The sequence below is a fragment of the Teleopsis dalmanni genome, chromosome 2 (assembly GCF_002237135.1).
Source record: "Teleopsis dalmanni isolate 2A chromosome 2, ASM223713v2, whole genome shotgun sequence".
NCBI lineage: Eukaryota > Metazoa > Arthropoda > Insecta > Diptera > Diopsidae > Teleopsis > Teleopsis dalmanni.
The window spans coordinates 156,490,752-156,562,840 of NC_051847.1; the positions used below are offsets into that span (position 1 = coordinate 156,490,752).

Here is a 72,089-nt window from a genome sequence, read left to right on the forward strand (position 1 = left end):
GTTCACTTTGTTTTTATTGTTATTTGTACGTACATTGTTCTAATGTCAAGTGCATTCCACAGCGATCTTCGTAACTTGCATAGCCTTTGAAATTCCTTGCTAAAATATTTTTGCACACTTAAGTACACCATTTTGTAGGATACGATGAGAAACATGTGGAATATTGCAAACTGCAATTGGAGCGGATGTGCGTTGGGTAAAACAGTCCTTAATGTTTCAATTAGTATGGAATAAATATGTCAAATTCGTTGAATGCTCGGAAAATAGTTCTATTTCATTAAGTTAACATAAGTTTCACTACATTTCAGTTTAATATGTTCGAGATTAATGACAATTATTCTGAAAAATATGGTTTCACTTGGATAAACATAAGTTAAATAAATAGTAATTTTTGGAAATAAAAGTTTTCTTAATTAAAATTGTTAAATTATAAACAAAAGTGTGTATAGAGCACGCCTGTCTTCGAAATATGTATCATCTATTAAGGAAGCATACTGAAATTCATTTTAAAAATGAATGAAGGAAATATATATCTAGTCAATTTTAATGTAGGAAAGTGTTTAAATTAAAATATATTTTTTAAATTCATGATTTTATAAAATTTTTAAAACTGAGTGATTTTTAAAAAGTATTTTTTAAAAAAATTCGAAGATTTCGAAGATGTTAAGTACACCATTTTGTAGGATACGATGAGAAACATGTGGAATATTGCAAACTGCAATTGGAGCGGATGTGCGTTGGGTAAAACAGTCCTTAATGTTTCAATTAGTATGGAATAAATATGTCAAATTCGTTGAATGCTCGGAAAATAGTTCTATTTCATTAAGTTAACATAAGTTTCACTACATTTCAGTTTAATATGTTCGAGATTAATGACAATTATTCTGAAAAATATGGTTTCACTTGGATAAACATAAGTTAAATAAATAGTAATTTTTGGAAATAAAAGTTTTCTTAATTAAAATTGTTAAATTATAAACAAAAGTGTGTATAGAGCACGCCTGTCTTCGAAATATGTATCATCTATTAAGGAAGCATACTGAAATTCATTTTAAAAATGAATGAAGGAAATATATATCTAGTCAATTTTAATGTAGGAAAGTGTTTAAATTAAAATATATTTTTTAAATTCATGATTTTATAAAATTTTTAAAACTGAGTGATTTTTAAAAAGTATTTTTTAAAAAAATTCGAAGATTTCGAAGATGTTAGGTTCAAGAACCGTTACACATGTAATGAATGACCTATATACATATCTTAAATTATAGTATAAACGTATATAGTATATTATAAATATGTTTTATAAAATTATTACAGATTTGATAGAAGAAAATATTGTTTAATGAATATATTAGTCAGCAACGATTTACTGATTAATGATTTTTTAATTTTTTGTAAACGACAAACAATTTTATATGACATTAATATGGAGAGGTATTCATAAAATATTTGTAATGTAAAAAAATTTATTTTATTTGAATAAAATTAAAAACAATCGTTTTAATTATAAATTAAATGAACACAAAAACATACTATTATCCTTTCTCTTTCATACTTTGGGATATGATTTCTCTTAAATACTTTGGTGGGATTAAATGAATTTATTTTCATATACAAAATTTTATTTAAAAGTATGTATATATATATGTATATATAATTTGTCTTATGCTATTTTTATATTTCTTTGTTCTATGAACAATATTTTTTCCTTAATTTGGAAAGTGCATCAAACTTTGACGTTTTTTTTTTAAATTTTCCATACAAATTATTCTGAAACACGTTTTCTACAGTATTTATTTACGTGGGCTATACATATGTATATAATCCTATTTACATTCTTGTGTAAATACTATTAAAAGGATATTTCAAAATCCGACTAAAAAAGGGTTTTCACAAATACAAACACAAATATAACTGTTTAAACATAATCGCGTTAGCAGCAGAAAGGATACGAGCTGCGATTTAATTATAGTTCGGCGCAACGCGTGCACGAATTTTATATAGGATGCCGGCTTTTGTTATTGTTATTGTATCCTTAAATGAAATTTAATATTTTTGTAAGGATGTCGTTATATTTTTAATGTGTAAAGTATTTAATGGTTAACAACAGCGAGCGCCAAATGGCAAAGGTTAATGGCACCACATTATGCATGGGCATAATTACAAACTCATTAGGATATTTATTTTTTCCCCATGTTTTCACTATATTTTAAGCACTTGAGACATTGGTCATTAAATTAAGTCCAATATATTAAGAAAAATCTGAAGAATGTGTTTAAAGCTAAAGTCAAATTTATTATATCGGAAAAAATTATTGGTAAAGTTTAAGGTCATGTTGCATATAACTTGTTCCGTTTGTTCCGTCAAAATCAAATATTTCAAAGCAATCTTTTGATTTATTATGCACTCGAAAGAAGGCCATCAAATTTTAGGTTCTCGTTTTCAAAATCTTTGATATATCGATTGTAAAATACTTTCTCTAAGTTTTTGCTTTTATAAAAAGTCTGTTATTTTTTGTTGCCATAAATTGCAAGATTTTAGTCTATTACTTACTGGCTTAGAGCTCTAGAAAATCTCAACACGAATTTTGAATTGCTCATTTGTATAAGGATGTTACTTATAATTGGAAATATGATCGAATGGCATCACAGATGCTTTATTTGCCTTTGCATTGAATAAAAAAAATATTCTTTGTTCATATGTTGTGATGCAATTAAATAAAATGTGTTGACTGAAGTCTACCCCGAATTCATATGAACCAAATATTCATATATTCTTGGAAAAACTGACAATTCAAAGTATAGTGGTGATAAGAATATATTTGCATATCAACAAATAAGGAAAGTAGTCTCTCATTTAAATATTGTTCTTAATTTTATTTTTGAGTTAAATAGTATAAAAAATAAATTATAAAAAAGAAATTATTATAAAATTTGAACTACGACACTTTTGTACAGTTTTGACTAATTCGGTTATTAAAAGCGCAAACTCATTGCTCATAATTTGACAGATTCAATGTCCTTAGCTTGGTACCTGCAGTCCAATTATTATATGCATACATTTCCAAAAACTATTTTGGATGGATATTTAGCAATGCTCGAACCAGCTACTTGGTCAGTCAAAAATTCAAAGAATAATGAATAAATTTTTTGTTTTTTTTACCACTCTTCGAATCTTTTTCTCAAGTCTATCAGATTTTTAGCAAATTAACTAAATAAGTCACTACTTGTACTAAAAGTGCACTAAAACTTAGCATGAAGATTTAGTATCCATCCATCCAATTGAGAATCATACGATATTTTCTTAATATGTCAGGATCTACAATGGTTGTAATGTATAGAAGCATAGAAAACACTAATATTGTTTTTGTTATAAATGGTGATGTTCAATACAATTTATTGTAGAATTTCAAATGTAATGATTATTACACCAAATAGAATTGTGGATATGCTTATTTTTAGATTTGTCCTTATTATAGTAAAGTCTTAAGAAATTTGTTCGCAACGATTTAATTAGAATAAAGTCTTTTTATTTACATGCTTAATTTCTCCGAAATATAGAGATGAACATGTAAGGAGCATATATTATATGATACGACTGGAGCAATCTTCAAATAGCGTATTGAGACCTTATGCCCCATTGGGATAAGTGGATATTGAATAGTAGAATTTTTTGATTACCGTAACTTAGATTGGATGAGTTATGTTTTGTTAACATAAAATGGACGGTATTAAATACTCCCTTTAATGAATTAGTAAAACAAATCGCATATCTTCAAATCAATTTGTACATAAGAATTTTTATTTTTCATAAATCTTATATATTACAATTAATTAACCATGAAAATAAATTATATAAATACTTATATTTGGACTAACAAATTTACATAAATACAAAATTTTGTAATTATTTATTATTATAACAGAAAACATTTACAATTTTAATTAAATGAAACTTCCTACTTTAAAGTTAGTTGTCTTAAGTATTATATACTGTGACATTTAAATACAACACTAAACAAAGATACAATAATCAAGAAAAGATTTGCATTAACATGGTATATAATATATTCAGCTTAAAGAAAAAATTAAAATTCAGTTTAATTAAAAAATTTAGTACTGAAACTCAAAAAGGAAAGATACTTTACATTTATAAAACTCAATAGGCAGAAGTATTCATCTTCACAAAAAAAAATATTAAGTTTTAAATAAAAAATCAAAACATGATCTACATAAAAATAAAATAAATAGTATATATGAGGATATGTAAATACTTTCTTGACCAGATTCTGATATATAATTCAGTATTTATAAATATTTTTCTTGTAAAACACTAGGCTTCAGTAAACTAAGGACGGTAATACTTAAAAATCCAGGATTTATATTCTATAATTAATTAATATAAAATGACTATAAAGTTAATACAAACATAATTTTTTTATTTTTTATTTAAATAAAATAATAAATACAAATTAATATATTTTAATTAATAAATAAAAAACGGCTTTACCGTTAATTTTTCTTTTTACTTAATCAAATCTAAATAATTATTAAATTACTTAAATCAAATTAAGTTAAAATAAATTAAAATAAATTAAATAAAATTAAAATATTTATATTTTCATCAATATATAAAAAATCAATACAATAATTACAAAAATCTTCTAATTTTTATTAAAGTAAACCAATAATAAATAAAAAAATGACTACAATTTAAAAAACAAATTTATTTAATTAAATTAAAATATTAAATTAATTTAGTAAAAAGATATTTTGTTTGAAAGATACTTTTTACTTAAATTTGCTTAATTTTTGATTTGACACATTACATTATATTATCTATTATATTAAGTACATAAATTAAATTTTAACTTTTATAAGTAATTAGTCTAACTTAAATAAAATAGACAAATAGATTGAATTATTAAGTTAATAAACTGATTTAATTTTTTTAACATTATTAATTTATTGATATAATATAAATCAATAATTAAAATTCAACAAAAAATTAATTCAGCTCCGTTACAGGGATTTAGTTATTAAATATTTTATTATTTAAATAACATTATATTTTATAAATTGAATTTTATAAATAAAAATATCAATTATTTATTAAATTTCATACTTAATCTAAATCTATTAATTTGACTATTTTAATTATTACATTTAAATTTCCAATCCTTTCGTACTAACCTATAACATAATTGAGATACACACTGTACAGAAAAATCTACTAGTACAATTTATTTAATATCTAGTAATTAAAAATAATTAAATCTATTAATTAAATAACATAATTAAGAATACGTGTATTGAATTTACAAGCAACCATTGCCCCAACAACCACACCACGGTATCTTGCCGCCTGCGTGTGAACTAACTGAAATCTTGCGGCGCTGTGAACGCATGCTGAAGCTAGTGGATGACTCGCGGGAAGAGGGGAAACTATTTGAATTACGATCTGATATTGATGTGCATGAATCATGATTGCTATCTTGCCTTGAGTGATGACTGTGATGTGGATGACTGCTGATCACAGATGAAGTGTGCTGATGATGATGATGGTGGTGATGATGATGGCTATGGTGACCACTAGCTCCACTATGACGTTGCACATTGCTGTTCACCGTGCCATCTGAATGACGTCGTGAACATTTGTTACGTGCGACAATCGCTGCAGCCGCAGTAGCTAAATCACGTGTAGAATCTTGGCTAGATTTGCGTTGCTGTTGATGCGGATGGTTGTGCTGGTTCGTTGTGGTGGCATTCGATGCGCCGGCTGTAGCTGCGGTTGCAGCATCCACAATGCTACTTCCATTTGTGTAACGTCGTGAGGAATGTGGCGAGTTTGGTGTGCTTTGACTAGTTTGTTTGAGATTTTTAATCATGGGAACTGTTAAGCCAGCGGTAGTTAAATCATTACAACTAGCGGCAGTTGGACTAATAATTGTCGGCACTCCTGTTGCAGTTTCTGCATTGACAGCTATGTTTATTGTTTGTGCTGCAGGTTTAGTTGGTGTTTGACTAACGCCAGGGTCTGTGTTACTATCATTACAAACAATGGAAACTCGTCTCGGTTTTCTTTTGGACATTTCAGCAGATTGCGTTGTCTGAAAATATGTTTATACGGTTTATTGTTGCAACATGAGACAACATGAGAAAAAAACTTACCTCGTTTATAGCAACGGTTGGTGATAGTAGTTCATCATTTTCAGCAGGTAAATCATGATCCAAAGATCTGGTCATATAAGTTGGTGCAGAACGAAATTGGGCACGTTTTGCCGCTGCATGTGCTATGGATGCATATAGTTGACTTTTGTTCGGCAGTAGCCCATGCACTGGTGAAGCATGTGGCGTAATTTGTGGATCTGTGGAAGGTTGCAGTGGCGAGTTCGTTATTGGCAGACGTGTTGCTCCTATGTTTCGTAAGTTTAATGCTGGTGGTATAATGCGTGCAGGTGGTATAGGTGGCGGCGGTTTTACAGGCGTTACTGGTTTTGCTGCATCTGTACTAGATGTCGTTGTGTTCGGTGGCAAAGGCGGCTTAGGTACTTTGGGCGTATTTCCGGTTGCGGTGGTGTTAACGGAATTGTTGTATTGTTCAAACCCGATGTAGGCCCGGTTATCAGGAAATGGGGTCATTGGATCTGGTAGATTCGGTGATGGACTGTCTGTATGTTCGCGCTCCAGTGAACGGGCACGTATATGCCCCACAGTATTTTGCCGTGTTACAGAAGTTTGGGTACCGATTGCTGTAGTTGTTGGCGTGATTGTTGAATTTGTGCCATCGTATGTGAGCATCAGATTCATTTCTGACCTATAAGGCTTCTTGTTTTTATCTTCCCGTCGTAACGTTCCATTAGTTGGCGTTGGGGATATATGTACACCTGCTTCTGTTGTTGTTGGGCTTTGTAGAATGTTCTCACGAGATCTATTTTTTTCACATTGCCTTGCAAGTATATCTTCAGAGAGTGCGTTAATGTTATTCAGCACTGTGTCCAAATCCATAGAGTCGGTCTAAAAAAAATATTATTGAAAGTGTTACTAATTCAACAGAAGCTAGAAGTAGCTAAAGTATTAAGTAAATGATTAGTTTTAAATTATTAGTAAATCAATTGATTTTTTAAAAGCTTGAGTGAGTTATGAACTTTTAATTGCTCTTAAACTTTGGTTTGTGAAACTGAAATGTGAGGAACAAGCAAAATGGGTGCTTGAAATATGTGGAGATAGCTTCAGCACAGCATGTATTTGGGAAAGTATGACGTAGCCAATATTAGAAATTCCTTTTTCCAACCAATGGAGTAGTTTTTTTGGGATAACAGCTAGGGAAGAGTTGCTCACAGTTGCTAGAGGTGCAAAAATCACGAGGAGGTGCAATATACGGGTTACTTACTCTCACCTGAACTGGATTTTTTGCATTGCTCATCACTGTTGCTGCTGTTTTGGAATAGTTTATTAGTGGCGAAATTAGCTTACTGTTCTGTGTGGTGGTCGTCATCAATGGCTTGCTAACAGCAACTGCTGAAATTAAGTGATTGCAACGTTTTTGTGCGGTGGCATATATCGGTTCATTAAGTTTAGTTAATAAAGTGTTAGATTTTTCTACATAAACGGGCACGGGTATAAATTGTTGGAATTGATGTATTTGTTGTTGCAGCAATTGTTGCTGTTGTTTAAGGTGCAGTGGCGTATTTTGTTGCAGTTGCATGTATTTAGTGTTAATTAATGTTGCAGTTGATGTGTTGGCACCAGCATTCACACCATCATCGCCATCATAAATGGTAAGCTTTGATGCACAACCAGCAACAAAAGCAACTTCGGTGGTTTGTGGTTGTTGTTGTACTTGTTGCTGCTGATGGTGATGTGTATGATGGTGATGATGATGCAAATGCTGTTGCAATAGCTGACGTTGTCGTGGACTTACTTGTGGCGAATAAATGCGCTGTGGTATTGGTGGTGGTGTTATGTTCGTTGTTGTGGTTGTAGGAAGGGCATGCAACACCTGCCTTTGATATGGTGAAGCTAATCCATTTGCTACTAATATGTCAGGTGGTTCACAGTTTTGGTGTTCTGCATTACACGTAGAATTTGTTGTGGCTGTTGTCACTGTTGCTGCTACTGGGAATGGTACTGTTGTTGTTGCTGTTGTCAGCACATTTTTGTTAGCCAGTGAAGTGTTGATTTTAAGACGTGGCTTTAATGGTGCAAAGAAATGCTTGGGACTATTTAGTATTGGTGGTACATTAGTGGGTTTCGTAGTAATCGCTACTGTTTCAATAGCTGTCGCTGATGGTGGTAAATTTGATTGAGTTTGCCGTGTAACCTCATCTGTATATTCTTCCGTATTAGTTATGAGTGGTGGTGACAGTGTGGTTGGTACAAATGTTGTAAGTTGTTGCCCGTGTAATCGTTGTTGCTGAGGCTGTTGCATTGACGGTGAACGTGATGCTGATGACGATGAACTTGAATTATTCGCAAATCTGCGTTGTGCAAATGGTGATTGAATATTGTAATCCCAACCATTTGTGTGACGAACTGTTGTGCCTGTACTTGTGGTTGTATTACTCTCGGGTGTATTACCTATACATAAACAGAACAATAAATTAATTTACGTTCGGATATAGTAATAAAATAGTTTTTTTTTTTAATTTCAAAAAATCAAATTTGTATCAAAAATGCTTCAGTTTTCAAAATTTTTTATTACAATCTCATAAAATCCACTTGTTAGAAATTTTTATTTGTTATATTACAAAGAAACAAAAATTTTACCATGTATTTTGTTTTGCCAAATCTAATCAAATCTCAAAAAAAAATTATTTAAAAATATATAGCATATTGACAATTCTCACCTATATTCGAACCCATGTGTTGTTGTAGAATATTCTCGAAGTAGGAGAGCGGCGGCACAACAGCTTGCAAATCATTCAGCTGATTCGCCACCAGTTCGATGGGTGTTAACGGCGTTAATGGTCCTATTAGGCTAACAGCTGATGGCGGACCATTCAGATCGGGTGTGTAACGTAATAAGTTTTCATTCTGGTTTGCTAACATTTCACTATTACTTAAAGTTTCCTCGGATACCACTGATAAATGATCAAATGTTGTATGCAGCTGTGGCATATCACTATTTGTCATTGAAGTTGATGCGTTGCCACCATTACTTGCTGTGGTTTCGGTTGTATTAATTTGTGTATATTCTTCCTCCATTGCTTGTTCTTTTGGCGATAGTTGATTACAACTGCCGTTAGCACAGCAATCATCACTGCAGTGATCGTCTTCAGCACGACAAGTGTCACACGAATCTGAATCCTAAAAATGGAAACATGACATTCATAAGTAAGTTTCTCGCACATTTTTATAAAATTTACTCACTTCACTGTTGCTATTACTATGTATGCCGTCACATCCTCCACCACTGCCGCGTCTTGTGCAGCCTCCGCTGCCACCACTGCCGCGTGCTCCACAACCACCGTGATCATGGTCGATCAATTTCGCTTTGAAGCGTTTGTTTAGTCGATCGCATTCGTCACGTAACGTCCATATTTCTCTACGTAATTGCTCATTTTCACGACGTAAGCGTTTAATATCTGATTGACCTATACACAATATAAATATTATTAAATAAATTTTTTCAAAATACTAGAATGTTTATAATAAAAACTTTTTGTATTGAAACGAAAGTACTTCGTAAATCAAATTTCAATGAGATTTTTAGTTTTAGTTTGTCATGTGTTCTGTCCATAGAGCCAAATATTTATAAACATGCGTGCCAGACTCTTCGTTATTTCGAGTAAACAGTCTCAGTGCATGTTGCCAACAGTGATTTGTCCAACATATACATTATATTTGCTTGAGTAGTCGTGTCTAAAACGACATATTTCAAGAAAAGTGATGGACAACTTAATTTATATATATATTTTCGAACTGAACGAATTTTTAGTTGCCCTACCTTTTGGTTTCACTTCTTATTTCTTTTATGTATAATATAATATAGTGTTGTTACAGACTAATTGATTAGCATTTTATTATTGTTAAAAAAATTGATCAAATAGTCTGTGACAACACTTTATTAAAAACTGTTTGGTCATCAATTAGTAAACTAAAATCATATTTATTCCTATATTAACTTGTCAAGAATTCTATTTCACTTTATTCCATATCACTGCAGATATTTATAATATAAGTAACTAATGATATATTTACTTTGAATTGTATGCGACACAGTCAACATCATTGGCACTTTGCACGAAGTTCGCAGAGAAGTTAGCCACTCTACAAAGGTGTGGTTTTCTAAATTTTAGTCTATCCTTACATTCGCTGGGATCAGTAAAAGCTGCTGCTTCATAATTGCTATGGTTTAATAACCCTTTTAACTAAGACTTTGTAAATTTCTGAACTGAAGCAGTAACTAATTCGATGCTAAGAACGCATTCGAGATCAGAACTAGGCACATACTAAGGCGTACTGACAGCATGTCTGTATTTAAGAATGTTTGGATATTCATACTATTGGTCGAATTTGAAAAGAACAATGATTGGATCCCATAAGTTCATACTAATTTAATCAATAGTTTGTACAAGAGGGTGTTTTGATATCTATATGGATAAAGCAGTCTGCTTACCAATGTGCCCAACCATGTGTCTTGATTTCAACAGAAATTTCTTTTCTTTTTTTGATATATGCATTCCATCTGATATTAGTATCTTGGGTCATGTCTGAGTATTTAGCGGTGTTATGTTACGGGATTTGTGCGCTTTTTATATGTAATGGTACCACAACGGGCCATTATTTGTGCTCAAGTGGGCTTTCTTGGTAAACAAGGCCGCCACTCCAACATGTGTAATGGAAAATGTATTACTCAATTGCATGTGAGATAATTTGGACCGATTCGGTTCCGTTTCTTTTTGTTACGTATTTAGTTATACTTTCGAAGAGTTTTATTTAGGGTTCAAGTAGTAATAAAGAAAACAACAAAAAAATGTTCATTGATTTATTGAAATTTGGCTTATTATGCAAATCTGTTTTGAGTATTGCCAAGTACTCATCATTAGTGGTCTTAGAAAATATTCAAATTTTATAGTCCGTATATAACTTTTTTGAATTGCAAGTGTCAGGTTTAGAACTCGATAAGGAAATCTGAACAAAATAATTGGCCGTATTTCTTATAACTCTGACTTCTAAGGTTGATATTTTTTGTTTAAAGTGACGCGTTTTTTGACGAAAGGAAAATTAGAAGTGTTGGAACAGTAATGAGGAAAAACTAATTTCACTTTATCCACCGCCAATCTCTAACTTTGGTGAGATTTTCAATACGTATAAAAAATAGTATAAAATAACGTAGTTTTAACGCGAAATGATAGTTCCATTTGAAATAATGCACAACTTCTTTCATAATTATGAAAAATACTAATACACTTAAGTTTTGGTTCTGCAATTTTCAAAATGACTTCTCAGTTTTAAATAAAAAGGGTTTAGTAAGCTTAATAATATTCACAACTATATTTTTTGGAAAAATGTGAAATATATTAGGAGCGATGACTAAGTGATTGACTCTCATCAGAAAATTTGATTTAAACTGCACAAATGCAAAAAAAAAATAGCTGATGACAAATTTCACTAAACTTTACTTAAATGTTGGCTTTTAAGAGACAATTAACTTTAGTGGGTGTAGAAATCGTACATCAATGAATAACATGAGGATAAAGAAAATCCCAATACTTTATGTCCTCCATCATCTTTCCGAAAAAATTAAGTGTAAGTTTGAAATTGGAATATATCAAAGAGTGACAATATATATCTATTTATATGATATTCGTGGCAAGAATCTAAATGTTTGAGACCTTTAACGACATTTAAGGGAAAGAAAGAAATTTTGGAATAATTGTTAGAACTTATTGAATTAAATATAAATCCTGCAAGATATTTTTTTTTTCAAATCAATTTAAGAAAGAAAAATCTGGCGAATACTGGAAGTGGTTGACAAATAGAATCTAGTTTTATTACAAAAATTAAACACATTTAATAATCAATGAGATAACGCATTATCATGCAGGAATTATCGACTTCCTTTTGCGAATATTTTGTCCATATACAGTAGTTATACAATATCTAACTTTAAACGCTTCAAAACAGTTAAATAGATTTATTTATAAACGGTTTATAGAGATTGCTTTTGAATTTTAAAAATACCTCAACATTGCCTTCACTTTCATATTGAATTTTTATGGATTTTGGATTTTCGGAACTTCATGATTTCTAGACTCAGAAGGGTTTGAACTGCTGTGATATTCATAACGCAATTGTTTTTATTATTGTCGATATGCAGCATGGATCTAGGTAGCTTGCAGAAATGAGATATTACCGCAAAGCGATGTAGTCATGTATGAGTTTTAGTTTTGTTTGAAAATATTTTCATACTTATAATGCAAATAGCTTCTTTGTAAAGAAAAAAGACAAGTCCACATTAGTTTCTAAACTAAGAAGTTGTCTTCAAAATTGTACTCTCTCATATAAAAGACTTAAAGTAATCAGTATGAAAAAATAAGGTAAGTGAAAGGAGTTTTATCACCTTACCTTAATTTTAAAATTTTGATTACTACTAAGCAATTGCTTTATAACTTTTATGCTATTTGATTTATAATTTGACCAAATTTACTTCATTGACTTAACAGTAAAGTAACCACAATTTATAGACATTACACATCATGAAATCATCAAAGAATCGGTTTACTTATTTCTATAACACATAATAAAGTATTATTATATTATAGTGGTATTATTATATTACTATAAGGGTAATTATATTAAGTAATAATTTAATATTTCATATAATTAATTTAACATTTTTATTTTAATATTAAGAACTCTTAATTCAATATTAACAATATATAAGAATTACTCCAAAAATATTTTTAATATAGTACTTTTTTTTTGTTAATTGATAAGCGGGTTAATGATTTATTAAAAATGAATCTTTTTTGTTTTTTTGTTTTGTGTCTAAGAATCTGTATTAACCCATAACCAACGTATGACGTTGCAATAACATAAGTTGGCAACTATCTCATTTCACAAAAAGTATCTCACACAAGAAAGAAATTATTCAAAACTGAAAAAAGTGCGGCAAATCTTGAAAATGTTTTGATATCCACAGATACGAAAATATACAAAAAAAAAATTTGTTTATATTTTGTTTTTGGTGACATTTTGTTTTGTTTTTAAATGTTTGTAAAATCTCAGTTTGTTTGGTAAATTCATTTGCAAAAAATTTGATTTAAAATTTCTTTAGAAAAATTCAATAAAAGAGAACTACTTTTCTATTTCTCAATTCAATACAAAATTTGACAAATTTTTGAACAAATTTCGGTGCACGCAGAAGACCATGGATTTATGTATATGATTTGTTTATGTTCAATAATTTATGTGTTAAATATTTACTATATTTTTCGATTTATGAGCAGAAGCTCAGGAAGGGAGGACACATTTGCGAAACAGTAGACGAATTTTGTTTTTTATCTGATCATGTAGATGACGCGTGTTTTGGTCAGTGTTCCGTTTGTGTGCGAACAGATGCGAACACTCAAAAACTTATAAAAATTAAGGTTAATATTGATTAGCAATAAATAGTTTATTACCTCGTTCAACCTCAGCATTTATGTTGATTGTACGCAATCTTAATTCTTCATTTTCATAGATCATGCCACGTGATGACTTTCGGTCCAATCTGCAATAAAAATTTTATTAAAATCATGCCAATGAATGTAGGTGAATATACTAAAAGTTAAACAATGTGCTAAATTTAAATTTAAAATTAAAAATAAAATAAAATAAAATAAAACGAAAAATAAAACATAAAACTTTGCCTTCTATTTTTGCAAAATCCCCATTGTCCAGTGCTACTAAGAAGCAACATATTTAAGGCTTACACAAACACAAACATGTGCGACTCAATCACTTATTTTCCTTATTTTCATAACAAATTTCAACTCTCCTAATGACTAACTAATCCTTTAAGCTACATCATAAAACAGCAGCACGTTTGGCAATATAAAATTATAAAAAAATTTCAAACATATTCCAGCGGATTCTGTAAGTGAACTAAATAAACGAACTTGACTAAAATTAACGTTTAGCATTAATGTTTATCTTTTGTTGTTTTTGCTAATAATTTACAGCCTTTTTCACTTAAAGACTTAGTTAAGAGCTACACACACTACACACACTACACACACTACACACAAACAACGACGCACATAAAAACATAATAAATAAATAAATAAATGGTATATAAAAATCTAATAATGTATAGTATATAAATAAATTAACATCGCATGGAGCAACAATTTTACGTAGAGTCATAAATTTATTAAATAAAAACACTAGACAGCAAATCACTGCGGATTCACATAAAAAACGAACTTGCCTACGACTAAAAACAAAATTACTTTCGATTCCAATAAGCCACAGCAAATAAGTAAATAAGTTTTGAAAACATTTTTTTAATACATATACTAACTATAAACACAGAACCACATTTTTATAAACATATATGAATAACGGGTGCTCATTAATACTTAATAGATTTTCTAAATAACACATTTAAATAATATAAACTAAATATATATTATTAAATTTTATTAAAATTGTTTAATGATACTTATGTTGATCGATAAATCATAAATCATTTAAATCACTTTTTATAGATATATTTAAAATATAATACTATATATGTATAAAATAGTGTCTCCGCAAAAAGAAAATTAACTAAAACTAATCATAATGAGTTAATGCAATTATGTTTAGCGGTTGTTTATGCTTGCTCTCTGTTGTAACATAACAAATAAATTTACTAATGAGTAATGATCATTGAGCATTTACAACAATATGTTGAAACTCCATCTTAAAACAAGACAAAGCAAGTTCGATATTTTATCTATTGGCTCAAAGTGAAGTAGTCAAATCAATGGAACTGGTGATTTTCTTTTACTTGAATGGGCCAGTCGCAGTTGTATCTTTTTGACATTATCCATATCTTTTGTGATAATTCTTTTGATCTAATGTATGAACCTTTTTTGAGTTATTTAAGTTAAAGATACTTTGATGTACAAGTCCACTATTCAAAACTAACCATATCTAACGTGATTCTAAACTTAGCATAATATGGTTCAAATTTCAGATTTGGCCTTTAACCTTACAAAATCTTAGAAATACATATGACTCTGATCTTCAAATTTGGTAGGATATGAGTTCAACATTTGGTAATTGCACTCTCAAAAAAACTATTTATGAATAATTAAATTTAATTAATAATTCCAAGGCCACAGATGATATGTATTTGGCAATATTCGAAATAGCTGTATGGCTAGCGAAAGATGCAATTAATTAAAAAAAAAATAATTCGCTATTAATTAAAAATAAATACAAATGCTTGTTGTTGCAATTTAGTACTCTTCAAAACCTCTATAATTAATTAAATAAATAAATTTTATCATCAGTATGCAAAAAATGTTATATATAAAAAAACAAGTAAAAATGTTAACCTCAGGTTTGCCAAGGCTTAAGTACTCTTTACACAGAAATTTGAGTCAACATTGAGATCTGATTAATATGATTATATATATAACGAAATCCATAACAATGTAGAATACACATATAAATTTATAAAAGTTATAGTGGTTTTGTTGTGTCTCAGTTTCTAATTAATTGAGATTTTTGATTTGTATATCGGTCACAATCGATAGTATTGTTATACTGAATAGTCTCTTTAATTAAAGACACATAAATTCTATATTAAAGTTGAATACATTGAAAAAATTAAAAAGTTTTGCTAAAAAACGCATTTCCGAATTATATACGAACTATTCTTAAATAGTTAATTGCATTATTACATTTTATTATCACAGATGATATTCTATAAATTATAATGTGTTAAAGTCCGAAATCTAAAATACATCAGAACATGAAAATGTTTTTCTAACAAAAATGTCTGTCTGAATCGACAATTTACATGACAGCTATATCTAAATCTGAATCGACATATGTAAAATTTTGTACATCTGCTTAAAAAATATGAGCCTATCTAGAAATTAATTTTATTTGAAAATTTTTCTTAAAAACGATATGTGATTATTCAGTTTATATTGTAGCTAACTACTATAATTAGTTATATTTTCACCAGTGTAATAAATACTATCACTTCATAGCCGAGATATAGTACGGGCGTAAGGTTTCAGTCGAATTACTTAAAAACTGAAACAGTTTCTTGGGATGAAAGAGTTGGACGGACGGGTCTAAATGAACTTAGATCGTCGAGCAACTCATGAATATATACATTTATTTAATATATGTATTTAAGCCTTAAAATATCTTTGCCACCCTATATATATCATACTTTTTACACTGTACATAAAAATCAGAGTAAGTATCTGCTTAAATACATTATATGTAGTCAAGTAATACTTTAAATTATTGAAATTTTTCAAATCAATTCTTATTAAATATTTAAAAATTCTATTAATTCTTTTAAAAGATATTTTACCACTAGTATGTCAAAAAGATATAGTTTTCACTATTTTGAACCGTTGTGTACGAAGTGCAGGATTAACTCTTTTATGAGATTCTTCTCATTAATTTGCATTTTTCTTTAAATTATTATTAAAAAATATTTTTGTATAATAATACTAACATGTTTTGGATATTTTTTGCTATTATAACTAAAATAATGAATTCGATGTAGGAATGATTTTGGATTAAAACTCCTATCAAATGTACCAAATTAATGATTGTGTATACCCACCCTGTAATTTACGTTAAGATTTGTTTATTAAATAAAATTAAATTGTAAATTATTATAAAAATGTTAATGGTAAATAATTTTCAAAGTTCATTAAATTTTTTAATAATATACATACTATACATCTTCATAACAAAATACAATGTTACACGATTATAAAGAAATAATTTTATTATTACTGTGGATTTAATCAGATTGCAAAACAAATTAAAATATTGGAAAATAGTAATCAACAAAAAAGTAAAAAAAATTAGTCTGTAATTAAATATACAATTTAGTAGAATATACATCACATAAAAAAATTATCCGTCGATAGGCTTTGATCATTATATCTTTTAATTCACAATAGCGCAAGGGCCGTGAAAAAATAAATAAATATCTACCATGACCTTAACTCTAATGTGTACTATCCATAAGATATAATTTTTGCACATAACCTACACAGAAAGAGAAATACATAGAACATATCATTGCCACACAAGACCTTGTGTCAAATGAACTTAATTGGTTCGATTAACAGTATTTAATAAGGAATTTCCATTTGTGACATACCACGAAATTTCTTAACAAAGGCAAAGATGTACACTGACGGATCCATACGTTAAGTAATGTAAAGATAATGTAAAAGTAATGTAGTAATATAAAGGTAATGTAGGATCCTTACCTAGATTATAAATTATTATAATATACGATTACTCTAACTCGGTGAAGGATTAGCACATTGAAAGTTGACATTAAACATTCAAGTAATGTAAATCAAAACTCCAAATGATATATTTATTTATTGTCATTGATTTTACCATTACCTGGCACTTTTTAACAATCCCGTTTACATTTATTTGTGCTCAGAATATTGTTGGTTACAATATGAGTGTTAATAGTTTAAGTAGAAAATGGACTTTGAAGGAGATCAGGATCTCCAGTCACAGGTTTAGTTTTGTGACAGATTTTTCCTCATACCACATGTTCAATAACACAATTTTTTTCAAAATTTATCGGTTACACTATTAACTTGAAGATAATTCCAATATAAGTCTAGGTAGAGTACGTCGAAACTGAATCGGTTTTTTATTCTTGATTACGACAAAAACTTTGAGATTGAACGCTTTGTAGCGGTGCTATGACCAGTAGGAGGACTGACTAAAAATACGTACGTACAAACATACCTGCTTGACTTCAGAATTTTAAAGTGTTAAGAACTGAAACGCATATAGACTGATTAACAACATTGGTTTGAGATATGATTGGTTTTAGATGTAGTCAAACTACACGCTATTTTGTTTTTCTGATCTAACCAATATTTGAGATTCTTGAATACTTGGGTGTCTTGTTATTTTGGATAATCCTTGGTCAATTTTTTCAATTGAAACAATAATCACTCTGTCCGCATGCGGTACAAACTGTGCATAGTGCGCACTGTATCTTTGTATTTCCATACGCTTGACAATATGAACAGAGTAGTGACCCATTACTTTTAATATACTTTAACACTTATTCCTTAATGAAGCAAGTGTTATATTATATGCTGTAAAAAGGGCGATTTCATTTTTTTTTGTGAGTTTCATACTGTCCACGTCCAGCTCAAAAACAAAGATATGGAATGAAATTAAGAGCTCCATTCTATCATCAGTTGTAATTCTAACTACCATTACTTATAGATTTAACATTTAAGTAGAGTTTATAATTTAAGAATACCACTTGTAATCGCAAGGAAGAATTTAAAAATTATTAATAAAGGGATCATAACTTTAAAATAGGATCTTCATAAATAAATACTTAATGTTAATTTAATTTAAAAAAATTGTTAATCAAAATTAAACTAATCAATTATAATATTAATTAATTATTATAATTCTAATTATTCATCTGTCTCCTGTATATTAGCTAATTAGATCATTAGATGTCGAAAGATTTCTTGTATTGAAGTTGGGACTATTACTACAGTACTAGTCTAAAGAACAAAAAAAATTAACTAGATCTGTACATATATTGTATTATATAAAACAGCTTGACTAATTGAGTAAGAGAAGTAAGGGTGAAGTCTGCAAATCCATGTTAATAATAAGAGTAAAAATAGATATTTTTCTTGAATTGTATACAATTTTTCTGACAAGATTTTTAAACCTTAAAAAGAAGTTAAAGGCTTCAAAATTTTAAATTAAATATAAGATTACTGCTGATATAATGAATATAAAAGAAACAGAAGTTGGAGAAATAGAGAGCTTTTGTATATCAAATAATTTGGTCGTAGTAAATCTAAAATATATATAGAAAATGCCTAGTAGTAAGCCAACAATTTGAAATAAATATTTATGGAATTAATATTTTATTGAAATATATATAATACTATGTACAAATCCCACCCTGTATGTAGGATTCCATTATAAAATATATTTTTAAATGATATCTATGTATGCATAAATTAACTAAATGTGCTCTTTTCACCTGCTTTTTGTTTATTTGAAAACCAAACAAATGTTAAAAAATAGAAAAATATTTTTAAAATGAATTTTATTTATTTTAATTTCAGCGTAGAATTGTTGGATTAGCAGACTAATTGGCGTATGTTAAAAGATTAAAATAATAAATTGTATTTTACGGTTGAACAGAAGTGAAACACCGCGCAAAGTTCAAAAAAGCAAAAAAAACGTTTAAAAAAATTACTTATTTGATATACTGCAAGAACGGAACTCTTTCCGATTTTATTTCAAAAATTGTAAAAATTGTTTTAATAACAAAAGTAGTAATTTTATTAAAGCGCTTCAAACATAAAAGAAACTTTTTCAATGAATGAATAAAATATTTCACTTTTGACGTTTTTATATGAACGAGCAGAGCAAATTTGAAGTGGCGCTGTTTTTGTAGTCGAGCTATTTTTAAAGCCCTTGAAATCTTATTAAAGAAATTTCTTTTATAATTTTTAATATATACAACAGAAGTGTATGTATATAAATTGAATTTTTTGGCATCAGATATATGTATGCATTAGCGTGTAAAAAGTTTTTATTATGACGCTATTAAAACTGTTCTTAGAAGCTTTTTGCTCTATGAGTTCCGTACGTGCTTTTTGTAGAAAATAGTTTATGCACACTTAATAAAATTCATCTATGAAAAAAAGTGTTTTACATGGAAATTCAATACTATTCTGCCTTAGTTAACAGGGAAATGAAGAAAATGCACATATTTAAACAATAAAAAGCGAATTAATTTAAGAGGATCAATAAAGCCAATCATCATACTTTGCACCCTTCTCGGAGCGTTTGCCAGTCTTGCGCTCATTACCGCCATACTGTTGTCGTGAAGATTTTGCACTTTTCATTTAAATAAAATTAAATGAAAAAAAAATATATTTTATGTTGCACCAGAGATCACTTTTTCTGACATTTATACATATATAATTTATTATATTTCACATATCTAAATAGTTCTTTATTGCTTTCATTAGGTGGGTGATATACTAATAAAATCAACAGCACATAAATCATTTAATATTTTATATTAATATTTTGCTTAATTTCACAAGATTCTTATATTATGTAAATGATCAATTTTTGCAATTAATTTTTTCACAATTTTTGAAAATTTCATCGTTTTTCAATTTATTGCCTGCGTTCACCGATCGCAAACTAATTTTTCAGCATTTCATATTGTCACGACAACTAAAATCAATATAATCAACGCCAACCAGCGAATTTTCGATTTTTCGTATTTTTCATTTACTGGCAAATTATAAAATAAAACAAAAATATTTGGAGAAATTTTCAAAAAAAGTTCTGACAGTTGGACGAGATCAGTTTGAGTTAAACGCAACAATGGCCGCAATGCCGAAACATCGTGTTCGCTTTGCCGCACAACCAAATCCCACTGTGTTGGTTGGAATTAATATTCAAATAAAGCAAATTTACGGAACAACAAACAGGCTTTTCCAACCCATACGAGCACAGATACAAAATTTTAAATTTTGAATAAAATGTCTGTCTGTCTGTCTGTGTTTGGTATACAAATATTATTCAACTTTATTCAAACAAGAGAATGTTTTTTTATTCATCATATGATATATAGCTTAAGTAACTAAAACATTTTTGCACTAGTTCTATTGAGTTAAAAAATAATCTGAGAAACATGTTAGTATATCAAAGTTATTAATATTTACTTAAGAAACTGATCTTTAGAAAGTTCCTATAATAAAATATGTTGAACTCTATGTGAAAAACTCGAACCATAACCTAGCAGCCGATATGACAAACCAAAAATAATATGGAGTCATACCTTATAAAATGAATCTAGAAGACATGTTAATGAATCACAGTATCAAGTAAGGAATAGACAAGATCGAATATTCCATGCTTTTAGTCCATATATCCGATGAAATATAATAATATGTATGTACCACAATGAAAGCCTACGTAAATCAATTTATATATGATTTTTATATAAAAATCTTTAGTGGTTTTAGTCAACTGTTTTATATAGCACACAAAATAAATACTGTAATAAAACCACTTTAGAATATAAACATGTGCTGCTTGTTTCCACACCGCTTGACATATCCAGTCACTCTTATTTAGAGTATCCGTATCCATTTTGTGAAGGTGACAATCGGCTGTTTGTAAGGGTCGCCATATCGTTTGTACTGTTGCCACAAGTCTATAAAAATTTTAAAGCTTATAACAAGTTTTATTGAAGTTATGTTCAGTAATATATTCTTAGTAGGATCATAGGATTACGAGTTTTATCTGAAATATGCTTTGTAAGATCCTTCATAGTAAATTAAAAAAACTATACCGTCTGCACTATAACAAAATTTTAGTAACTCGATACAACTGGTTTCACAGAAAGCATATTATATTTCTATGGTTCACCTAAAGTAGATTTAATTATATGTATAGAAGTTCTCATCTAATTATATTATATATCTGTTATCGGCAATATATAAGTTCATATTTCCATAGATAGGTACAATATAGTTCAATAAATATTAGCAATATATATTGTTTAGGCATAATGTGTCTGACTACCACTATAGATAGGTAGGTATCTTGTAGTTCAGTAAGTAGTAGTAATATATATTGTTTACACAAAATGTATCTGACTACTACGGGAATAAAAATATTACAATTTTAGAGAGAAATTTCAACTCTATGAAATTTTGCTTAAAGAACTTTGTATTTGAAAAATACTGCCTACATAGATTAAGGTACAAATATATATGGCTGTACTTCAATTGATAACCACTTCCCATATTAAAAATATGGTGAATGATGAAATAGATGGCAAACGAAATTAATAAAGAAGAGTAGTTTGAAGAGTCCCCATAATTATAAACCAGACTTACCAACAAAACCGACGTCGTTGGCACGGACATAAAATCAGAGTACCAGTAAAAGGAAAGTAGCAATAGATACCAGAATGTGAAATCCTGTAAAAGACGGATTAAGAAACGATTTAACACCATTACAGGTAGAGAATTCGAGAAAAAATTGAAAAAATAAAGAAATCTGAATGAAACCCAATCGGCAGGCTTGTATTATTAAGGGATAATAAATGTATACATTCTGAAAGTGTTTTTATATAGAGCAAATTTACTACATTATAAAGATGAGTTTTTGATGTTTACAATAGAAAAGAAACTATAATTAAATTTGAGTTTATATACAAATTAGTAGAAAAAGGTGATGGGTAAGGTAAAAAAAATAAAGCGTTGCTTAGTTTTTTGTTAGGGTTTCACATTATCTATAAAAAATTTTAGAAATTCTATACCACATGTTTTTAGTGGTTTTTATAGCACAATCAACTTCTTTCAAAGCAGCTTTTATAATGTCTAATAGTATATGTAGCTTAATTAACATTTCATATGAAACGAATAGTTCAATATAATCTTATAATATAAATCAATAGTAGTAAGATACATATAATCCAATATATTTAATAAATAAATATATGAGAAATGTATTTGGTGCAAATATAAAATAATATCGTATGTTTGTATCGAACATATTCAATCCATCAATTCTAAAGCTGGACGGATCGTAATCGATGGTATCCTATGGATTTCAATTGCTTATACGATGCATGTAATTAATATACATTACAATTGGCAAATTCAAGTGACATCTGTTAAAGCCACCAAATAAACGAATGTCGAAGTTATTAGTTTATATTGAATATTAATAATTTAACATAGTGGTTTTAAGTAGATTATATCATAGTTTCAAGCGATACTGAGTGTTCAAATTGTTCACATCGAAAACATCTTAATAAGTAAAGAATTCTGGGTTAAAACTTAGTCACAACAGTTTTTAGTAAAATAAGAAAGTCCCCTACCAGGTAATCATCCCGAAAGAAAATTGAATCATAAATCAATTATAGTGTCTTAGATTGATAAATCTAGGGTAGTTTTTACAACTACCCCTGATGCATTACCCGTTTTAATGCACTCCTAATGCAATTTTCATATTCGTTTGGTAAATCTGTACATCACACGTGATTAATTTATAACACTAAATATTTTGCCAGAGTATCAAATATTTTTGTGAAATTAACAGCTGTTTTATATGATTTGACAGATAAACTGTAATTTGATTTGATATATGTATTTGTGAAAAATATATATTTCTACTAACGCGACTAAAAAAATGTCACATTACTCTAAAAATGTTCGATTGGACAACTAAATTCGGCAGATCCAAAGTAAATCTAGATTGAATGCAGAAAACGCCATTAGTTATAAAAAAATATAACTGAATATCACTATTTACATCATGAATAAAAATGATTGAACTATTTCTGAGATATTATTATCACATCCTAGCTTAATGGTTGTTCATACAAAGGTTATTCTTAACATGAAAACTTTTTCTATATTATGAATAAATTTTTAGTAGTTGAGTTTATTAGTGTTTAGGAAACATTCCATTTAAAGTGCTCTCCGGATAAAACCCTACGAGATTGTTTATAGAATTTATAAAGTAAGGCAACAAATCATCATTCTCAATGAACTCAGCGGCGTTATAAGCCAACGAGAATTTTAAGAACATTTTTTGTGCGCCAAATTTAAAAAAAGCAATTTCGTTAATTTTTAATATGAAGCGATTCCCAAACTTTTTGGTTATATACTTCAAAATAAAATTAATTTTGAAATATTTTCAAATTTCCAAATTCAGTTATGGAAAATAAATTAATATCAATTGTTATTGTGAAATATTAAAAACCAAGTTTACAGTATAACATATAAAAAAGTATATCAAGTATCCCGTTTTTATCACAATTATGGAATTAAATTTTTATAAAATTAAGATATAACTTTAATTATTGATTTCTGTTCTTTACTTTTTTTTAAATAAATATAGTAGTAATCAGTAGTTTGAAGAAATGCATTTATTTGTTTTCTTTTGCAGTGTTGACCAACATTGATTTATAACCTGATAAATATTAGGACTAAAAAACAATATTTTCTGTTATTTGTAATTGGGTAAGTGATAGCAAAAAATTTTTTTAAAGATATAATATAATTAAAATATTAATAACTATTTACACAAATTATATAGATTTCAATGAAAATCATTCTAATAACAATTATCTAAAATTTTAATAACTATAGAATATTCTCTTCTGCAAATAAATGGTATGCAATGCATAAATAATTTTAAAAAAATAAATATATTTATAAGTGATTATAAATTATATATTTTATATAGTCTTGAAATAATTATAAAGGCTTATATATGATTTTAAATTATTAAATATGCTTTTAAATGTTATAAATTATTTTAAACTATTATAAATGATAAATGATTTTAAATTATTATAAATGATTTTAAATTATTACAAATGATTTTAAACTATTATAAACAATTTTTAATTATGATAAATAATTTTAAATTATTATAATAAAATTTAAATTATTATAAATGGTATTAAAGTAATTTAAAAGATTTTAAATTACAGTAAATAATTATACATTTTTATAAGTTACTACAATTTATGAAAAACAATTATGAAAACTGATGTGGCCATATTTAAATATATTTAATTACGTGTTTGGTTATTATAGTAATTGTTTTGATTGGTAAAGACTACCCATTGGTTATCCTTGTCTTTTAAAAATATTTTTAATCTAAAATAGTGCTAAATTGATCACAATGTGGTCGTACTTGGGGTCTGGTTATATTAATTTTTCGAACTTCGTTAAGAAACAGCTTTACTGAAATATTTGATATACTAGAAACAGTACTCGTCTATAATTAATGAAAAATAATTTGAAATAACAGAACTCGAATTTTTTATGGGAATATATTTAAATAATCCTGTAAATGTTGTTAATTAAATAATACAAAAAGGTAGTAAAATAATTGAGTCAATTATATGCCTCCCACATATTCACCTACAGATAATTTAAAATTTATTGTTTCACGGATTATTTTTCTTAAAATTATTTTTATTAGTTAGTTTTTTTTAAATAGTTGTAAACAAACCAGTTAAAAATAAATTTTTTCTAACAAAATCCACTAACTGACTCTTTAGGCTTTATACTTCTCTTTATTTATATGAAAATAATGATGTTCGTTATTAAACTATAATGAAATTCCTATCACAAATAATTTTAGATTTCGTTTTTTCTTTTGATTGATTTGAATATTTATTTAGTCATTTACTTATTTATGAGTTAACAATAAAATTAATTCTTAAAAGGAAATTTGAAAGTAATTTTAAATTTTTTACAAAAAGAGGACTAAAAAATGCGATGTTTAATATATTGTACTCTAACTAGGTTATTTAATATGGTTTACAGGATTCGCAGGATATGATGTCCCATGCATCAGTTATTATACTTTGCACTATAGACAATATTAACACATATTGAGTTGTATGCTCTCAATAAACCATGTATTCCAAAAATACGAAAACACCTTTATAGATAATAACGTCAGTCAACCTTCTTCAAAGCCACAAGATATTTTTTCTGGAAACACATTTTTCCTCTGTATGCTGGTCTCAAAACTATTGTTATTGTCAGTTCATTATTAATTACTATCAAGATTTGACTTTTTTTAATGATATTATAAATGGTATAATTCTTTAGCAAAATTAGCTCAGCGTCTTCTTAATTAATTGTTTGTACAAGTATAGTTACTGAAAGCAATTAATAAAGCAAAGATAGCATGTATAAGTCAATAGATCAACTATAAACATATTAGGAATGTTGTTATTTCTGTCTTAAAATATATTTGCTATATTTTCTATTGCATCTATAAATTAACTGAAAAAGACATTATTTGATAGCAATAAGAACAAAAATGAACCGATGTTTGTACAGCTCATATCTTGTCTAAGAATAGATTTGAGGTATATGAATCTTATTGAATCAATTGCATTAATCATATTTTTAATATGTAGTATCGATAAAGATATGTGTTCGACGAGTAGCGATTAGCCTTATTAATACAAATGCTGAATACAGAGTCAGAACCTATTCTGACAAAATCTTCCAAGTTCCTAACTTAGCTCTCTTATTCTCGTGTACTCTAGATAAAACCTATTTATTTAAAACTACATTAATTTTATGAATTTAGGTATACACAAATTTTTAAACCATAGCAAAAAATTCGCTTCTCCATATAAAGTTGACATACTTTAACCACCGGCTAACTTAGTGGTAGAAAAACAGTGCCTTAAGCAGATAATTAGTAAGTAGGATTTTAGATAATTTATAAGGATTTATTTGATTCTATTAAATTAATAAAAAAAATGTAGCATCAGAGTTTTCTATGAATACACCTTTATCTAGCGTAAAGGCATCTTTACCTAGCGAATAGACTTGAGTTACAAACTGTTTTTAATTCTTAAATATTAAACAAAAATACTTCAAAAACCAGCATACATGCTTTTTTATTTTTTTTAAAAATACGGCAGTAAATGATATTTAAATTATTATCTTTTATCTTTAATCAAATTAAGCGCAATAAAAAATTAATATATTTAATTTTTTTATTTAATTTGTTTGTCGAAAATAAAAATTTTTCTTAATTCTGTACAATATGTTTTTATTGGTGTTAAGAAGCACAATAATGCTTTTCACAGCACTTTTTTTAAGCTTATATGAGTACAACTATAAAAAGTTTTGGTGTGTCTTTCAATGATTAAATATTTTAATACATAAATAACAATAATCAATACTTTATATGTAATATGCAATATTTTGATAATTGAATCGTTATTGGTAGATCTAACCAAGGACAAATTATAAGAATTATCAAGGGTATTGCAAAACCGTACAATTTGCAGCATAAAGTTTGCCTTCGCAACGATTATTCTGCCGTCTACAGAAGCTAGGGATTCTTTTTTATTTGTTATTTGATACGGTCTAGGGTCATGTGAATGTCTACTTGTATTGCTGTAAGATTTATAGCTGAAAGTTTTTTAAATTTACACATTACTTACGTCTAGATTAACACGTTACCTGTTTGGTACTAATATTTTATATAGATTTTAACATATAATTAAGTTGGGACAGATGCTAATGTTCGATAGTCTTTGAAAAGTAGCTCATATGTACCTTTATTGTGTTAAATGGTTTATAAATTTGTGTAATATAAATGCTGAATACAGAGTTAATGAGAGATATTGTCCTATACAGTCAATAAAAAATTTAAGAACTTGCAACTTTATAATCTAAGGTAATGAAAGTAAAACGACGCGTCTTATGATGAAAGGAAACCATTAAGACGTTAAAATGGTTTGAATAGAAATGAGAAGAGAACAACAAAATTTTTTGTTGTTGTAAAGAACTTCCTAATTGCTTAGTAATTAGTTTCTTCTTTAAAGCCTTCTTTAAAGCGAAAAGAAATATCTAATAAATATATTTTCAAGTGAAAAAAAATATTTTATTATTTTTATTTATATTTCAAATTTAACTTTTAGTTATGATTTGTAAATTATTTATTTGAGAACTGCTGTCTTGGCATAAAAAAACTAACTGTGACACTTAAAGTTTTTCTCGCCCGCACTGAGCAAAATGTGTCATGGCAGTGGCAATGGCCTTTGCAATATTAATTGAGTATGTAAATTGCTGTCTTTATTCATAATTTTATTTGTTTTCTAATGTATTTATGTTGTTTTTCCAACAGTTAATTTTTATAATAATATATAATATATATTCACTTCTTCTGACTGGTAACTATTGAAAGATATAAAAAGTGTTGCCTCATTCAAAAGATTCACACAGCCATGGCAAAGTCAAGATCGTAAAAAAGTATTTTTGCGATTTTAATGCGATAATAAAAATAAAATCTATGAAAAAGTTTCGTTTGAAAATAAATTCAGGGTAAATTATATTGAAAATAATCAAGTTGTCACTGCCACAATAAAACAAAAATTATTGTCTTTAATGACATAAATTTGACATATGCAGTTAATCACTTTCGAATGTTCTACAAATTGCTTTTTGTTTTTTATGCGTAATTTATTTATTTCAATAATTAAATCTAAAAACACAATTCATTACGATTGCTTCGATTGACAAAAAGAAATTATGATTTTTAAATGAATGAAGCACAACATTTTATATCTCATAACTTCGTTTTTAATATATGAACTCAAATTAAAATATTTGTAACCATTTAACGGACAATAATGAAAAACAATCTGTTGCAATTTACTGCAAATCAAAAAAGAATTAAATGTATAAAATTATATTATGTCAGAAAGTTATGGATGGTATATATGAATATTATTTTGTAACTGAATAATAGGTCATATATATTTTATTGCCTATGGAAGTATATGGATGGAAGTATATAGATGGGAATGCATAGCAAAAGTTGTCCAAATAAGTTTTCGTTTTTAACTACGAAGATAAACACAGGCTAATTCAGTAGTACAGAATTGTACTGAATAATTAGTAACGCAATTCTATGACAGATCTATAAGTTTCAGCCTTTTTTAAAGCAAGTATAGACTAAATACCTTAATCTAAAGAAAAATTAAGTAAGTATAAGTAGTATAGTAATTAAGTAGTACTAATTATTTAATGATGTGAAGAGCAGTTTAATTCAAGAATTATATCTAAAACATTCTGAAATGATTAAAATTAAACGAAATAAATGAATTAAATAAAAATAAATTAATATTCTAAGATATAGGTGCAATGAAAACTCTATACTCTAAAAGAGAAGGTTCAAATAATCTATTCAATATGTATAAAAGCAACTTATTTTATTCAATAACAAAAAATTTAATTAATCAATTAAAGTAAAATCTAACAGAACAAAGGAAATGTTAGAGAATATAACAACAAGATATATTGATTATTAATACTATAAAAACAAATGATATATCGACGCTTGTCTATCTAGAAATCAATTATATATTCACAATATTGTACTTTGTTAAGTATAGCCTTATATTATTATTAATTTATTATTGTTTTATTATATATTTTTTATTATTTATCTTTATTATGTATTAAGCTCCTTCTCTGTAACCTGTCGCCTAGTTATATCTCTGCCAGCATGTTTGTTAAGAAAGTTTTCCTATAGCTTCTTAGTCAATTGATTAATAATTGGGTAATATTTCAAATTATACACAAAAATTTTTGTATATTAACCTAGATTTCTTCCATGAAGGGATGACTATATTATATAAAGTTTATTATATTTCGTGGTATAAATAAATAGTTTAATTAATAAATAAATTAAACTATAACGTAAATAATATAATATGCAATAATATAAATTTATAATTCATAACAAATTCATATTACTTCCTAGAGATCATTTAACGCTGGAGTGTTATTATAGTCCCAACAATTTTTAGATTTTTATAATAAAAAATTTGTCGAAAGTTTTTTAAGAAAATTCCAAAATTTTATCCCTAATCTAGGGAACTATTTTCTTTTTCCAAAATAAGCTAAAACAGTGTTAGTTAGATTAGATTAGATTTTTAAAATGGGTTAGGAACTTGTCACCGCGTCACTGCATCCTTTGAGGATTATTGTGACATACCCACTTCATATGTATATAAATTTTACAATTTATAATTCATGAAAATAATAACTTAGTAAAAACTATCATAGAAAATTATACAGTACATATGCTCTCTTGTATGCTTGCCTACATAGATGAGCTTTATGAAAAAACCCCTGAAAATATGCTACGATGTAAATGTATGTACCTTAAAATCGTTACGTATACGCACAGTAGTGTCGAAATCAAATTAAGTAAGTAAAATTCTATAACTTTTTCTTCCAAATGACCAACACCAATACGTCAATAAATAAATATGTGTTGCTATTTTTTTATTTATTTTTGAGTGAATTCCATTTGTATTACATTAATTATAATGATATACATGCTAGGTATTAATATGGAAAAAAGCGAAGCAAAACAATAACAATATTGATAATATGATAATATATTATTATAATTTAAGAAAAATAAAATAAAATGTATTCGACAAAAAATTAAGGTTTTATAGGTTTTATAAATAGATAAATATAAATATGCTTTATTTATGGATTATTATTATTATTATTACTATTGATATGGGATGGAGCACTGCGATCATCGGGTCTATTGTACCCTCTGTGGGTTTTACGGATTTGTTTATACATACTTATCGTAAATATTTTTTAATGAATTCAATTACTTTTGTTTAATTTTTTGATATTTACCGTAAATGTTTTTTTATTAATATTTTAAAATAAACTTTGGGAACATTTTTGAGAAATAACAGCGTGTAAATGCCAATATGACCAAATATTTATTTCAACTCTTGTTTTTACCCTAAAAAAACATTAATTTAAAACATTGTTCTTAATAAAAGCGTTTTTATTATGAACTCTAAAATATGTGTGTTTAAAAGTATTTACAAAATTGGTTCTTATTTTCGAATTGAATTGAGAACATGATGTGTAAACGTTTTGCCAATATATTAATACATAATGAAAAATAGAAAAACTATATAAACTAAAATAATTAAAAAACTATGAAATTGAGTACATTTTGCTTTCACTCATATTTGCGTTTCAAAATACTTTAAACTGTTATATATTAAAATGAATAATATTTTTTTGAATGATTTAGAGAAATTTATTTCATATTTTAAACAGTAACTTTCACTCAAATCTAATAAAATATAATAAAATATTTTTTCTATAATCAAGGTATGCAAGATCGGAAATTATTTGTAGAATATTCATACGTATTTAATTAAAATTCCTGCCCAGTCTGTAACTATAATTTGTGTTCATAGTTCAGTGGTTCTGCCCTACTGTTTAGCAAACCAGAAATTTGGCTCCAAAAGTGGAAAAAAATTTTTAATTAAGTAAATAATACATAAACTTGTTTTTACTACTTAAAAATATTTCAAATGTCGAACTTTTTATCACTTATTTAAGTTCTATATATCAGAAAATATTCTTATCTGAGAAAGTGATAATACTCAAGTATCTTTTTGAAGAACACTTCGTAAATAAAAAACAAAACCGAAACTTCTTTCCAGTAATTAAGAAACAGAGTTGAGAAAAAGAGGTTTAGTCTAGGTTTATCTGAGTGAGAAATATTTTTAGCTATTTTTAGCTAAAAATTAGCCATATTTCTAGCTATATTTTTAGCACTGCGTTAGATCTGGAACTTCGTTAACCCACTAAAACAACATTTTAGGAAGTAATAGAAGGGATTTTCCAAATTGAGTCGGAGGGCAGTGTATGAATCTTCATACCAATAATAAAGGAATATAGTTAAGAAAAAGATGCTTAATCTAAGTTCATCTGAGTAAAAAATATTTTTAGCTATGACAGACCTATACTTTCGTAAAAACGATAAAAATCCAGCTTAAATCGTCAATTTTAATCTCTACAGCCAGTTTGATTATCAAACAGTTATTTAGTTTATATAGTTTCTTCAGTTTAATTTGGATATTTACAAACATTTTTTTCATTATTGATAAACAAATCACTTATTTTGTAATCTATTTTATTATTTATATTTTGAAATAAATTATTTCGTTGTACACTGGCAACGCCATTGCTGATCATTCTGTTTAAATCGAAATGTAAATAACATTCGTTCCCTTAACATGTATTTAGCTTTCATCTCTGTTAAGCATGGGAGTATGTAATTTTTTATTTGATTTGCCAAAACATATGTTCCTTACGTTTTAATAACAGAAATATGCATCAGTCAAAATACTTTTTAAAAAATATTACAGAAATTCTATTTCTGCCATATGAAGTGAAATGTATGAAATATTTTGGTAAATGAAACAGAACCAAAATGAAATTGAAACAAACAACCGGATTTATATTCGAATCGATAGTGAAGAATCATAAAATTTATAAAACAGAAGCAAAAATTTAATGAGAAAAATGCAATAAAAACTTAATGAGGCATTCAATGCAAATGTGCAACAGAAGCTGCTACCTGCTTTAAAATACTTTTAAGAACACAGAATATATTTGTATAGATAATCTATACAAATACAAGATCTATAAAGATGCATCTCTATTTGCATATCTTAATATCATTATATCATTGTATGTATATTTTTTTAATTATATCAACAATTATAAGAGCTTAAAATGTTACTTACAAAAACTGCAAAATTTACTTAAAATAATAAAAAATTTAAATATTTTCTTCATTCTTTTTTTTTTTTTTGTATTTATTTTTTGTTTTGTTTTAGAATTAAAAATTAATCAAAAAATATTTATTTAATGAATTTACCTTGTGTTTAGTTTATAATGTGCATGACGTCTTCGCTCTCGTAGCATAGTAGTTTGTTAGTGGTTCCCATATATGAAAATAAAAACAACAACCGAAAGAAGAAAAAGAAAATAATAACAGGAAGGAAAAACAACAGTAAAGAAAAAGAAAATAAAACAGAAGACAGCAACAGAAGGGAAAAATCAAATAAAAATTTATAAAAGTCATATTAATTTTCATTTATAAATTTCCTCAAGATATATTTTTAATAAATATTTTATTTTCATTGTTGAAAAGATGTAATTCGAGAAAATATTCTATTTTGCCATATTAGATAATTTTAAGGTATAATATTCAAAAAAAAAATATATTTTTATACAATATTAAAAACAATCTTATTGTATAATAAATAAAAAATAAAACAAAACACTCCCTTTCTTAAAAGAAATTTATTTTTAATTATGGAATTTTCTGTCATCATCTATTAAATAATGCTCTTTCAATTTATAGTTTAACATATATTCAAATTTTTTTATAAGAAAATAGCTACATTAGCTGTATTTTATTTATACGTAGGCTCCCATATATGTCTTGCGCCTAACAATGAAAACAGATTAGTTAATCAGTGAAATGGGCTTTATGATTTCTCGAGGTATTCTCCATGATGATAAAATAAATTTTTGTATTCGATTGCATCTGGCTATATATAATGTTGCTTAGGCGCAAAACTGAAAAGGAAACCTACCAGTGATACTGAGTAACTCAGTAACTTCCGCACATAAAATGAACTTAAGAACTACAATACAATAATAAAAATACTTCACAGCGGACACTAATCATTGCTAATGAAATATACTAAATAGTTTTCCTTTTTTTACTTTCATTCTAATGTAAACAGCATTTTTTAATAACTGATGTTTTGACTGACACCCTCTATTTGTAGCACTACATACACTCGTAAGGTAGCTTCTTCGTTGACCTAAAGTAAAAATATCATGCAGTCGTTCAGAATACTAGTAAAAACAGCTTTTAAGTTTACAAAATGCTTTTCTTTCATCAGCAAAAACTGATTTTTTCAGAAGTATATAAATCACACAGAGAAAAATCAGATGAGTATGAAAAGTGATTCATCTTACCAGTGCATGTAATGACCAATAGATTATCTTAGAGTAAATACCTATTTTCAAAAATATATATTTATAATATTATAAGACAAATCTTATGTGTTTTTATTGACAAAATACGATAATGTAGAGAAAAACTGATTTATAAGAAAAATGAAATAATGTAAACTATATAGTTTATATAAAAATATAAGTACTCAATAATAAAATAACAACAATGTTATTTCCAATTGCTTATTAATGGTCATTTAGCTTATCAATGCAGAACATATAAAATGACTTGACCATGCTATTCCAAACCAGGCAGCACCGTACTTAAATGAACCATTAAAGAAAAGCAAGAGGTATTAAAAAGAATGGAAGAACTGCGAACTTGCAATATCAATGTAATGAAAGTGAGCTCAAAGATTCAGATGATGTCAAGTCAATTATTTGACAACATAAGTTACACTCGTTCTACAATTTTTTACCTTTCTATATGATAAATATTTAATTAAGCCCGCCCATTATATATATAATTAAATGTCTTAGTATACACCACTAGGGCTGTTTAAACTCAATCTTGACTTTAAGTTTTGATGTAGTCCTAAACAATTCTAAATATTAGATAAAACAATCAATAGCAAATAACTTATCGATAAGCGATAAAAAGTACTGAATAATATTAATGAATTAAAGAGATATTATATTAAGAATAACATTTGAAAAAAAGAGTTTTTGAAAATTGGATATCATACTCTCATTTTTAGTTGTACCTTTCATAATGATTTTAGTGTACTTAAATGAAATCATATATTCATATTTATATTCACTATTCATATTCATATTCTGTCTATTTTTAGTAAAATTTCAGCGTTTATTTAATCAGTAAAAAATTAGCTATATAAAATCAAATAAGATTGTAATTTAACATCATTTAAAATATATTACAGTACATCCTAACTAACTAAAATGTTCTTTTAATTTGGCAGGTGTCTAAAATTATTATTATTATGTTGACACTATTTGAGCCAGTGCACTTAAGCACTTTTACTCTTTCTTAACTCGAGGTATTTTATAAACCCCTCTTTACACCTTGACTGGATTATTGTTAATCACTTCATCAGACTAAGGAACAATTGATCTCAGATCTGCATACCTCCCCGAGGAGCCAGTAATTGATACTGATTGTCCATTAATAGTCACAAATTAACTCGAATGTTATCAAATTAAATGCCACTCATAACAAATAATCAGTATCCAATATGAAACCAATATTAAATATAATAACCCTTCATATAAATATATATATTAACACCAAATTATTGCCAACTTTTTTAATAAAAAATGTGAACTTTTAATAGATAATAAGTATAATAATAGCAGTAGTCTTCGTAGCAGTAGCATTAAAAAAATTTTTAATCATAGTAAGCTCTAGTTTAGCTTGGAGCCAAGGGATATAATATTAAAAAACACTGGGTACTCTATACCCACATATTATAAGAACTTTTTTTCAGCTTTTTAGTACATATCACTGAATTTTAAGTCAAAAAAATGTACACAATTGAAAACTAGAAATTTGTTGCCATAACCTTATTTAACAAATTGAAGGACCTTAATGTCTATCAAAGAAGTAAGAAAAAATTTTTTGAATGAAGAAACCAAGAAATTGCATTTATCCAATACTAGTATTTATAGAAATCACTTTTATGTTAGCCTCGATTCCGACGTGCAGTGATCCAAAAAAGAATTTAGAAATATTTAATATTTTCTGAACCAGTAGAGATATTGAAACAAACTTTTTCTATTTTGATTTTTGAGATGCCCTACCGGAAGTGATCTAGATCACACTACTAGAAATTTCACATTCAAAGACAAGATCCAAACAATGTTCAATTTTTAATGTTTTTTTCCTTTTGGAATCACATAGTGGATTGCGCTAATAATTTAAATAATTATATTTCACTGGACTAAAATTGAGCTATAAGGACACATATTATATTCAAGTATATATATACAATAAATATATATATTATATATATATATATATAAATATATATATACATATAAAATATGTAAATATAAGCATACAAATTATATTAACTATACATATTTACTTATGTATATGGTACATATTCATATACAAGTTTGGAAATGTAATATTCTGACTGAATTAAATTCAAAAGAGATATATATATATATATTCGTGCTGATATGTGCTGATTTTTTTGGTTGTTAAAGATTTAGGTACTTTTTTTTCAATTTTACTGTGAAATCCTGCTGCACCAATCTTTTAGTTTATATTTAACTCACGACTAATACTAAATATAGTTTTGTCATTGTATAGTTAACCACTAGTAGCTAATTTTTCAGTTTGCAACTGGGAACGGTTCAGAATAATGTATTAAAATTTTAATAGTTTTAACAGAAAACAATTATCTTCATAGAACAAGTAAAAAATTTTAAAATAATTTTAAAAATTAGGCAAAAGCAATTATTATTATTTATATTTAGTTTTATGAGTTTTGCTTGCAAAGTAGAATGGAAAACTTACACAAAATGTTTGTGAAAATTTTTTTTATAAATTTATTTTATTTTTTTTAATTAAATGCCACTTTTATTTTTAAATATTTTAATAAATATTTTCTTCGTTCGTAGTCTTTAATTACACAAATATTAAATTCCCAAACTTCAGATTTTTGAGTGAATTCTTTATGCATTCCCCGTTGCTAAATGTACAATACGAAACGTGATCAGATACACAAAAATACAGTCAAATTAAATGAAAATATCTGCGAAATACTTTCCGTTCATACCTCGGAATAAATTTCAATTTTAATGCAAATATCTTCAACAAAAATAATTTAAATTTATTTTATTAGCTTTTTATAAAAACTTACTCCGTGTCATAAAAAGAGCTCATAAGGAAGTGTACAAAATACTTTTGGTTGTATTTCACTTTAGTCTGAATTAATTTTGCATTTTAATTTTTTTAATTTCATTTGAAATTTTTGTTTTATTCAAGCAAAAATTATTTCAACAAAATTGACAGTAACTGCGAGTGCAACACACAAAATGCGCTGCATCTGTACTTTTGTGAAGCTGCGTCTGTCAATCAGCAGTTGTTGCAAGTATCGCAATCTGTCACTGTGACGTCGTGTCGGCTTGCAGTGACATTGTTGCAGTTGCTTTTCATGCGCACTTCCCCATGAAACTTTAGATGTTATTTTAAACAGTTTATTTTATGACCTTTTTAAGTTGTTGCACTGAATTTTTAAATGTTTTAATAAAGTTTCCCTGCAGCTCGACTTTATCGAAATTTCCACAAAAATGGAAAAAATCGGCATTAATTAGGAAAAAAAAAGCCTTATATCGCGCACGCACTTTTCACGACATGGAACGATGTGGCACATAACGCACGCGTCTGCCAACTGCAGCGCACGTATCCGCCGAGCATAGTGTGTGCCACACTGACTAGCATAAATATCCAAAAGCGAATTATTCTAAATTTCGTACATTTTTTATTTTTATGTAAACTTTTCATTCCCGTTGTCTTTCCGATAAACAATTCTTGCCTCCACAAACTTGCACAACACGGCGTTAAAAAATCGGGAGCAAATAAAAAACGCAAGCTGCTGCAATAGAGCACTCCACGAGCAAGTACGGCACTCCCCTCCGAGCAGTGGCACTAAGATTTGTTGTTTTCCTGCTCCAGTGAAATAAACATAAATTTAAGTAAAACATCAAAAAAATTTAGGAAAATCTTATTAAAAAATTCGTACGCTACGCACAGATTTTGCTCGGATACGCCAAGGTGAGCCGGTGAAATGCAACAGTGAAATTATATTTGACGTATGTGGGCAGCGCTGCCTTCGGTGGTCGGTGGGTTGCAGCGAAATTTATGCATTTGTGCTGCAATTTATTTGATTATCACTCTTTCCTAAGACATATCCAGTTTCTCCACATTGCCAGCAAATAAAAGTTCATATTTACTATGAAAAGATTAACTTGACATCATAGGAATGTGATGTTAACACCGAATAGTGTGAAAATGACGCAGTATGGAGAACTTTTACTACGAAGAATCGCAAGTTTGATAATCTAATTTGCAAAATAGATTCGCTAATTTGATTTTCCTTAAAAAAAGAAAGAAAGTATTATTTGATCTTCTAAGACCGTCTAAGAGATAACAAATAAAGTTGAGCTCAAATAAATTAATTTCCTTTAATGTAATTAATTTTTCTTTGATTTTTAAAGTGAATTATGAAGACAGAAGCCATGTTTTTTAATAGAAACTTGTTTTAATAGAGAAGTATTTTGAACAGTAGTGAATTACAACAACGAAATTTGATTATTTATTTAAAACAAAAAAATTTTGGCTCAAATTTTAAAAAGTTTATTAAATATTATATATTTTTTAGTAAAAAAATATTCAAGGAAAGTATTATTTTATAAGCTTATCAAAAAAATTAATTTTTGATAGTTTAAAATTTTTTTTGAAAATTTAAGATTGAATGCATGACAATATTGTCCGAATAATTCATTCCCTTATTTTTTATTTCAATTTTTAAATAAAAATAAAATAAATAAGTATTTCATTTTCATTTTTCACCAGAAAACAATTTAAATGCAACTCAAAAATATTAATTTTTTTGATCGGATCTGTGGGTCTGAACTGATAAATGTATTATTAAATATTCATCATTAATGGATTTTAGAAACATCAGGTTAATTGTCCGAATGTAATATTTAGACTTCCAAGTATCGCTTGTACCGCCTCTGTTATTTGAATAAATTTTTTGTCAAAGGCCCAAAATAATATTTTAATTTATATTATTTAATATTATATTAAATATATATATTGTGTAATTTTAATACTGTGTTTCCTTTTATTATTGAAGGACTAAAAAAGTTGTACAATTATTTTAAGTTGTTACCCTCAGAACCTTTCCACTTTATTAAGGACCATTCATATTTATCTAAAACACTTCTTTAAATTAATACAGATTTCTTACAATACAGATCAGTTGCAATACAAAAAATAAAAGCGATTAAATTGTTATCTGCTATAAGAAAAATTTAATATATATGTTATTAAAGCATTTTATGGAAAGATATGTCTTACAAATTAAGAAACCATAGTAGTTCTATGTTTCCTGCGAAACAATAAGAATACATTTTTTCTATTTCAATTTTTTCAGAATAATTTTATTAATTATTATTATTTAAATGGCATTCATGAATTTATTAAAAATTTATTAAAATATGGCCCGTTTTGATACTAATAGCAGACTTTTCTCATCTACTCAACGCGCATGAAGCCGTCCGATTTGTAATAGAGACTGCAGCAGTCTTGATTGGTCGACTGTACCCATATCTGTTAGATTTTCAAAATAAGTTGAAATAAGTCAACGAGTTGATTTTCTGTCTATGGAGAACTGTTTCTTCTGTGTTTTCTTCAAGATAACTTCTGTTAAAATCTCTACAAAGAGCAACTGGTCTAATCATTTGCATACCTAACTAACTATCAATTTGTTGAATAACAACAATTGCAACGATTTCTGGGGATTGAAAATGAATATATTTTTGGTACTATGAATTTAGCTAAAAACAAATAGTGTAACATCTACACAAGTAACTAGGTAAAACCAGATCCTTAACTAGGTATTTCTCGTTTGTTTTTTTTTTTTTGTGTTGATTATTACATCTACCTTGTAGACACTTGGTAGTTCATTTAATTTACAGAAAAAATTATTTATCAAACGAAGTTTCAGTAATTAAATAAATATTATACTTATAATATATAATATGTACAATAAGCTCGAAAATGTTGTCAAGAGAATAGTTTTGACTAGTATTATGAGCAGAGCAGTATTTATAGAAAGTTCATCTCCTCGGTAGACATAGAGCGTTTTAACCTCATTTGGTTTGTTATTAGATTGGATTTCTCTAATTGATAGTTGGTTCATTTCATTAATTGTGTGGAAAAGTAATTGTATGCTATTCCATTCATTGGATCTACTTACTACTTCACATAATTTCATCGAACTCTAGGTCTCTGGTATTAGGTCGTGGTATTAACCTTTCGGTACTCCATCATTCATGCAATTCACAGCTAAAGTATTTTTAAGTTTCATCGCCAGGACAATTGGTTTCTATCAATGCCAATACTTATTTTTACTTTCCTTGTAGCACTTGCAGTTCAGTAGATCGTATTATTGGAAGTAACTACCGTACGATAAATAGTTTTATGTAGAATTTTTAATAACTTTGGATATGCTGCTTTAACATCTAATAGAATACTTCGCATAAAACTAAATAATATTTTATTATTATAAACTATTTCGAGAATTTAATTTTTTTTTTATTTTCTCATCAACTTTTAGCTCTCAAAAGCGATCCCTTCGAATTGCCGACAACGAAAATTAATATTCCATTTTTTAACTTAACTAATTTCTTATAATTTAGAGTGATTAATTCGCCAAAACAAGCGTAAAATATTTAAGAATATTAATTTTTTAAATTTTTGGTTTTTTTTTCTGGATTTACTAATTAAAATAGTGTGCCACATTTTTCGTTTAAAGTTTTATTAAACTTTAATGTGTCAAAAATGAGGCATTTTCATGCTCTTCTGGGAAAACAAGCAGGCCATAATGTGTTTGTGCTCCTCCGCGACCGCAAACAATAAATAAGCCAAAGAAAGCAAAACAGAGCTGGGTTGCGAACCGGGAAATCTTCAGACGTAAAACATTGTTTGTATACATTTGTTAAGCTATTTTAAAACAGATTAGAATATTAGAGCAATCGAATACTTGAACATTTGCCCCACGAATGGGCGATGTGTGGAAACAATGTGGCTGCAGCTTGTATTTTACACAAAATATTTGTAAATCTATCAATACGCGTTGTATTGGCGGCAGCTGTTTATCTTGAAGATTCGTGTGATAAAATGAAATACTATTCAGTGAAAATCCTTTTCGCAACTCCGAGACCATGAAAATGCAAACTTGTTACAATTTCATGTATCTACGTAAACAAGAATTTCTATTTATTATAAATTGTTTATACAAGCCATACGTGTACGTAATGTTAAACACTTACTTTTGATAATTTACAATTTCGAAAATTAGAACAAAATTTTCCAATTATTGTTTTTCCTACATTTTTCCTCATTTCGTTTCCAGATTCTAAGCAAACGCGTGCTCATGTATTTTCATGAATTTGTTAAATGAATCATTTTTATTTCATTTTCGCTATTTTATTATGGAAAAACAATTGAGCAGAGCAATTGAAACGCATAAAAGCCCTGAAAATGATTTTTATTTTATAAAATTATTCTCCACCTCTACTCCTCTCCTTCTTTCCACTGCTGCCTGTAATCAGAAATCTACTAAAATTTCTGAATTATTTGCGCATATCATTTATTTTATTTGTTGCGATTTATTTGCTTCCATTTATTCTCAATAAATAGTTACATTAATTTTTAAAGCAAACACATGCAAATTAAATTGAAAAAAAAAAAAAAAAGATTTTTCAATGTAATTATGGACCACGCAATTTTTTACTCAATAATCTATAATTTGAATCCGTTATTATAGTAGGATCTTTACAATTCTAGTCCCTAATACATAATTCCAGAATACTAATACATCGAGTATTCGAGTTATGAGCGTTATGCCTCAAGTAGATAACAACCGCATATAGTAACTGCATGGGGAATTTAAGTCAAGCTCCGCTTAGCCAAGTTCGGTACTTGACTTGGTTAATTAAAACTGACTTTGGCATTTGCGGTTTAAAAAATTATGTACGAATAATTTAATATAAGAAATACTTCCAAAAACAGAGAACTGATAATAAGTATTTGTCAATAATTGAAATAGTTGTTTGGTCAACAAGAAACTTAATTAAAAATTAAGTTATTCCATTACTATTCAAAAAAATAATTCTTTCCTTATACAACTAAAAACATATATAGTTATATATTAATATATCTAGTCATAGTTTAATGAAAGAACTTATATTTTTTGAAGCGGTATTGCTTTATAAGATCTTCATCTGTAAGAAACTAAACCTTCTTTTCTGCAACAACTAAAAAAGAAGCATTGAGCATATTCGTATAAAATTGGGTTAAAGATAATTCAAAGTAATTGGATTAAATCAATTCGAAGATTACATCGAAATACTATACATATGGTATAACCATATAATATGTATAACTATATAATAACACTACTCATTAACTAACTGTATAAGTTATTGAGTTTTTACTATCTAATCCACTGTATTGAAATGTATAATTATTATATAATAATTATTACCAAAGGGCACACTAGTACAATGTGACGTATGCAATCTATAGAGTGACATCTATGTAATGGTCCCTAAATGACGTAAGTAAACAACGTTAACTATATCAAAGTCAACTAATTAAAAATATTGTTAAACATCCAAATACTTAGCATCGAAAAATTAGATTTGTCTTTCTAAAGGTTATTGTAGGAAGTGTGAAAGAGCATAAGTTGCTGTTTGATAAACAGGATAAAGGATAAAAGCAAAGAACAACTTATAAGATTAATTAAATTAATTATTTGGTATATATTATGCTATTTTAAAGTCCGTTTAGGTAAAACAATACTCTTAACAAGTTTGGCATTACTTTTCTAATACTTGAGAAATATTTCATGACTTTGATTAGACACTGATTTCTTCCATGACTTTATAAATAAATAACATTCAATGCTTCAACAATTAATGCAATTAATGTAAGAGGCGCTTTCATTACCACCACCTCCAGTAGTAATTATGTCCAGGTATTAAGACAAATGTTATATCATTCATCATAGCAACTTTGAAAGTTATTTATGAGGTTTTGGAATAATTTTGACCTCGTATTCATTAAATATAGCCATGGCTTAGTAACCCAACATAAATTTATTCAGCAAACCCAACTCCGAAGTTGTGTGTGCAGTCCTGAAACAATTTAGACTTAAGAATCTAAGATTGGTTTGATTTGTTAAATGCCCATCTATACGAATATATGCACTATAATCGTTTATATATTAAACATATTTTAACACTATGAACTACATACGTAAATATTGTTAAAAAAAGAGTATGATAATTGTATATTGTAAAATATTACCAATACCATTAATCTACTAAACATATTACTTGTTTAGAAATTATTCTATTTATAATTAAAAACATATTTCTTTTATTTTAAACTCATTAGTGAAAAACACAATTGTTTGAAAATTATATATTCTTTACAAATTTATGCAAATGATTTTTAATCACTGAATTCGATTATTTTATTATAAATAGATGATAAAATCTGTTTTTGATGTCTTCAATTAATAAAAAAAATACTTCAATTCTTTTCATTTAAAATTTTTTTTTAATATTGGCAAAATATAATATTTTCTTGAGTAAAAGTTATAAACATAATACATGAGAGTACTTTTAGTGCTTGTATATGGCAGACATTTAAATAAATAAAAAAATTAAATTATACAAATAATATAGCTTTTCTTTAAAATATTTTCTAGTTTGCTTCTTTATACATTTGTGATCCAATTTTGTTTATTTTAATGATATTAAAAATACAATATCTTGTATTCGTATAGGAAGGAAATATCTTGCAGTGTCTTGTTTATTATAAAATAATTGTTAATGTTTTCATTTTGTTTTTTAAATAAATGTTTTTAGTGTTTTCATATTTTATAGTCAAATTTGATACTAGTAATATGTAGGAAATAGAAATATTTACTAACATAATGAATGTAACAAAAATTTCAATAACAAATATTACTTCACAACATAATTCAATATATCTGATTTTTAAACAAAAATTAAAGTCAACTATCTCTCAAACAATATAAATACTCAAATAAATTTCAAAAATATATATATTTTTTGTTGTTTAAAATCATGTTATCCATTATTACCCAAACTTAGTAAATCCATAAGTTAAAAGATATTTTATGCTAAATGATGCAGAAGTGTCAAGTAAGCCTCAAGACGTTTGTTAGAAGAACTTTCAAATATCATTAAAGTTAATTATAATTTAAATTACCTTATCTTATATTAGCTTGAAACAGTTATTATATGATTAATTTTAAACTTATAACATGACTCATAATAGAATATATATAAATTTTAAAAAGTGTTATACCTAAAGTCATAAATTTTTCAACTTCTTTAAGGCGAGAGAATTTCAAATTAGGTCAGACTAATATTCATCCATTTATTTTCAAACGAGTATATTCCATAACCGAACAGTTTTTTAAAATAATAACGTAAGACTTCATTAAGTACTCACAGGACATGGCTAAATAAGTAATGTTTATTCCGTAATTAAAAACAGAATCATAGTCTCGTTTAAATCGACAAAGAAACTGTCTGAAAAAATTATGTTAAACTAAATAATTTCATTGAATTTTACCGGGATTAGGATATATATATATCACAATCGAAATTAATATTGGGTCGGAAAGAGTACATAGACAAAGATTTGAAGCACAAATTAACAAACGTTCTGTTAAGTTTTTGAGCTGATCTTAAAACTTATTCAAACATTTTGTGACAAAGGTATGGATCTATGTTCTTTCAAGATAAGAAAACTGAAACCTCAGAATGCCAATATATCTTTAAAAAGATAGTCATCTTAATTATAGCCATAATTAATAAGAGGTTCATAATGGATTATCATTAATATGAAGCTACTTGTAGATTGAAAAATCTACTGTTTTTTTTATTCTAAAAACTTCAAATATTTTTAGATAATTACTACAATCATGTGAAACTTTACGTGGGATAAAACTTATACTAGAAAACTCAATTCATATTATTTAAAACAATGAAAATTTTTAATTGAACAACATGTGTTTTGGTTTCGCTTAGACATTCTGAAATAATATAAATTTTGGAGGAAAACCTACATAATATTTTGTCCATTGCATGACTAATACGAATGAATTTAAAAATGTTACTCATACGCACCCTTGTATAGAAAACATTGTTTTCTTCGAGAAAAAAAAATTTCTTGCTAACATATTTTTGGAAAATTCTATATATTTTGACATGATCTTATGCCCACGATATTCTAGAATGAAACCATGCTTTTATTAATGTATTAATATGCATTATAAGAGATTGTAATAAAGAAACGCTTTCTTGAATCCACATATAATATGAAAATGTAACAAACTTTGATACTATCCACATGAAACCACCGATTCAGTCAGTATTATTGATATTTAGTCAGGAAATTGGCAAAAGTATATTGGAGTATATTAAAGTATTTTGAAAATAATAATACTGGCTGTGAGTGGTTTTCTTGAAATCTATTTGTATTAAATTCAAGCTAAAGAATAATATCAATAAATTTTTAAAAGCACCGCTGAAGTTAAATATTGTTTTTATTTACTTATGAAAGACTAATAATGGTGGATGCGTGAGTTCAATGAAATTGAGTTATATATTAATAGGTAAATATATGTAATGTAATTTATTATGTATGAATGCATGGTTCCCCTAAATCATATTAAGCAGAATTTTTATACAATACTGATTACAACTACAACCGAGTTATTTGCTGATATAATCCATCACATACATGAAGTACATATACTTTCCAGTTCAAAAGAATTGTCTGAATTTTTAATAAACAAACACATACAATACAGCCTTAAATGACAAATTTATATAATTCTAAATAAAAGAAATAAATTAATTGAAAAAAGGGATGTTTTATCGAAAAAACATCAATATTTGTGAAATTAAGCTCTATTAGACTCTATTCATATATAGCTATATTTGACCGTAATTGGCATTAAAAGTTTAAATAAAATAATTTTGTTCATATAGTTGTATTTGAATTTTTCTGTATTTTTCAATTTTATAAAAGTTATATTAATAATTTTAACTGAAAAGTTTATTACAGTATAATACAAAATTAAATATATATTGATATTCAGATGTCTGAGTTGGTGAATTAGTACCTTTACTCTATTTTATCTGTGGGCAGTTTTAAGTCACACTAAGAATAACTGAATACTGGGCTTTATAATATGATGGATATACCATAACAAAAAAATAACTTATTAAGCAATTATTTAATTAAGTAATTAAACATCATCAGTTAAGAACTAATTATAAATAATAATAAAATATCATAAATGTATATTAATTCGTCATGTTATCCATATTGCAGTGGACAACATATTTACTTCAATGATTAAAGCTGTTAGAATAAAAAATTATTGAGAAAAATAAAATTGCAAATATTTTCTTGACAGCTGTATTGATTCCATTTAAAAATACTCTAAAACTCAAAGTAATATTCCGAAAAAAAAAATTTAGAAACAAGCAACAGATACTCTTACTTATAAAGAACCGAAATCATACTTTAGTTGAAAATTATAAATCCCACGTAAATGAATATAAGTTTTCATGGAAAAATATTATTTTTTAACTGCGAGAATTATTGACTTTTATATAAATAATTACTTAAATATTCAAAAATATTTTTTTATTTTATTATTGTTTAATTATACTTTATTCAATACATTTTAAAAATCAATGAGATGAATTATGCTGTTTACTTAATTTTTGTTTATTTATTTATTTATATATTTATTTTTTTAAATGCTTTAGTTGCGTTTATTTCTTTTAAAGCCTATTTCCTTCCTATACGAATATATAGTTTTTTATACATATATTAGTATTCACATAGAAACAAACTGAAAAATTTAGAAAAAACAAATATCGTGGTTCTCAATTGCCGTTTAATATTATTAAATAATATTTATTTTGAATTCAAAATTTTGTAAATTTGTTGTAAATTTGCATTTATTTATAGAAAAAAACCAATATCATGGTTCTGAAGCGCCAATTTATATTATTAACTAATATTAATTATTAACTCAAAAAAAGTAAGCAAAATCATTAACTTTTTTCTGTAGTATTCTCAACTTTAGCCCTTTGCATTGCTTTTCTGGTATTTAATTACACTTAATGCACTTTAAAAAAGGTATTTAAACTCTTACATGTACAAGCACTAGTTTCTGCAATGGGTATTTAGTTCTGGAATGGAAGTGTAATGGAAGAAGTTTGGGGAGCGGGGAGGGGTTGAATGTTGTATGTTGTTTTTACTTTAAAGCAACCTACTTTCTTTGGTTGTAGTTTTACTCTGATTTCTGTCGCTATTCTCGCCGTTACTGCCGCTTGCGCGTCCACTAATTAAATTGTCATCTAAGGAAATGCCATCGAGCCAATGCATGACATTACTTTCACATTCCTACACGCCTTTACATATTACAACATTACAATATTACAACGTGAATGACATATGATAGTAACAATAACACTTTCCACATATCGGAATGACATTTACTTTGTAATATATTCTATTTTCATTTAATTTTCTTATTTTTCACTCAATTTTAATAAATTCTTTATGAAATTGTTGACATTTCGAAAAGTGACACTTGAATATTTTTTCTTTGAACATCACATCACGTTTTCCCTTTTTACAGCATTTTCACAATCCGCTCACTTGTTACACTGTCACAAAATTTTAGATAATTTTTATAATGACTTTCTGACAACTTAATTAATTAATAGGAAATACATTTCGCTTCTCTAATTAGATATTCACATAATTTTTCCCACAATGAACACATAAATATTTGAATTTTTTTTTTTTTTATTTTAGTTTTGGTTTTTTTCTTCACTTAGACGTATTCATCTAGATAATTCGTTTTATTTTTCTACACCTTTGATTATCTTTCACTTAATTGATTTTATAATTATTTTAATTATTTAATTAATCGAATTTATAAAATCGTTTATTTTTTGATCGAGCAATTTCTTCGATTGGGAATTGCCTCACCGACTACAACCGCAAAGATTCTCCATTGGACGCAACCAGCCCAGCGCAGCAACTGTTTGGCCTCTTGCACCGTTTCGAACTTATTATGATGTTGGAATTGGAAAACTGAAATCGCCAAGAATTTCGATAATTCGTATCGATTTGTGTATTGTTTGATTTGACTTGGGTTGGCGTTGCGGCGAGTGTTCATGCCTACCGCGTGCTATTTGCGTTTTTTTCTGTTAGTTAAACATTTGGATTTTTTTTAATTTTTTTATTTCTTTACTTTATTTCATTTTGCTTTTGTTTCGCTTTTGTTTTTGATTTTATTGTTTTTAATTTATTCACTACTCTATTTTCCATTGTTTTGTTTATTTACTTTTCAATGGATTTTGCAGTACAGCCCTCACATTGTTTGTCTATCAGCTTGTTGAGTTCCATTCATGCTCGTCTGACAATCTGTCTGCTAATTGTTTTTAAGTTTTTGCACCTAAAATTTAATCACTGATATATGATGTACAGATATTCAGTAGAATATGAATTCATCGTAAATATTTTAATTATTATCACAACTCTCTTCAGTTTAAACAAGGTTTATGTCTCAATACATTATGAATAAAATTTAAGTTATGATTAGGTTAAGAGTTAATAGTGCCGTACTTCTCAAAACTGGCGAGGATCTGACACAAACTGTCGATTTTGTTCTAAACATTAAATCTTTTAATACCATAATTTTTTGAGAGTGAAATCGAATAAAAGGGATTTGGTAAATATAGAGGAACAAACCGAATTTGGCAATTTTATACAATGTCAGCTAATTCTTCTTATTTCGATATAATAAGAAGAAGGCTTCCAATAAGCAATCAAATCGAAAAGAAGGAAATTTAAACTTATTAATAAAACGTCAATGCAATGACCGCCATTCCAGCAGGAAATTTGTTTGACCATTCTTAACCAACTTCAGCGCAACCTTAAATCTATGAAAATATTTAATGAGTAGCCAATAGCAAACGAAGAAAACGCGCCATTTCTTGAGACCGGCTTAAAGTAAATTCAAATATAAAGTTTCGGATATTATTCAGTGAATGACAAATCTTATGAGGGGTGCCCAAAATCTTCCATTTATAAAATAAGTAACGCTCTGATGGAGCCCAAAATTGACGAAGATCCAAAATTGAAGTAAAAAAAATTATTGATGATGAATTGTGCTTGTTTGCTACCGCTTGAAAGGAAATATTAAACAATTATCTTGGTAACACAAAGACATCACCATACCGAATTTCTTAAATTATAACGAAAGCTCAAAAATATTGAGCATTCTCATCAATACTTAGTTCAAAAATTTAAATATAGAGAGTCTCAACCTCCAATAAAATTGTAACAGCTGTTGAGGTTTGGTACTACAAAGATCAGCCAGAAACAAAGCAATAGTTGATAGCATGAGGTCTATAGAGTACTAATTCATTTGTCAAAATTAGGCAACAGAAGGGAGCTACGACACTATTGATGGTAATTTTCTTCAATAGATTGAAAGTAGGTTTATTTTGTTTTTCCTCTGCAGACTAGATAAACGATTTACTAAAATCTCCTTGCCACAAGTTTTAATTTAAAATGTTAATTTCACTTCGCCAAAGGATGTGGAGTATTTCTAGCTCTTATTTCTATGTAGACTAAACAGATGATAATTGCTAATTACTATTCTGAAACTGGGTGTCCACAAGTTTTCAAAAATGGAAAAGGAACAGCAATTTCTGGCAGTTTTTAAAAATAAGAAAAGATAAGAGGGTCTTCGCCAAGAATGAGATGATAATCACGTAGTAGAAAAACCTAAAAAAATTTCTGGTTTGAGAAAAAATGCGTAGAAATTGATAAAAATTATGATTAAAAAATCAAAAGTGATAAAGATTAAAATAATGAAATTAAAATTCATTTTGTTAATTATTTTTGTATCCAAAAGTTTTCTTAGTCCACACCTAAATTTGCAAACAAGTCATTAAAAATTGTCTCAAGAGAATTCAGTAATGAAATATATCTCGTATTTTACATCTATCGTCAAAGTCAATATTATATTGAAATATCACATCTTATATTGTATAAGATGATTGCAATCTCAAGCACAAATGTGGTTTATTTACGTTTTCTTTTGAAACCACAAAGTAGAAAATCCTGCATTATTTGTGATGGACAACACATAAATTACAGCGTTTTCTTTGTTTCAGAATAATTATTAATATCGGTTTCGGATTATATTGTAGAATTCACATATAATTGCTTTTATCTTGACATTAAAGAGAATTGATGAATCGATATATTTTCAATGCCTGATAGGTTTCTTTTGTTATTTAGTTAATAAATTAGTCCATTATTTGCAAATTACTTAATTTTTTAAATATATAATTAATCTAGGTTAGATTATACCGGCGATCCCAAAGGGATCCACTAAGGTCTTGTGTTGCCGTATAATAGTGGTTTAAAACCACCTGAAACCATAAGCGAAGTTCAGTGAGAGGTCTTGCAGTTGATGATTAATCTGAATAAATATCGTGGACATAAATATCGTGGAGTATAATAAACATAACACTCTGCATATACTCATATTCGCTAATGAATACTAAAATCCTTGAACTTGGTTGATACTTTATACAAAACACTTGCAGTATTTATTGCTTTATTTGTATATAAAATCATTTAAAATCATTTAAGTATTGAAAATCCATCAAATGAAAGCTTAAACAATCTTTTACATGTCATATAAATTTATTTATTGCTATTTTGCTAATAATGTCGAAACGTTTTAAAAAATTTATCTGAAGTTCAATAAATTTGTAATTGCTGAGCTGTTAAAAATCAATTTTATTTATTTTTATGAATTTATTAAAATTTTGCCTTTTATTTACTTGAATGCGTTTTTTTTTTTTTGTGTTCGTTGTGCTTATCTACGATTTTTATTTGTTTTACTTTTTTAATACATTTTTGCATACACAGTAAATTTTCCAAAAATTTTTATTGACCTATATTTTATTGATGGATTTACTTGTAAATATTTTCTGCAAATACATATTTGTTGTCTTTAAATCTTTCATTATGGATACGCAATAAATTTTTATTACGTGAATAAAAAGTTGAGAAAGTTTATGCAGATACAGTTGGAAAAATATTTATGAAAACAAACGATGACGATAAAAGATTCTTTGAAATGAATTAACATCGTATTTTGCCAAATTGATTCTGATTAAGTTAATTTTTTAGAAAGTATATGTATTTTGTTTAAAATTAATCGAGTATGCATTAGTAGCTAGAAATGTGATATTAAAATTTAATATGTCTTAGAGTAGAATATAAAGCAAAATACCTTTTATTTGATTGATATATAGCATTGATACTGATTTTTATACCTTCTGAAACGTTTAAATTAGATCCATAGTCTTTTAAAACTAGATTAAGGGTAATTGGTTTTGAAAGAACAGCAATTATTCTTTTCTAACTTTTCCATTGTTAGAGAATGCGGTCAATATCTTTCACAACATTATTTCCTTTCTTGACTGCTGGTTTCGACTGCATTTAAGTGATGTTTCTATGTTTCATATACAGTTAAAAATAGAAAATGAAATACTTCTAGACTACGCAGAAGTTTTTACGAATAGTTTGGGATGAGATTATACAACTGCATTTTGATCCTGCTTGTTTTTAACACATTGCCATTAAACGTAGTCTAGTTATTACACATATTAAGTAATCAGTGCTATAATTGTTGATGTACTCATAAAGAAGTTGAAATTGATATATAAAAGATTCCTCATTTTAAGTTCCTGATTTGGCACTTCTGTTTTAGTTACTTGTGTTAAATAGAACTGTCCATCAAGACATTACATGTCAGTTAAAGGTTTGGAGTTTAACAATATGATATATATTGTTTAAGGATATATATTGTAAGAATTCTGAAAACTTACAATTTATACTCTTTGTCATAAAATTTTCTTTTGCGATGATATTCATTATTCGCTTGAAGGATGTGCATAAAACAAAATTGTCGCAACTAATATGTTAAAAATTTATAGGTAACTATCAAAGAGTGGATTGATCAAGTTGAGTTTGCACTAACCGGACTTGATGTACGAGGCTGAAGAGCGTACACGTAGCAGAGGCGCTTGGTGAAATATGATACGTCAGGCTGAAACCCCTGTAACGGTTTGTTATAGCCAAATAAGTAAGCAATTATAGAAAAATCATCACAGCTACAATATGTCGATCACTTATATGAGATCAATAGTGACCTAAATCGTGATTTAAACATGCCAACGATAGCAGACCTACTTAAGTATTACACTGAAGCACTTAAGCAGAGACTTCAAAACAATTTTAAAGGAAAATCATCATTTCTTCTTCCTTCATAAGGACTAAAACGTCGGGTCAAACGAACTAAGCCGTTTGATTTGTTGTCTTAATACAATGATCATTATTAGTATTTATAAGTATTTATATTAATGTCGACTACTATAAATTCCCGCCATATTAATATTGCCAACTAGTTTAAGTACAGTAGGAGCTATTTCAACCAAAAAAAAAACATATGAGATTTAATATAAAAGATTGTTAGATTAATCCTGTTCTGTTCAAGTCGTAAGATCATGAAAGGTCATGTTCCCCATGAAAATCATTGAAATGATATATTTCACATCTAATGACAAGATTCAAACAGTATATTGAACTAAAAACTTGATCAAAACCTTAATCAATATTTTTTCTATTTTGCTTTTCAAACTTCTAACCAGTATTAGAAAACATTATTATACCTTGTATACTGGGGTCTATAAGATCTATTGTAGTAAATCCTATGCATAATTTTAAATTATTTATATAATTTTATTAAATAATTTTTATATGTTCTGTTATATACTTTTATTATATTTTTGCATTTATAGCATTTGTGTGGGCTTAAGAACTTTTCGTAAAAGCTCAGTAGTCATATAAAACATTCCTTAATGAAAGTCTAAGTAATGATTCTCATCGACATACCATTAATCAAAGATTTTCTTTTTCTGAAACGAGGAAATAGTTTTTAAAACTTTCAGATCCTGATATGTGAAAACCGAATGGCGCCTATATATATCATTTATTTATCTTTATAATGCAAATAAGGGCTTTCGAAAGAAAGAAATAACATAGTTTTCATTAAAGTTAGAGAATCTTAATAAGTTCTCAGTATGAACCTACTAGTAAGAAGTTGTACTAATATTAGTAGTACTAATACTAGTAGTACTAGTAGTACTTGTTAGAAATAATCTTAATAGTTTGCAATGTTTTCCTTTGCATTTCAATTACTTTTATATGTCTTCGTAGTTTGTCTCGCTCTATTTTTCTTAATTTTTTATAAAAAAAATCGTCGAAAATTAGTTGATTCATTATACATAACATAACTTATAGCAAAACATGATAGTATAAGATGTAATATATATCAATTGATTGTAAGTTATATATTCTAAGGAACAAAAATAGAATAACAACATAAACCACAACAGAGAGCATACAGACCCTTTATACAAATACACAGGTATCATTAAAGTGTCAAGTCCCTTTATTTCGAGTTAAATCTGCTTATCAAATTACTAAAGGGTTGGAAAGCGAGATCACAGATCGATTAAATGAATTAAACTTTAGAAGGAACTATTGGTAACAAATTCAAAGAAAAAATCCAAAATAGTCTGCTAATAGAAAATTAAAATTTTGTTCTTGTCTTTTCTTTGCTATTCAAATCCGTCTAACTTATAAATAGTTTCTTTTCGTCATAAAGACACGTGACTCTCGGCAAGAAAAAATTTAGATTAATTACTTTTAGTTATTAAAAGACTATTACAATGAAAAATAAAAAGAAGAAGACGAATGTATTGACAACAATATGTAATATATTTATTTCCAATAACTAAATCATCACTTTATTAATTTAATGCAACAAATAATATTGTCTGCAACTACTATCTAATATAGAACTAATGTACTGCAAACTATTTGTGAAACTATACACATTCCTTACGAGCTATGAATATTTATTCAATTTGAATTCGAATATTTTGTAGAAAAATTCCTTCTTACAATTTGTTTGAAATAGCTTTCAAGTCAATTAGTCTTTATTAAGTTTTCAATTTTAGAATTAATTGATTTATTCGATTTCCGTGAAAACTGCAATTAATGAAGTGTGGGTGTAGTTGAAAATATTTGTGTTATTCGATTTTCCATAATCGACAAGATTCATTGATCGTAAAACTGATTGAACACTGCAAAAATTATATTAAAAATTATTTATTAAAATCAAAAATAAACAAAAAAATACCAAAAATTTATCTAAATATTTGCATTATAGTTATTTTGTTATGTAGGCGTATTTTCAGATAATTGGAATCAAAAATTGATTTGTTGATAAAAATTTATACGCTGAACACGGAAGCGGGAAATTCAGTTATGAATTCATTAGAAGCGAATATCCATTCTTATTTATGTACATATACACTTATGCATTACATATTATATATATAGACACAAAACACATTTAATCGGAATTAATTTTTCAACTGTCAACATTAAAAATACTTTGGTTTTCTTCACGTATTCATGCACATTTGGCGCGTTGGAAAATATCAGACATGTTAGGCACGAGACATGAAATGAGTTTTCCCGCACTTGCGTTCTCAGTGCATCTAAAATCACTTCAAATCACCGCAACTCAATCTAGAGTCGAGAGCTAAATTTGATCAAACACACACTAAATTTGAAAACCACTTAAATGCAGCATAAAATTTTCAAATATTTCAGATACAAATTCACTCACGGAAATGCATAAAACCGTCTTCTTACAGCGAACGCCCACCGAAAACTTAATCAGCTGAGCTGCGAGCGCACGTGTGTAGGCCGCCGCAAATGCAGCATGAACTGTTTTGCTGCAGACGACAACGGCAGCGTGAACTGCAATGGAAACGCGACAACCAGCCAGAAACGTCGATAAGACCGCAAAGAGTTAACGCAGCAGTTTTCGTTGGAAAATTAAAAGAAGAACAAGCGAATTGTGGAAAACAAGTGCCAGATAAGAAAATAGAAGCAAAAAACTGTATCGAACAGCATAAAAAACAATTTTCCAAAATATGTCTATGTAGTAGTTTAAAGTGAAAATATTCAAAATGCATTCTTTTCTGTATGGGAATGCATTTGTTACATGCATGCCACCCACGCCTCCGATACGCCTTTATTCAGCATTGTTCTTTATTGTGTATCGAATTTATTTGAATGCATTCCAGAGTTGCCACCACTTGCTAATGAGCATTTGAGGTACACATGTTGATCAGATTTTTCTATAAGAGTTGGTATATAATTAATTTTATAAATTAATTAATAAATAATTAAAATAAAATGGCAGCACACAATATGTTAATGTGAAAATGTCTAAAATACACATCATATCCATCACTTTGTACTATAGCTGAAAGTAAGCTTTGGTCCACTTACTCATATTATTATAATACCCATCTTATTTTGAAAACTATATAAACGTAAGCTTGTAATTTTCAGTTGCATACTTGATTTTTACAACCTTACAGCATTCGTTATTCCATAAAATTCATATTTTATAATTTTATAGATTTTATATATTGGGACAAACATTGTTGACAAAATCTTTCTTGAATATATCAGCTTTATCATATTAACAGCTTCTGTCAGTGATGTATTTAGGTTAGAGAGTAAACCCCTGCTGCCATGACAAAAACACTACTAAAAAAATATTTTTCTGGAATAACTCCTTTCGGTACAAATCTAGCTATGCAACCAATAAGCACATATACTTTCAAGCTGTATATAGCATGAAACAAGATGAATTGCACTCTTATAGGAGGTTAATTTACATCATCTTGACAATGGTAGCTATTTTATGAGGCAAAGTACCAAAAAATTCAATGAAATGTAAATTGAACTTACGCCTGTCTTATCTGCTTTTACTCTCTGTTTACCAGTAAATTGATTGTAACTACGATAAATTACTAGAGTCTGATCTAAAAAAACCTATATCATAAGTCATAGTATACCATTTTCCTTCTACTAATAATGGATAATACTGGGAAGTATGCTCTGTTATCAACTTCAACTTCTTGTATTATTACCCCTTTCATCATTACCATAGCACACATCTAGGCGGATTTTAATGCCTTTAAAGGTGCACTCACGAATATCAAGATCTTATGGGATTAATTTTATGTTTGCAGTGAAGAGTATCAGGGAATTCATTTTTTCTTGGTTAATTTTCAAATCAATTCAAATAACGCATTGCTATATTACCTGAATATGGAAAGATTTGAGCTGATCGATAAAATAATTGGTACATTCATTAATAGCTTTTGCGGAATCAAATCTGGAATCACTAGGGATCCATCAGATCTATGTGTAATGTCTGCCAGTTAATTGTACTATTGCTATATTATGGTAAATATCTATAAGCTTATCCGTTCTCAATTTTAATAAGTTCTTTTTACTAAAGGAACGTCTGATTTCGCATGTCAAAGTGAAGCTGATATTTCAATGAATTATTGATAAATAATTCAGTGACAATTGGTGACATTAAACATAATAGTTACCACAATACATTTTAGTTTTTGACTATTCATTTATCAAAAAAAGTATGTAAAATTACCAGTGCCTTATATAAAAGAGATACTTTCAAAGATACATGAAAAATTATTTTTACTTTATTTTGCTTTTATTTTTGTATTAAAAACTATTGCAAACTTAATTTTTTGTGAAATTCATGTTAAGTATTGGCCGATATTAAGCAATGTCAAAAAATGTTAAATAGTTTATTATATTAGTATATATTAGAATATTTTATTGTTTTTATTCCAGTTTACCCCTTCTCGTAGTATTTTTGACACTATTTCAAAAAATTTTCTTTATGAGTTATTCAATTTTACGATATGCTACGGTTTAATTAATATATCTAGCTTTTCGTTGGACTTTGTGCGAAATGTTCCATTTCACAGTGATATATGCCTGAAAATTGTTCCGACCACTTTATTTTAAAATCAAAGTTAAGAAATCGCTTTATTATATTGAAGACTCATACTTCGCAAGTCGTCCTAATCAGTTTTTGGCACATTACAATACTTAATTCGAACTAATTTGAAGTTTAAGATATAACAGTTAACTGCTTGATCCAATTGTTTAACATCTTAAATACAGAAAAAAGTCATATACTTATATACATTGTATTGTATCATTCTAGAACAAATTCCTAATACTTTCCTGAAAATTACCACAAAAAAAAGAAATCAGAAACTAATTATGAAGAGTAAGCCTTTACATATATCATCGTCATTATGATCATCTTCATTATCATGATAAACATCATTATCATCAACATCATCATTATCGTCATCATGATTATCATCATCATCAGGATCTTCATTCTCAATATCATTATCATCGATATTACAATTGATTTTCGGTCTTGGCTGTCTTTAACAAGTTTCTCTACTGAACCTTCCATTGTGATGTCAATATCATCCAATTATATAGACCTGGGTTCAGAGCATTCTGATTTTTACATTCTTCTAATGTGGTCAATATCTACTTTCACCGAAATACCAATTATTACTTAATGTTCATTTCTAACTACTATATTTCTAGTAGTAAAAAGTTATAAAAGAATCGATATTATTAAAGATAGAGAGTTAAATGTTAAAATGCAAAAATATATGATAATCAATAATTAATCAATCTTTAGTGTGATAAGTAATTTTTATTTATTTGTATAGACAAATATACAGTGGAAGTCGTATTGAAGGAACATAAAATTCTTTTGTCTAGATACAATAAATTTCGTACAACGGAACTTATTTTCAATAATCACTAAGGTGAAGGGTGCCTTAGTCGAATCTAACCAAAAAGAACACGGAATCAAAAATATCATAAAATTCAATATCTGAAAATAAAACTTTTAGTAATATGGTTCTTGTATTAGGTTATGTAAATATGGCTGACCGTAAGTCACACATTAATTTATTGTTTCCTAATAATGTCAGTTGTTGTTGAATCTCATTCTTGACATTATGTAAAGTGTTAACACTGTCTGTTTTGTGAGGATGTATGTTGAAGCTCCACAGCTGAGAGAGAACAACCCAGTACTTTTGAAAGAATTTTTTAAGGTTGTCTTTACAGCGGAATTTTGTGTGGTTGAAGTCTAGGCACTGGTTACCGTAGTTCTGACACACACACACTCTCTGTTATTAAGTATCAACAAGGTTATTACGTATATTTTTAAGAATAATAATATTTTTAATATGACAATTAGTTGAATACAATAAACTTAGAAAAGTTATTTCGTTGGTTGTAATAATAATCTATTATATAGTGTTCCCATCAAAGTATGTGATTATTATTTATATGTAAACAAAGTTTGGTGTGGTTTTAATTATTGTTTTCTTATCCATGAGTAAACACTCTTAACACTCTTACAGCAAATTTAGTTCACTATAAAAATTAATTAAAACCAATGGCAACCCTTCACTTCACTTCATTTTCTTTTTTGTTTTTTTTTTAATTCATATAAAATCAAAGCAGCTACCCTTAAATTAAGATACTTAAAAAATATATATGACGGCGACTTATAACTCTTCACCTCCCCTAAGCACTAAGTCCAACGCATTACGCCTCAGTGGGAAATGTAAATGTTACCAAAGACGTTGACACAGCTTTTATGAGTCTAATTACAACAAAAAACGAAAAACAAACACAAAACGAAAAAAAAACAAAAAACAAAAGCAGAAACAAGTTGAGACATAAAAGAAAAAAAAAACAATAACAAAGCATTTTTAATGGAACAACTTGCCACAAGTACCAAGTACATAAAAATATATAAAATGTGTTTAAAAGATTATCTTATTGGAAGAGAATTGGAAAATAATTTATTTGTTTATAATATACACAACCACGATACATACATATCATCACGGAAACACTACCACACAAATACACAAACATACAAACACACAAACAAACATGAAGACGCATTGAGCCATTACAGATACTTGACAAATAAATTATTGCAAGACATTAAAGTGTCGACACACGTTCAAGTGGTGCTAGGCAGCAGTGCACACTGGTGCGTATGTCTGTGCTGAGTATCTGTATCTATGCATTTGTAGCCCAGTGTACTCACATGCATACTTTTATTTATTGTTTAGAATTTCGTACTTTGTTTAGTTTTACATAAGCACACAAAAGAAAAATAATCAATGTTTAAGCAATTTTTAAATGTAGACACAACGCCTCCCTTGAAATTTATGCATTTAAGATTAAAGATACAAATCATTGTTAATGCAAGCTAAGAACATTTATGCATGTGTTTTAAGGATATTCAATGCTCCGCACACACACGCATGCAGCAACAATTGCACTTTCTACACAAAATAAGTAAAAATGTTTTGTTTTTCCAAATTTATAAAAATTTTATTATAAACTTATTTTCGCAAAAATTGAAGTTGGATTTGTGAAGAGAAACGCAAGGATAAGCAGACAAGCAAATATAATTTTTTATATTTCCATCTACAAGAAAACTTTAATAAAATTGTAAAATGAAGCTGAAAGAATTAGATTTATACTTAAATAAATTATTTTTATCAGAATTGTTTTAAATAAATACAAATTTTATACTTGAATTACTAGTTTGAACATGAAAGAAAAGTATTCTAACAAATTCTAACATGAAATGCTATTATGAGCCAGTATATAAATGAGGTGCTTAAGAAGAAAATGTTTCACTTAAGGTTTTTGTAATAGTAATAAATTGTAAAAGATAATTAAATAAATATAAAACTAGAATTTTCATACCGCATTAAATATTCTCGATATTTTTTTTGAATTCAATTAATTTTGCCGGAAAAGCTACGCTCTTTTATGACAAAGAAGCTATTTTTTTTAATTTAGAGGGTTTAGAATAGGAAAGAAAAAGAGAAAAAATGGTTGAAATAAAATGATAATAGACACACTCTTAAAAGACATTCGATAAAGGAATATTTATCTTAATGATAATTACATTCCCGAAGTTTCCTACACAGCAGTCTAAAAAACTAAAAGTGAATAAAAGTAAATAAAAATTAATTAATTTGTTAGCCTAATCTTTTTGAAATCTTTACTTAGAAAGAATATATAAGAAATAAAAAATCGATACATACCCAAGAACTCAACCACCCTTTCTACATACAATTTGATTTTTATAGTTAATTGCAACAAAAGAAATTATTTTATTAATAGCAATTATTTTTTAATATAAATCCATTTGAGCTATCCTGAATGATGACTGCAATAGGTATTTTTATTTTAATTAATTAAATTTTTGGCTGAATATAGAGTTTTTTCGAAGACTGTCCAACACCCATCTAAATATTCAAATACATTTGTTAAATAAACCGCTCTCTCGAGAAAAAAGAAACAAATGACTAATCTTCTATCGGGTCTGTTCTGCTTATAGTGAAAAATAATAACCAGCAGTGATGAAGCATTAAAAGTACTGGAAAACAATACATATATAGATCTACAGAAAATCATGATCCCGTCTTTTTTGGAAACGTTATACGTATTGGATGGAACGATGACATGATAAGGTCACAGCTATAACGACTTCACTTGTTCAGTCATGTTGAAATAGATGAAGTTTCTTCGACTGTAGAGAGATTTGATACTTTACCTACTGGTTGTAAATTGGTAGAGAAGATTCACAACTTCAATGTGAATTTTGATGAATGATGAGATCATCTTTTATGTTATTGTTCAAACTGTTTACTTAAAGTATCCTTGATATCGTCATCCTCATTTTTCATCGAGGCATGTGCATATACATATTAAGGCTTGCTTGGTACGGACTGAAATAAGCGTTAATTAGTGTAAAGAAACATATCAAATGGTAACGACACCATCATCTTTCGTCGGGCGTGTGAATATCCATATTAAGACTTGCATGATATGAACTGAAGCAAGCCTTAATTGGTGTAAAGAAACATAACAAATGCTTCAGCTTTTAACTTACTACAACTCCGATCCGGAATTCGTTCTTTCTTACATAGCAGCTACAACAGATATCATAATTAACTTTATATAATTTCCATTACATTCGTAAGGCAGTAGTAATATTAGTAAAAGAAGAAGGTGATAAATGACTTGAGTCTAATTGCCAAGGTCACATCACACTGTTGGATGAAGGAGAGCACTAATGCAAGATTAATATCGTTGAAAAATGCAATGACCTATGACAAGAAGCCACTCGGTAGTTACAACAGTCAGGCAATGATGGCTGAAAGCTCCAATAGCTCCGAGTACCAATTCCTTAACAGCAACATATCAATAGATTCATATATAAAGTACAAATCTATAAGCAAATTATTAAACCCGGTCTGTAATGTGGTTGCAATGATTGTGACAAGGAACCTAATTTACTAACTTTTAAAATATTCCTTTAAAAGCACCTCACGTGCTTAACATTATAGATGTATAGTGAATATATACAACGTTTGCGAATTGACAATATCGAAAAATATGTCAATGACAATACATTAAGAGTTTTCTGAGATTTAATTAAAAAATCATATAAAATGGTTTAAACCCAAGAATGAGAAGAATAAGAATAAGAAAAAGTTATTACGTATTTTATTATAATAAAATAAAATATATCAGTAGTAATTTTATAAGAAATAAAATTTTATTACTTATTTATACTTTTTGGTGATGAGATATCGACATTTTTATAAAATCCTCTCCCATCGCACAAAGCATGAGTCAGCTCACAATAGATATGAGGAAACCTCTACTTTAATTTAACCACACAGTTGACTTCGCGGTAACCAGTTGCAAACCTGCTTTATATATTCCAATATAAACACTATACCAGATTCTTGTGCTTATAATCGGGATCAATAGACTATTGGCAGCCATTATAAACATTAAGATTAAAGAATTATCTATTGTTGTAAAATTTAGATCACGTTTTAATCATCTAATTTATATCCTTAACTTAATAACAAATAAGGTTTATTGCTTTATTACCAGGTTCACATATTACGTAAAAGCAGAAAAGTCTCTCCCACACGAGTACAGTTATATCGAAAATATGCCAGTAAAATATGGTCACGACTTTAAGTTTAAAAACTGTAATGTCAATTTACTGACGTTCGTCCTTAAAGGTCTCTGTTTAATAAGTGCGTACGAAACTACATTAGTATAATATACTGCATCCTAAGTACAGATTTCGATAGAATATACATAAATCGATTGTAATCACAAGATTAACTCCTTAAAAGATTTTCAGTATGAAGCAAATATCGATGTGGTCAACCTTACGATTTCAATGGAAGCCGTATAGTTTTCTACTAGTGGTTGAGAAGGTGAAGTAAGTCTCTCCAGTTGATATCAAAAAGGATCCCGAATCTGTGTGAATCCCAATACCTTAAGTGATGAGGATTTCTATAAAAGAAATAAGTGATTCAAATAAAAATATTTCCCATATTTTTTAATTATGATTGCAACGTATTATGTATTAGTCAATCCATTACTATGCATCATTATTTTATTGCTTATAAAAGGAGTTAAAAAAGTGATAAAAATATAGTTTTTTTGCAGCTACACAACCCTCTTTAATGCTTATAGCTATCATTTTAAATAATTTTCGACGCATATTTAAATTTGTATAATATTTTGTGCTTTAGCACTTAACCTACTCTTGAATTGCTCCGTAACTATTATGTATTATAGAAATTATATTATTATTGGGATTTTATTTTCATATCCTCATAAAGAGTATCCTTATTTTTTCATACTTTCGCTTATGCATTTATTGCATTATTATTGCTTTTTTAATAAAATGAAAGTTATCTCATCAATTTACTTTCAACATCACTTGCAACTTAAGTGCTCATCAATTATCAACTTAATGCAATTTGCAGCACTTTTTTATTTGAAGGTGTGCTGCGGTGGTGGTCCTGCCGGTTTCTATTTGTACTTCCCCTGTTTGTGGGTTTGTGCGGGTTTCTTCCGTTGTGTGAATGATTGTGTACAACACAACGTTGCCATACTATTTTATTTTGTATTATGCTTTCCACAAGTGGCGCTTAATCAATTTAAATTGCTGTTGCAGCTGCAGTTTCACCCTTCTGTTGCTGCAACAAGTGCCGCAGCAATTGCGTGTTTTGTGTTGTAACTTTTAGCTGCACTTCAATAAAAATATAATTTTGATTTATTAGTTGTTTATTATTTATTGTATAAATTTTTTCCAATGTGTTTTTTCTTGTTTCAAGGTAGTTAAATTTGTGTTGCGAAAAGTTTACTTGCAACAGGTGTTGCATTCGTGACTTTTAGCTATTTCAGTAGCTTAGTCTACGAGAAGATATTTTTTGCAAATAATTTTTTTCCACTGAAATATGCAAAAATAAAGTGAAAGGGATTTTCATTTCAATTATTTTTCTTAAATCTAAAATGTAAATTTCCATATTCAATTGAACTCAGCAAAACTAGTAAAAAAAGTGTTGTCAAAACGTGTTTTGAATTCAGACAAACTTTTTTCTTATATTTGAAATAGAAACTAGTCGAGTTTAATTTTAGTTGCAAGTAGGACTCGACAACATCGCATAAAATTCAGCAATTATTTAGATTAAGTATATAAAGCTTATATCATCTAATATAAATAAAAATATTAGACACTAATGCATAGCAAATATTGACTCTCTCGTTAAATGGTGAACATAACATTAATAAATTGAGACTAAGCCACTCTGTAGTCTAACAAGGGGGAACTAAATTCAAGCACTGTGTGGAATCGAATCTTAAAAAGAACCAAATTAATGAACCGCAAAGGCCAAGAAAACTGACTAAAAGATACGTCTATCCATCTGTATCTGTGAAAGCAGACTTCTTCCACTGCGCAGAACGTATAATTACCATACTCTTTTCATTTCAGTTCCACATTTAATTGAATCTAAAGCGGTTTGTATCGTTCCACTCATTTTATTTCCGAGTAAATATTATTATTATCTATTTATCTATTTCCTCTCCCATTGTTAACTGAATCCAATTCTTCCAACGTTCTGACATGTATTAAAGATTATTTTTTGTTTCCATTTTTTATATAAAATTTCTTTAGTGTAGAAATGTTTATTCAATAATTTAAGTATATATCCACATCCCTTTCATATATCCACATTTCATATATTTCAATCTTCTGTTTATCTAGTTCTTTGATAATTCATGATTTGGTTTTAATGAGTGTAGAAATTGTTAAAACTCCCAAACCGTATCATATAGGAAACTATGATTTAAAGTATCTTCTCAAGAAAATCGATCTCAACACAACATACTCAAAAGTAATCTTGTCTATGTTTATATACGAATTTCGAAAAAGTTATCCATATTAAGTATAAACTTCTTACTCCTCACTATAACTTGTATTGAAATCAGTCAAGGTACCCACTTTTATTAGAAATCTAACGATCAGTAAAGACATTTGTAGTTAGCACAAAAGATCATGTGATATATGGAATCTAATATAGAGAATTAACAATAATGAAGATCAATACAATCATTTAAATAATTTAGCCAAACAATATATATAAGATAAAGCGTCAAACAAAGTAAAGTTTTTCATAAAAAAAAAACAGATATGAACACACCCAAAAATGGGGTTCGGACACCCCAAAAAATGTTTTATTATATTCCATAGTATGTAATACCGGTGACCCGGTATAACTATGTCTCTCTACATATCTATTGATTCTTCTAATAAAATTGCTTCTACAGCCTTCTTATCTCTACCTGAAATAACTAAAAAACTCGCTATTTATTTCATTGCTATATTCATAAACCTTTCATATTTTTGTAATTATTGGAGAATAATTAGAATTCGAAGAGTAATCAGAATTATTATATACAGATTTATGTATACAGAGATCTCAATAAATGCGTTTTGATCTCCCTGAAACCACTTTTACTTAGCCCCTAACCTTATTAACCATGGACAGTAAAATTTTATATAATGCATTTCATTAAGTAACAGTAGCTCAAAATATATAATTCCCTAGTAGCTCTCTAATATGTAGTATTACTTTTCTTCTTGTCGTCTCAGATTTGCAAGCTTTTGTGTTTTTTCATTTTTTTTAACTAAGACCATTTTCATACAACATTATCTTATGTGATTCACTTTCTATTATGTGTTACATACTTACTTATGTACTTACTTCTTTACTTACTGACTTAGTTGGCGATGACAACCTCAGTCATCCTTGGTTTGGTTTAGAAACTTCCTACAGTTAGCCTGACCAGTGAAACCTGAAAATAAATCTAAATAAAAAAAGCCTGAAAATAAACATATTAAATGACTTATAAATTCAATACAACATTTGAGCAAATAAAGATAGATGAATATTACTCTACCTATTATTAATATTGAGTTAAAGGATTTCACAGTATGTCTTAAAGAAGTATTCTGGCTTTGAAGATGTATATCTAGTTAAGTTAATAAATTCAATATTTTTAATAAGAACTAAGTAACTAAGTAGAGAAGTTATGTTAGCATTAATATGCATGAAATATATTTTCCAAGTGCAAAAGTTATAATGGCCATTACAGCATTGATTAAAATGTAATATTATTTAACATAATGTAGATAACATTTTGCTGTTAAATGTTATAAAAAGCTTTCATTACGCTGCGGCCAAAGAGCATATTAGAATGTTACAGAATATTTAAGAGCAAAAACATTACTTTTCGCTTAGAAAATAGAAATACTCTTTCTAGCCATTGGTGAAAGAAAATTTATACTCTGTTAATGTCCAAATATATTTAATGAGCTTCAACTAACTTTGAAGGCTAATATATTACCTTTTTATTATTTTAATTAAAAATATGTTTTAATTTTTTTAATGCAATTATGTTATACTGTTAGTGTTACTATACTAATCTTATTTTTTGCTTCACTATGAAATTCTTTAATTTTTATGATTTTTTTATTAATTTTAAAATTTTCAAATAAGCTAATGGGAATATTACAAATTGCTATACAAGTTAAATTTACTATCGAGGCAGCCAAAGATTATCTTCAATTTTTTCAAATATTTCAATTCATATTTTATGGAAAATGAGTTTCAATTTCCGTTTATACAAGTTAAATCAATGCTTACAGTTAAACACAAGATATACGAGTTTGAAAATATATGAGTATTTATGTAAATGTCAGAGACATTAACTAAATTAGCTATGACAACTGCATCTGCTGTAAATTATCACTAACAATTTTGTTGTCAGCATCTTATGGATTTATGGTTTAAGATTAATTTTCTGATTCAATATGTTGGCAGCAATCAAAACTGTAATTTAGAATACGTATATTTGATACACTAAAAAAAATATTTTAGTTGTCTATGATTTGCACATGATATACGTATTTGCAAATGGTTCATAAATATTTACAAACTAAAACTGACAGAAAATTCAAGAAATATTTGAACAATTTCTTCTGAACTTCAAGATACAAATAATTTGTGAAAGACTAACATTAGCCTGGAGTATGCTAATTATTCTGAGATTTCTTTTTAATAATTTTAAATTAACTACATAATATTAGTTTCATGGAATTCATGACATAAAGATATTATGTCTTTATTAAAAATTATATTATTAAATATTATTAATTTAATTCAATTTGAATACTTCTACAAGTATTTTGGTATTAATAACAAAATAAAAGTAATGTATCTAATTTTGAAAACAACTCAAACATGCCGTACCTTAGTATTTTGTCTCGTCCTGTTTGAAAACAGAGAAGTCATCATCCGTCATTAAATATTATGTAAATATGGAACAGAAGATATTTTTAAATATTTTATACTATCTATATATCACGAAACCAATCAAACGAAAACATAAGAACTTACAATTAGTTAACTTATATAATTGTAGCGTATGCTTTAAGTCTAATTAATTATAATTATAATTATTAATTAACGAAAATTATCTAGACTCTTGCGATTCAAAAATTCTTTTCGGAAAAACATATCAATAGGTGTTTTCAAAGACCACTGATGATGGATATTTGGCGATATCCAAAACAGCAGTATGGTCAGCTGTTTAACTACTAATTAAATTAAAATTCAAAAGAAATTGGAATTTTTAAATTTTTTTCGATTCTGTCAAAAATTCTTATCTTTACTACTATAAAAAAGATTTTACTGCCTACAGTTCATACAATTTTTGAAATAGTAGTTTTAACGAAAAATTGGTTATAATATAGTACATTTATTAATATAATTGAACTATACACATATTCTATTTAGTATTTAATTACTTTATGATGCTAAGAAGAAAATTGTTTTTTGAAAAGACAGAAAAAAAGAAAAAGAAAAATAAAAATAAGAAACAATTAAAACTTGAAAAAAAAAATTGATCCGTTTAGATATTACAATCGCACAGCATCCCTAAAAGATAGGAAAAACTAATAAAATCGAATATTGACCCCTGACAAGTTTTACTACTATTCAAAAGTTATAAGGAAGCTTAACTATTATCTTACTCTGATAAAACCATTGTCACTTGAATATATTGGTTTCAACCCGACATTTTACTTCCACTACTTCAGTTTTAAACTGTTGAATTATATTGTGGAATATACTTACAATCCATCATATAGATTTCCAATGCATTCCATTCTTCTGTACTTAGGGATACTAACCAAGCCAAGTACTATTGTTCTCACAATATTTATCTGTTTTTTAATTAAAAGTTAACAATTTTCTGCATTCCAAGTGAAATAAACCACTGTGACTATAATGGATATTCTCTTCCAACAATTGATCCCAACCAAACACGATGCACACAGCCTTTTAGACAAAGATCAAAATCTCTTGCTAAAAATTTTCTCATAGCTAATTGCAATAGGAGCTCAAGATCCCGTATTTTTTACTTAACTCAGATTAAAGCCATACATTCACCGAGAATAAAACTAAAAACGTCATTTTCTACTATGCAGTGGTAACATTCAAGACAGACGATGAATTTTGTTCACTTTGCAACTTAAATAACGATTATCTGTCAAATAACTTCTAATTCTAGTAAAATTTTGCTGAAGAGAGACATCTTTTAATAGTCAAAAGTTCATATTGCCGATTATCCGGAGTGCCGCACAAGTATCAACATCACATCTACTTCCAGTCAACGACGATTGTCTTTCATGTTAAACGGGTACATTTCATTTAGACAGTAAAGTAGATTAAAATGATCCGTGAAAGAACTCGATACAATCTAAGCTTAATTCTATTGAATAAACAATAGAAATAAACACCTATTAATAGTTTTGAAGGTATCCTCGTAGTAACTCGAAATGTAAAATAAGGATAGACATATTACTTATAAATTGAAGTATTTTTATTGCAATTTAAAATTTTAATGTAGTCTTTAAGTATCTTTAAGGAAGATATAGATTGAAACAGTTGGACTTTGTTTTGATTTTTATATGTATATAAATCTTATTATATATAAGAACATATATAATTATTAAATATAAGATTATATATAATTATTATATATAAGATTTATATATTTAAAGATAAATACATATACGGTATATAGGTATTTATAAAAATTTGATTAATTTTAATGATTAATTTATTGATTACTATATATATATATATTTTGTATATATATTTATATTTTATATATATTCTATTAAATTAGCTTATTTCCAAGCATTTGTTATATTATGTTTACTTTGTTGTAATATTTTACTGAAAATTGCATGGCTAAAATACCAAGAACTTTTATCTTAATTTTAAGATATTAAAGGTCATTTTTAATTCAAAACTATATTGAAAATTTATTAACTGTAAATTTTAATTACGCCTTCATAACCAATATTTGCCTTTACATGTTGATTAAATATTTATCAAAAATCAAACTGATATATTTATTTTTGCATTTTGTGAAGTGGATATAAATATAAATGATATCATAGCTATTTGATGATTTGACAAAAGACAATATTGAAATTGATTGCTTCTTAAATATTTAAACTTTTCAAATGAAAACAATACTGAATATGAATATAGAAAAATAATTCAGAATCGAAAGCTACACATACATCCAAATTTTTTTTTTGTGTCATGACAACTCTTATTGAAAACAATTATTTTAAATAAATAGAAAATTAAGAGATGAACTACAACTCATTTTAATTTTGACAAATGTAATGCTGATAACAATCTACGGTTTCCAAGGATAATACATATGTGCTGGTGTTTGTTACTGGCTTATTTAATTTAAACTCTTACGCTTTGATTACTTTTATTTAATATAATTTTCGATTTGGTTACACAGTCAAACAAAAGAGAGCAATACAACAGAAAGAATTTGTCAAGCAAAAGTATGTATATTTTATATAAATGTGTAAATATGTAAACGTATACATATATACTTCCGCAAAAAAAATGTTTGATTTTTCATTAGAAAGAAAAACTCACAGTACGCATAGAAATCAGTAAGGATGTGTCGTGTGTCAGCTATAGACTAGTTGTCATCCATATAGGAGATCCTCTTGGTATTTATTTCTCACATCCGCATTGTACATGTAATTGTCTGCACCTTCTGCATTTTTTCTTTATATTCCATTCACTTCCGTTCTTGTGGTTCATGCTCCTTGCAGAGTTACGTTAGTTGCCATATTTTTTTGAATTTACTATATAGTTTTGCTTGTCAGAGTCTTGCACAACGTATGGTAACATTAGATTCACAACAAGTGACAGCAATTTAATACGGCAATCGATTCACAAGACATCTATTCAATATTTGCAGACTTACTCTCAGTCACTTGAAGTCGATTGAATATATTTAATGTGTGACTTTCTTTGAATTTGCATTGAAAGGATTTATTTTCACTTGAAGAACAATTGTGAGGAGCTTAATACAATGCCATCTACGCATAAAAGTGCCCTCTTTGGAATTTTTACTTATGTGGACTACCAACTAAAAGTTATTTATTAATAAAAAAATTGAATTGGAACTGATGGTACTGAATTAATAAGTAATAAAATATTGTGCTTAATAAAAAGTAAATAGAGTAGAAACGCTTATATCATGTAGTTCTTCAAAGAATCACAGTATTACGGAATTAATTACTTTTTGCATTTACCAAAATAGAAAATATTTTTGCAGGAATAGCACGTACATTAATAAATGAAATATCAAAACCCCTGTAAAAGATAATGGTAGCATCATAAAGCTTTTTAAGTGGTGACGCAGATTAGTCAAAAGATATGAACAGGTGGAATAAAGATCTTATGGTCCAAATATTTAAAAAAACAGCTATATTCTGATAGCATTTATTACAGTACAATAAGTCGTTTGCATAAGTATGCACCATATTTATAAGGAAATCTGGTGACCTATTATAAAATAATGCGGGAAAGATAGGAACAACTAAAATAAAAGTTTTTTGGTCCAATATTAACAAAAGAGGAGTTAATTATTTCAAAAAATAGATAGAATAATGTTTAATGCAATTTGAAATATAAAAATCCATTGTACCCTAATCAAGAAATTTTATAGTCTTCTTGTTAGAGTACTCACCAAAGTCACTTCACCAATAAATAATTTTACCCTGATTACCCAGGTTGACATTAGCCTATTAGTTTTTAATGCACACCCTTTTACTATATTAAAATATATATAGTTATACTCACTTATCTTTAAAACAAGTTTAGAGTTTTTATATTACCACAAAATTTAAAGACATAAAAGTGATCTAAAAACTATAAGTTATGCTTTATTACTGCACTAAAATTAATATACACTTTATAGGTTAAGAATGTTGAATAACAACACGAGTGCCATAAATCGTTTTGATGAAGATCATAAAATAATACACTTTCTATATGAAAATCAAATTTATTTATATTGATTTGTAAATTTACTTGTATTTTGTTAGACAATATTTTTGGTACTTTTTAGTTATTATTGTTCAAAAATCGAAATGTTCTTAAACAAACGTTGTATCCAAATCAGTTGCAGCTGCATTCAAATTCACACCGTTCAGTTATAGTTTCACTTTCTAGCTTTATTGTTGATACGCTTGTAAACTTTTTTTGTGGATGAAGAATCGAATAAGTATATTGTTTGATTACAAAGAACCAAGTATCTATTATAAATTTTCATAAAATTAACTACCCAAATATATACTTTATGGAGCGTAATTAGGTCTAAAACTGTTATATAGTCACATATTGACATATTGACATTGATTTCTAAGTGGGTACATTAAACCAAGAACTTTAAGGCGATCTTTACATGTGATTTCTACAGCGATTATGCGGGGGAGATCTGGCAGCTTCTCGCTCTCACGACCGCTGAATAAGTATAGAGCACGTGTAAGGTGAGCTTTAAGAAACTTTGAGCCATGGTTTCAAATCGGTTTATGGTAGGTATTCGAATTCGAATTTCTTTCTTTCTTTAATTTTTTTTTTAAAATACAAAACTATATGCATTGCTTAATATATTAATAAAAATTGTATAAACCTATGTATAATAAATATATGTGGATGTTGAATGGACATTCTTGATAATAAATATAATAAACAATGAGAAATTATTGTATTTAATTATAAAAATAAATTAAAATACAAAACTATATGCTGCCATATGACTACCAACTTTTTGGCGGTATATTCAAGACATGGGTGTGAATGATATGTGGGGTTCAGCACAGGATTATGTTTATGTGGACGATCTTTAAGCTTCTTACGTTTTACTAAAGCAAAACTTTGACCAAAAACTTACTTAGATTGTGTCTTATACACGTTAGCTACCGGAACTGCAAAATAAATCATCCAGTATAAGACTGTAAATGGATTTAACCGGAACATACTTAAGATAACAATACAAAAATACAACTAACGTGAAAATGCAAGGTATCAGTTAGCTTGGTGTACTTACTCTAAAGTGAACAGTTACAAACAAATTGGCAAAAAGATTATCAATTAAGTAGTAACTAGCATAATGATACTATATAATCAGATAAGCATACAGATAAGCATACCATAATTATTTTTTCTATAAATAAACCCGGGTTCTATATAAGTGTGTTAAGTAATTGAAAAAAGGTTGTACTTTGAAAATTTTTCTTAAGAAATCCCTGGCATTTACATCCTCACTAGTACCATTCATGCAATTCAACAGAAATATTACTAATATTTCTCGCTAACTACATTTTCATTTAATAAAGTTATTTACATGTATCCATAGTACAATATTTCATTTGAATTAAATCGAATAAAAAATATTAATAAATCGCTTACAAATTAATTCTGTTTCATTCGTTAAATCTCGACTGCTGTTAGAGCCTCAGGAAAATCGTACTACAAACACGACATAAATTGGTTCATTAATGAAGGGTTAAAATATTTAAAGGCTCTTCAGAAAAACAAACTTTTATACGAAGCTCGTTTGCCTTATAATTGAAGAGACTTGCGTCTGTATAAATTATAAGCACGAGTGTGAGAAGACTTAATCAAGTAGTCAGACAAGTTCAAAGTTCATTTAGCAAGTAAATTAAGTCAGAGACATAAG

The 72,089-nt window shown here is 27.6% G+C and overlaps 1 protein-coding gene across 5 annotated transcripts; it reads right to left on the bottom strand.

The window, feature by feature from the left end:
• Positions 1-5,182: 5,182 nt before the first annotated feature.
• On the bottom strand, positions 5,183-32,585 carry LOC119685966 (mucin-5AC). 5 transcript variants are annotated; one of them, XM_038100396.1, is made up of 7 exons: positions 32,511-32,585; positions 13,631-13,719; positions 9,372-9,595; positions 8,849-9,308; positions 7,924-8,579; positions 6,171-7,016; positions 5,183-6,109 (listed from the first exon to the last, which is right to left on the bottom strand). In XM_038100396.1, exons 1-7 carry the CDS (start codon positions 32,555-32,557, stop codon positions 5,318-5,320), a joined length of 3,114 nt encoding a protein of 1,037 aa, XP_037956324.1. In that variant the 5' UTR covers positions 32,558-32,585; the 3' UTR covers positions 5,183-5,317. The 5 variants fall into 5 exon arrangements, with proteins under 5 accessions (XP_037956324.1, XP_037956321.1, XP_037956320.1 ...); XM_038100393.1 differs by having other exon boundaries at positions 7,393-8,579; XM_038100392.1 differs by lacking the exon at positions 32,511-32,585 and adding an exon at positions 20,028-20,219 and having other exon boundaries at positions 7,399-8,579.
• Positions 32,586-72,089: the final 39,504 nt, after the last annotated feature.

Coding starts and splice junctions, on each gene's coding strand:
- LOC119685966 (XM_038100391.1), bottom strand. CDS start 20,107: ATGAAAAGTGCAAAATCTTCACGACAACAGTATGGCGGTAATGAGCGC. Junction 9,309..9,371: donor ATAGTAATAGCAACAGTGAA/GTGAGTAAATTT, acceptor TTCCATTTTTAG/GATTCAGATTCGTGTGACAC. Junction 6,110..6,170: donor CAACCGTTGCTATAAACGAG/GTAAGTTTTTTT, acceptor ACATATTTTCAG/ACAACGCAATCTGCTGAAAT.